This window comes from Ceratotherium simum, chromosome 20 (assembly GCF_057802395.1).
Source record: "Ceratotherium simum simum isolate JZ-2026a chromosome 20, ASM5780239v1, whole genome shotgun sequence".
NCBI classification, from domain to species: domain Eukaryota; kingdom Metazoa; phylum Chordata; class Mammalia; order Perissodactyla; family Rhinocerotidae; genus Ceratotherium; species Ceratotherium simum.
In genome coordinates this window covers 18,358,832-18,430,920 of record NC_141919.1, presented here as the reverse complement: position 1 = coordinate 18,430,920, position 72,089 = coordinate 18,358,832, and the positions used below count along the sequence as shown (strand labels likewise).

General features: G+C 39.7%; 1 protein-coding gene across 1 annotated transcript; it reads right to left on the bottom strand.

Moving 5' to 3' along the window:
* Positions 1–43,550: 43,550 nt before the first annotated feature.
* Positions 43,551–54,887, bottom strand: ZFAND5 (zinc finger AN1-type containing 5). Its single transcript, XM_014794692.2, has 6 exons — positions 54,342–54,887; positions 49,920–50,079; positions 49,377–49,488; positions 48,633–48,736; positions 45,926–46,051; positions 43,551–45,204 (listed from the first exon to the last, which is right to left on the bottom strand). Exons 2-6 carry the CDS (start codon positions 50,068–50,070, stop codon positions 45,056–45,058), a joined length of 642 nt encoding a protein of 213 aa, XP_014650178.1. The 5' UTR covers positions 50,071–50,079; positions 54,342–54,887; the 3' UTR covers positions 43,551–45,055.
* Positions 54,888–72,089: the final 17,202 nt, after the last annotated feature.

The following is a 72,089-nucleotide window of genomic DNA, read 5'->3' as shown; positions in this document are numbered from 1 at the left end:
GGCTGCAGTCAGATGATGAAGCAGCTGTTTTCATGAGGGCCACTGAGACACAGAGGTATAAGCAGCGTGGCTGGAGGCCCAGTGACAGGCTGTGACACAGAGAGAGGTGACTGGTGTTCCCTCCACTGCACAGGCCTGGCTGTGCGGCAGTGCAGGCTGGAAAGGGGGCGGTGTGCCTGGGCATCCTCAGCACTAAGCAGGGCATGCTGGGCACAGACATTTGTGTCCTCACTGAGGGCTCAGGCAGGAGTGTGGTGGAGAGGGACTCTAGTAGAAGAACTTGAAAGCATGAGCACCTGTAAGACACATTCTGGCATTCATATTGAGCTGCAGTCCTGCATTATGCAAATAAATGCAAGACAGTGAAAGCCGGGTTACTCTCTCTTACGGTATCCCTTCAAATTCATTATTGTGTCCCTTCAAATTCATATGTTGAAGTCCAACTCCCAATACCCCAGAATTTGGAGACAAGGCCTTTAAAGAGGTGATTAAGTTAAAATGAGGCTATTAGGGTGGATCCTAATTCAATATGACTGGTAGCCTTACAAGAAAAAGAAGAGACCCCAGAGGTGCACATGCCCAGAGGGACAGCCATGTGAAGAGACAAGAGGACTGACATCTGCAAGCCAAGGAGAGAGGCCTCGAGGAAACCAACACTGTTGGCACCTTGGTCTTGGACTTCCAGCCCCCAGAAGGGTGAGAAAATAAATTTCTATTGTCTAAACCAACCACCTGTAGTATTTTGTTATGGCAGCCCTAGCAAACTAATATGCTATCCCTAAGAAGATCCATTTCATGCCTCCAGACTGGTGAGGCCTGGGGCAACCAGGGTTAGACCCACGTTTAACTCTCACCATGTGTGTTGGAGGCAGGTAGTATCACTCATTTTACAGAGTAGGAAACCAAGGTTCAGAGAAGGTAAATAGCCTGCCCCAGGTCATACAGCTCCTAAGTGGTGGAGCCTGGATTCAAATCCAAGTCTTTGTGACTCCCCAGTTGGAACTTTATGTGGTACTGCCTATTTCCTCCCACACTATCAACTGTGATGTATTTTACCCACACACTAATCACTAAGGGATTAACAGGACTGACACATCTCATATTGCCCTGATAAGACAAAGAAAACTGGTTCTTAATTTATGAATTCACTACAATTGACTGTGTAGTAACATAAAATCTGGAAAGATGTACTAGCAAAGGAATATTTGATTTCTCAGAAACATTTAAATAATATTCCTAAACAATTGCTGCTTAAGGCCATAAAATGATCTTATTATAATGATGCAGAGTGGGGCCTGAGGAAGTAAACAGATATATAGGCCTATTCCTGAGTATGTGTGTACTGGACACGCAGGACAAATAAAAGAAATGGGATGGGGATGTCACCAACTGGGTGCCCTGAGAAACTCAAGGATGGGTTTGGAAGCATTTAACTGTTTTTCCAAGTTTTTTTTTTCCTTTATGTTATGTTAAGAAGATGCAACCACCAACCACCCTAAAACTGACCAAGTCTCACTGCAAGAGCTACGCCCATGACCTTTGCCTTATTTTTAATGCTAAGATCTCTCCAGGAGGAGCTTAGGCCTCATTACCGTAACCTGCAGTGTATGTGGAAGCATGTTTTCCAATTGAGCCTGTGCAAGCGAATACCCACCTCTCCCTTTTGAATATTCGTTCCCCATCTGAAATAAAGGTCCCTGCTTCCCTTTGTTAGAGGATGCCATGACTTTAGAAATGATTCCTCATGGTCTCCTATTTGCTGCAAATACATCTTGCTTTGTCAGACAACTTCCACTGGTGTAGAGTCTTATTTAACTCACCAGGAGGCAAACCCCCTTGGTTCGGTAACAGGGAGGAGAGGATACAGGGATCTCTATGCTTCTCAGACTCAAAGACCATGTCCTCATCATTGTTACTTCCCCCAGGGGCTTACAGGGCTTGGAATACACGGGCTTTCAAAGTATACTCGTTGATTGACCAACTGAACACATGAACAAAGGAGTGAATTTAATCCCCTATTGAGAAGAAAAAAATCCTTTGGCCCTTTCAATGACCTATATTTGTCAAAGCATTATGGACTTTTCCTAATTTACTTTCTGTTTCATTTAATCAAGTGAGATGTGACTTAAGAGGAAGTAAAAATTGGACTGAAGACTTAAGCCATACACTGAAGCAGGGCAAAAAAGGGGGTTTTCCCTGCCTATTTGAATAGTATTAATGAAAATGCGTCTCCTTGTCACCCTTTACAGCCATCACGGAAATCAGCTTTACCCCACCGCCTCCGGTGAGCTTGGAATGTGTTCGTTTCAGGCAATGTTCTTGTTCTGTACATGGCAAACTACAATCAGAGATACAGATCGATCAGAAGACAGAATACAACAGCGGTAAATATAGGCAGAAGTCATCCAAATCTTATGAGCTAGATAGAATTTTTTCAGGCTGATGATTTTTAAGAGCTGCGTTCGGAGCTTGTCTGTCATTTTAATTATCTGAAAATAATTATCTAATAGGCAGGGCACAGAGGATGCTTAGGACAGTGAAATTATTCTGTATGATACTATAATGGTGGATACATGTCATTATACATTTGTCCAAACCCGTAGAATGTACAACACCAACAGTGAACCCTAACATAAACTATGAACTTTAGGTGATAATGATATGTCAATGTAAGTTCATCAATTGTTACAAATGTACCACTCTGGTGGGGGATGTTGATAATGGGGGAGGCTATTACATGTGTGGGGCCAGAGGGTAGATGGGAAATCTTTGTACCGTCCTCTTAATTTTGCTATGAACCTAAAACTTCTTTAAAAAAATAAAATCTGTTAAAAAATTATCTGCTAAAAAAAATAAATAATGCAAAAGATTCCCCCTCTCCCCACTCCCATGAAAAAAAGTGGCTAACAAGGTTATAAACAGGGCAAAACAAAACGAGACGTCCTTAAAGTTTTCAGGAACTATTCTAAAACCAACACTTTACTTTAGTACCCTTTACTGTAATAAAATGCACAAATTCCTGAGCACTCTAATAGATTTTGATAAAGTATTGTAGGAAAAAGGGAGTGTTTTTTAACTCTACCTTGGCATATTACAATTATTAGTGTGGTAACTATCATATCTTGTTTTTTCTTAGATGTGATTTATCTAACAGTATGAAGAATACAATAAATTGGGGTGAGCTACTTTCTGTTGATATCCCCCTCAGTGTTCCTTGAGGATGGAGATGGTTCTAGTAACTGAATAACTTTAACCAATATTTTTCCTTTTTCAGTAAACTCATCAAGTTATTATTAATTTCTAACTCCATCTGGGAAAATTTTAACGGTCTTTCAATTGCAATGTTTCTATGTAACTTGCAAATGGAAGATACCTCCATCCTACTATCTGCTGTTATTATAAACACAGCTTTGAGTCTGAACAATTCAATGCTGATTAGAGGTTTTCAGCATTAAGCATTGGTCTAGTTCCTAAAGTTTAACAAATAACACAACACATAATTCTCTGGCTCGTCCAGTCCTTTTATGTCATGCAGTTGAAGCTCCTTCTGCCCATGTGACAAGCGAACAGAATGCAAACTATAATCAACTGAACAGCCTATGATTAACTTTGCACAGAGCTGTCCCTAAAATCACTAGAAACTCTGTAGTGGTTCTTAGATAAAAATATGGCAAGGCATATTTCTCCAGCAAAGAAAAGATCTCCAATGAAGAACGTCTGATGTTTCTTATTTTTTAGGTAATTATGAATCGAATTAGCACAGGGCCTAGCCACAACTGCCTCTCCTGTGTTATTTTCACTTGCTTCTGCTACACAAAGCCAATCATTTGTGAGGTGCTGACATTTGTACTGTGGTCGGGACCACTATGTTAATTAATTAATTGAGCAGTAATGCAGCGAGCCCATTCTCATTATCTTGAAGTGGGGCACATTCCAGTCACGTCTGTGACATCAAGAGATGCAGTTATTTCCATGTTCCTTGAGTGTCTGCAGCTAGTTAACCGAACATTAATAATGCACTTGAAAATATGTTGTGAAGTTGCAGCTGGTAGCTAACAGCTCTGAACTTAGGGCATGTCCACAAGCTTGGCTACTTGCTCTCTTCATTGACAGCAGATGTTTAAGTTGCAAATGGTAGGAATTAAGCAGCATCTCAGCTGCCTTCCCATGAAAGATATTATCAACCATTTGGTGACCTTCATACACCCAAAGGTCTAAGTGAGTTAAGAATATGCAAAGCACTCGGACCACTCCAGTGAAAGGACTAGCATTCTATCTGACTCCAGAACCAACTCCGAATCACTTTGCTCTAATATCAGTAATGTCTTTATTATCCCAAGCAAGGTGATGGTGGTTATCTTCTGGCTAACATGTTCCCCCATCTGGGAAAACTTTCTTATCAGATGGGTTAATAAGGTGGCTAACTATGGAGAGGATTCCTGCTCAAGGAGAATCTGTCCAGGAAAGTCACTCTGACCCCCCCAAAAGACCTGAGGGGTTAATATACCTAGAGCATGCCTAGATTAATTGGATTCCAAAATCTTCAATAATCTCTGGTGGTGTGGATGCTGTGTGCCATGTCATAGATCCACCTTTCAGGACTGACAGCTTTATTCCTCCAGCTGTTTCTGGGAAGGATGCCAGCTGACAGTCCTCAGAGCTGTTCTACCTAATGTCACATCTCTTCTTGGGGCAGCCAGCGTAGCAGTGATTGGTCCATGGTCCCTCCTCCCAACTCAGAACAACTTTGAATGTCGATTCAGAGTTGAACCCAACCTGCAATATCTGGCTTCCCCTTGTCCTTACCTTAATCATACTATTGCTTTCTTGCAGTTGGAATTAGCCAGTGGAGAATGTATTGATCATATATATGTTTGTTTTCCACATGGAATTTCTGAGGGTGTAGATCCTACCTACTTTATAGTTTATACCCACTGAACATCTAGCACAGTTAAAATTTAATAAATGTTAATCGAATGGAAGAAGCTCCAAGGTGGGGTGGGGTAGTGAGTGTTATTACTCACAATAAGTGGTAAATATCTTATTTTGGGCTCACTAGTAACTTCAGAGGCCTGCAAGTGAGTTAAGTTCATTTGGGCCTGGCACCAAGCACAGGCAGCTACAGTAAACACTGGAAAGGGCATACATTTTGTTTTGTACATTTAGGGGTGGGGAAACTGACTTCTTGAAAAGAAGTAAAGTGGAATAGTTTGTTGGTTTTCAAGTTAATTATTTCAAAAGATTTTTGGAAGACGTCTTTCCCTTATCTGTTTTTTACTTGGCATGTAGATTTTTATTTATTGGCCTTTTTGGTTCCTGTTTAATGGATCCCAAGTTAGAATTGGTTGAGAAAACTTTTACTAGCAAGTAATGCTATTGTCCAACAAATAGACTTAGGAATAACATGAGCCATAGTTAGTTGGGGTCACCATGCCCCTTAAGATCTAGAGAGATAGGCTGAATCCTCTGTCCCATGACTCGTGGAAAGTCCAAGGCGTTCCTCAACAATTCTATGAATTTCCAGAGGGCTTGTATTCTCATGGTCAGCTCTGACTCCAAGCTCCTATTCTGCTGAATTTGTTGAGTTTAGGGATGGTCTTTGACCCCTTGTTTTCCTTATTCTGTACCACGTCAATACAATGTAGAACCCAGTCTTCCTTCCTTCCTTTCTCTCTCTCTCTCTCTCTCTCTCTCAATCTCTCTACCACACACACACACACACACACACACACACACATCATTCATACAAGGCAGTCTTACATGTATCCAACTTTACTAGAGTTTTGGGAAGGTGAAAGTTATGTTACATAGAATGCAAAAACATGAATACAATATTTGTTCTCCTCCTTCTTAAAAAACAAGTCTTTCATCCTTTTCTGCAACAATTCAGATTCCAGCCTTCCTCTCTTCATTTCCCCTCCCACGCGCACCCACTATCTTTTACGAGAAGAAAAAATTCCCCTCATTCTCTTACAGAGAATAATTTAGCCCTATCAGACGCTTATTATGTCATTTTGACTGCAAATAACAGAAAACCCAATTCAAACTGGTTTACACAAGAGACTCTATTGAGCCTCATGACAAAAGCCGACAGCTAGATCTTATTTGGGGCTTCAGTGGATATGGGGGCTCTGCCATGTCAGCAGATCAGCTTTCCTTCTTCAGTCTGTTGGCTCCAATCTCCCTGACACTGGCTCCCTTTCGGATGCCTTTTGCTCATCCTTGCAAGATTAATGCACTAACTCTTCATATCCTCCAGCATTCAACACCAACAGAAAGAATAGGTCTACCTCAGTCCCAGAAGTCTCAGCAGTCTCATTGCATTGCATTGGCTGTGAGTGAGTCACATGCCTATCCCTCAGCCTATCATTGTGGGCAGAGGAATGCAGTGTGTTCATTGGCTTAGGCCTAGTTCCCATCATCCAACCCTGGAGCTCCAGGGGTGGGATTAGTCTGATTCAAACCACGTAGAAGGACTGAGTGGCTCCTCAGAGGGCTGAAATATCACGGAGCAACATACCCAAACAATAATATTCAGTAGATGCCTGACCTACCCCCATACTCAGTTTAGAACTTCCCTTTGAATATCTAAGGACTCCCTGAAATTTTAAAATGATTGCTTGTACATGCCTGCCCAATTAAGTCTGTAGACAATGGCCATCTACCTACCCACTGACAGTTTAGAGTAGAAAAATTAGTTTTTACAGATACTCTAAAATGGCCTGCAGGTGCCAGAAATGTTCCATATCTTGATGATAGTGGTTACTTGGGTGTGTATATATGCAAAAATTCATCAAGCTGTACACTTAAAGTTTGTGTCTTTTACCATATAAACGTTATTATACTTCAGCTAATTTTATTTTTTAAATTCCCGCAAGATGACCAACAAATGTCCGGTGTGAATTTGAGTGCAATAATCAAGCCTATTACCTTTGGTCTGCCTTTATACTAAGCCTTATTCACCCAGAGTTGAAGACATAGCCTAGCTAAGGTCACCAGGGTAGGAAACCCAATATGGGTGTGGGCTCAAGTCTTAGTTGGTATTAATACAGATGTATTTGCCTGAGGTCTCTTCTGGGGTATATATATCCCCAGAAACTTAGTATATTGACATAAGAAACATTTAGAGACTGAGGATAACCTGAAAGACAGTGTCTATAATTAAGGCTTCTAAACATTTCCTTAAATTATTCAAGTGAACATATTCAAGGCAGAAAGGTAGTTTGCCTTCCATCATAAATAGAGCTAATCAAAGTCATTAGTCCTCGGTGAGACAACCACATCTAATGTTCCTTCAGAGCAGTTTATAATCAACTTAGAATGGGAAGATCCATGTTCAAGTCTTGGCCTCATGCTTTACTAGCTGTGTGACTTTGGGCAAGGACCTTAGCTGTGCCTGAGCTTCAGTTCCACATCTATACAGTAATGATAATAGGTGCAAGTCCCCTCTTTTAGGGCTGCTCTGAGAAACAGAAATGACATGCACAAGAGGGCTCTGTGAAATGATAAAATCTTGTTATTATTCTGGTCCCTCCTGCCCATTATCTTTGATAGGGTTAATCACATTTTTTTTCAGTGCGTCTCTTCAACTTATCTTCTTAGGCACACTCCTGGATGGATTTTTCTCTTAATAATTACCTCTAAGGTTAAGTGATTCCCAGGAGTTGGTCCAGCAGTCTCTTCCATTTTGCCAATACCTCGGAACACCTTGCCCAAATTTCGTCTTGCATTCTTCAGATGCTGTATCCATATAGCTTCTTGTCTTTCTGGATCTTTTGCAGTTCAATCTCCTAACTCATTCTGCTTACAATGTCATTCCTCTTTGCAATCTCATTATCAACTGTGGCCAGCTTGAGCAGGGACAGAGTTTCTTGATTTCTCTTCATCTGTTTCAATTATTGTATACTTCTTTGGCTGTACAATAAGATGAATAAGGAATAATTGTTGATGGTACAGAGAAAGTGGCAACTTTCTTTTAGAAAGGTGAAATTATTCTTACATAAGGAAAAGCTTACTGTTTTTCATAAGCTACTGGAGAGAATACTGAAAGAGAAGATTTAATGAGAGTTATAAGAATATTTGAGAGATTAGTATCTACCAGGTAGAAGGCATTATTTTAGGTACTTTACTTATATTTCGTATCTAATTTTAATCCCCATCACCATTCTACAAATTAGCTATTGTTTTCTCCCTTTTACGCGTGTTGAAACTGAGGTTGGCTTGTCCAAGGTCACATGGTAGGTTACAAGGAAGAAACATATTTGGACAGAGATGTATCTAAGTCCAATCCTGTGCTTTTTCTGAAAGATATTCTTCAGTGACCCTCATCTGATGGAGTTTGGTGGATCTCCTTTACCAGGTAAAGGTAAGAGATAAGCTTTGGTAATAGAATACTAACTTGCCAGCTACAGGGCTTATGTCCAGGATTCATATATTTCCTTTTAACTGGAGTGTAAATCAGGAAGGAAGGAACAAAGGAGGGAAATTGGTCACTCTTCTCTGCTTCCACTGAGGACTGTTCAAGAATAACAATAACTTTTAAAATACCAGTCTTACATTGCTTCAATAGGAAGTTCTATTACTTTTAAAGAAGATATTCCAGAAAATGGGTTATTCAGTGTAGGGATGGACCACCAAGCAATTAATAGAATTAACCTTAATGAAAATTATGTTGTCTAAGGTCTAAGACCAATAATTGCCATCTTCTAGGACAATAGGGATCTGGACTCAAAAGCCTTTTGGGAAACTATAATTTTATAATGTAATTACTTCTTTTAATATTAATTTAAATGTAGTCAAATTGAAAACTTTGAGAAGACCATTTAAGTATGTCCTCATGGGAGCACATCTGTGTTATAAATTTGCACACCCAAATGGCTAGAATGACACAGTTATCAATATTTAAACATGTTAACATGAACATGACTAGTATTATTGATACGTTGAGATATACACAGATACCTATTTATTAAATTAACATATTTATAGGAAAAATGTATAATTAAAGGGAGATAAGAGGGGCTTCCATCTCTCTTCATTCTTTTGGAAAAGCAGACATTGTTACTTATTACAAAGTCAAAAATGATCCTTTTCCTAGACCCAGAGGCCCCAGTAGAGTATTACTAGGTCAGCGAGTGACTCAGATTTACAGTCCAAACAAGTTCCTATTCTGAGTGGCTGGTGCATCAGCTTTCACATCCCTGCTGTGAAAGCTGGGATCACAGCAGACACCACTACATTTCTGGGACCCTTTTTTTATCCCCTCTCACCTGTGGCTCCCCAGATCCATCGCTCAAGATTAGCAAAATATAATACACAAAGATCAAAGATCAGCTTTGAAATATAAAAGCATTATGTCCAAATGTTAAAAACAAGGTCAGCAATAAATCATGTTGGGAAGAAGCAGAATGTCATAAACACAAGACGAGATTATAAGTCATAATTCACAGCATGGAGCTCCATCACCCTAAGAGAATCAACTAAAAAGCAACAATGACAATGAAGGAGATGATAATAAAGAAGATAGGTCAGGGATCTGACGTTTAGCAGAAAAAGGCCAGAATGTTCAGAGGGTTCAGAGAAAAAGGCAAAGGGCAAAGGTCACAAGCCTAGACAGACTAACTAGGTATCATAGTAATGTTTGTTTGCTTGTTTATTGTTTTTCATCTTGGGAAATGCTACATTTATAATTACTAGACTTTTTGTTTGATTAGTTCGTTTCAGAAGGTCACTCTATGAAGTGTGGTATCAGTTTATACAGAGGATTCAAAGAATAAAATGTCATCTGTTCAGTTAAAGATGCTCCTAATATCTTAGAGACAAAACACTGAAAATCTTAAAGTAGGCAAGGATAAACTACATCGTGTTCTTCTGGAATCACTTGGCAATGCTAAAATAGCATCCAGACTTCTTTCGATATATGATAGCAAATAATTGACACAAAAATAAGAATGATTTACTATAAATTAGAGATAAGTCACAACCACAAATCTAAATGCCAGCTTTCTTGGTCAACTACAAAGCTAGTAATGGTTTAAAACTGCTATTGACTGTATATTCCCCTGTACATCATATTTTTCTTGTGATGAAACATAATTACAATATGTTAATATTTATAAATCACATTGAGGTTCTCAGATGAAGTGAAGTCATAAGCAAGTAAATAAATATTACATAAATAAGTAATTACCCAAGCAATTAATGCCTCTCAAATTGTGGATTGTAAATTTGAACACACTAATTGCTTTACAGGACCTATGCCTACATGGGAAGACAACAGGGAAGTGATGCTGCTTAGAATGAAATCAACTCCACTCAGATCTGACTTTGAGACAAAGTGAAACAGAAAGAAGGAAATAAAGTTCCAATCTACTTAATTTTTTTACATACCACTGGAGACATTCTGTACACACAGTTCAATACAGTTGATTTAATGACACGGACAAGTAAATGCTATGATCTTTTTCTATTACGTGTTCATGTGCAGTCAGTGCATGAAAGTGATTTCTAAATAGATTTAAAATATTTGATGGCCAGTACAGCAAGAAAGACATATATATGGGGTAACCCATTCTTTGAGTAATAGTCAGATGAGATGTAAATATTAAGTACTGCTAATATTCAAATGTGATTATGGAAAACTTGATTTTTGTAATGTTGTTTTTTTTAGGTGTAATATTTTAATCTTTTATAAATAGGAAGGAAAAATAGGAGACATGGGGAGCAGGAAATCACATTTCCAATTAAGTCTTTTTAACCCACTTGGGAAACTCCAGATTCCAGATCATTTGGGAAGTTTAAAGATGGCAAGAATCCAGTTTGCCATACAATACAAAGCATTTGGGATGTCAAGAGCTTACTTTTCCCCTATTCAACAATTCTCTAGTGACTCTTCCGTAACAATTAAGAGAGGGGAAAGTTTTCTTTTTTTTCACTTGGCTGCTTTAAAATGACTTATGGTAAAATACCTTAAAATTGCCCTAAAATCAAAGAGCTTTTCTTTTTAGTTCTTTATAAAAATAACTGCACAGGTATTATTCAAACCCAAAAGAACTTTGAATGTGGGCCCAGATCACACACTAAGAAATCTGGCCTTATAATTTATTGGCTTCTTTATTCTCGTCTGTATTTTCTGAGTTTCCTACAATGGATATATGTCACTTTTATAATCAGAAAAAAAAAATCACATGAAGAACTTTAGTTCAGATCCAAAAGTTGCTCGGGGCCCATAGAAATGAGAGGATAAGCTAGAGATCATGGCATGATTTCTACAAGCACCACCTCGTGAGTCTGTGTGTGGCTTTCACAACTATTTCTTACATTTCATAGCAAACATTCTGGAGGATGTAAATGGACACTATTACCTTTTCTTCTCTTACTGATAAACGCTGAAGCATGTGTGCGCTAACATAATTTTCTTCTGCATGGAGGTTAAAAAATAAATTATTCAGTAGCTTTACAAACAATGTGAAGACTACTTTCAATAAATCTGAAGCTGAGTTTGTTCTGGACAGTGTTAAGCCATCCAGGATTTTTCCTAGCGGGAGACTGTCGGGCCTAGTAAAGTGAGCGAGGATAAACTTTTCAACTGAAAATGATTATTTTTGGGAGTGAAAGGAGAGGTAACATGGTCTCATAAAAATTTGGAGATGTCAAAGCAGCATAATACCGGAGGCTCGAAATTTACCACCAGCTCTGACACTTATAAGCTCTGTGACCCTGGGCCATTTACTTAACTTCTCTGAGCCTCTGTTTCCGTTTATAAAATGGCAATGATAATAACAGTACCTATTCAGAGGGTCATTGAAAGGACCAAACTAGGTAAATTGCTTAGGACATCTACTAGCACATGGCATGTGCTTAAATAAATGTTAACTCTTAAAGAAACCTGTTGGGTCTTCTCCACTTATATGACACTTATATGGTGTAAAAATGAAAAGCAGAGTCTGAACATTTCTCTATATATTTATTACACAGTAGACTAGGTTGGGCACACCAAGTTCCCTTACCTTTATGTTAAGAGTATTATTTAGGATTAGAACTTTTAACCGGGCCCTAAATGATGCCACCTAAGTAGTTGCTCATCCTGGAGGTGGCAAGTGGAACTTTCTTTTACAAAATTAGAGAGAGCCTATGTTGGTGTTTAAGGTGCTAGAAGGTGTTTCTAGAGACAAAACCATGTTCTACTGGGGGATAAGAATCTGCTTATAATATTAATTGTAAACTGTTCCCAAATGTTCGCATGGAGCGAGAGAGTTGCTAACAACTTGCCCCACATCGATTTCTCGCGACAGCCATATGCAGCAGCTACTGTTTTAATCACTGGAGAAAACTGCGGCTCAGAGAGGCTAGGTAACTTTAGCTCAACTGTCACACAGTGGGTAAAAGGTAGACTGGGTACTCTAGGGTCTAACCATAAATGGGAACATCTATTTATTTGAAAAAAAGTTAGCCTCATCCTTTTAAAAAAAATGGTAGTGATGGTAGGCGGGAACCACACTGAAGGAGAAAAGAACAAGGAGTAAAAATTCAGCAAGCAGTTTCTTTTTTTGGAGGGCAGAGCCAACCATAATTGCCCCAGAAGCAAAGCCAGAGCTAGTGGATACTGAAGTGAAAAGACAATCTTCCAGGGAACCCGAGGAGAAGCTGTACTTTGGGAAGGTGTTTGCCGTGGTCTTCCCCTCCTCCTCCTCCTCTCATCTGAAATGGTTTTGGTTCCCAAGCTGTCGCCAGGGAGTGGAGCAAGACTTTGTGTAATAAAAGAGCAAATGCCAGAGCCCCCAGCTGCCTCTCCAGGGTCACGCTGCCAAGGAAACCTGGCGCTGTGACAGCAAGGTCCATTCAGCACAGCCCGTGGTCACGCAGGACACTGCTGGGGTGGACAGCAGATGGGGCACCCCCAGCCTCTCCTCGGAGAAGAGCGCAGTCTCCCACTAGCGAGTTGTGTAGGCTCTTAAGATTCCTCTAGCCGGGGTGTTTCAGGAACCCCTGAAAGTAAATAAACTTCTGTGTGGGTGTGAGCACATGCACATGTACGTACCTGCACACAGTTTTCTAGAGAAAAAGTCTAGAGCTTTCAGCAAATTTTCAAAAGTCCGTGAGAAACCACATTCAGGGGAAACACACACTCTGATGTTCCAGAAAAGAACACCAGGCTCACCATATTTATTTCTGGAGCAACTGAGCCCAGGCTGTCAGCCCACTTTTCTCTACAAAACCCTGAGGCACTTAAGAGAGACCGCAGGGGGAAAAAAATAACTCAACCCCTTTTCTAATCTAAACCTAATCCTCCTTAAACCTTGCCTGACCCGAGCTGCCAGGAATCCTGCCAGTGCCAAATGATATGATGTTTATTCAGCTCAGGTCTCAGCCCGCTGCGCCTGAGCCGCAAAATCAAAGGGGAACGTTTCAGCCGCCACCTGATGATGAATGAGTAAACAGGGTCTGGCACGGAAGAGGAGGACCAGTGTCTGAGGACAATGCCTTTGTGTAGTTCCGGCTCAAACAAGGGCACAGCTCCTAAGGAACAGGCTTGAAACATGCACAGATGCTGTGCCAAGTAGTTCAAGAGCCTGAGACCAGCTGTCCTTAATGCACCCTTTGCCCCCTGAAACCACAAAAGGGTGCCAGTGACACCGTGGTCTCTCCCCGAAGAAGCTGGCAAAGTCACAATTTGTTAGGTTTGTGTTGAAAGAGTGTTTTCCAGATTATTCTCTGAGAAGCCTCAGCTCTGTCAGGGTGACTTGGAGCTCAGAACACATGGCCTGACCCTCATTTTACCAGAACAGCTGTTTTGATCTGTTTTATATCCCGGGGATCTACAGGAGATTTTCGGGGGGCGGGGAAAATTCTGTTACTAAAAACAGAATGTTTGAAAAACACTCTGGTAATATCAGATTTGACACATCCTTACCTGAGAAGGGCTTAAATAAAATGGGTCTTATAGATCCTGAGATCCAGCAAGTTGGTTTTATTCTCTATTTCTCTGCTTCCCTTCTCTGAACAAATGCCTCCTTATAACTCTATATGTGTGTTTGAATCCGCATCATCCTCTCAGTAATAATAACCATGAGATGAATAGTTAACGTTTATTCAGGGCCTATTGTGTGTCACGTGATGTGCTGGGCATTTACATGTATTATCTTACTGGACCCACTGCAGCCCCTTTTGGTGGACGATCTGGTGAGGACAGTGAAGCATAAGCCCAACAACTACAACAATAACAACAACATCCACAACATCAGCTTGCCTCAGTGCACCCAACGCTCGTCAATGATGGACCGCAACTGTAACCCAGGTGGTACCTCAGAGCCTGAGTTCTGACTCTGCATAATGTCGCCTCTAATGTTTACTGAGCAAGAAGTGAGTGCGAGTGTGTGTGTGTGTAAATCACATGTAAATTATTTTTACATCTTAAAAATAAATATGCTCGATAGAGAAAGTCTGAAAGTAAAAATAGAAAGGAAAAAAACCACCCATCATTCCACCATTCGAAGACCACCAACTGTTAATGTTTGGGCATATTTCCTCCCAGTCTATCTTTATGCGTAATAGTTTGTTCCGCACATTTAAGACAGCTGTGATTGTCTCTGCAAATTTTGTTTTGCTTTTGTCACTTAATTTGACAACATAATATGATGATGTTTTTCATAACATTTCAAATTCTCTATCATTTTTACTGGCTAAATAATAGTTTCTTAGGTGGAGCAATTCAGTTTAACAAATATGTATTGACATAAATGTCCCAGACCCTACGATAGACCCTAGGAACACTGTTCTTTTCTTCAAGGAACTAGCAGTCTAGTGTAGGGCAAATAAGTTACATAGATAACCATATAGTTATGATACTAGCTAACACCGCTGAGCATATACTGTGTTACAGTCACCATTCACATGAATGAGCTCACTGAATTCTCATAGCAACCTTGTGAATAGGGACGATCTCTCTACTACTTGAATAGATGTCAAGATTGAGGCACATCTTGCTAACAAGGTGGTGTTTCCAGCAAAGGTAGGTAGAATAATAGTTCCTTGAAGATGTCCATCTCCTAATCCCCACAACCTATAAATATTACTCTACGTGGAAATTACCTGTAAGGTAAAATGGTAAAATGGAATGTTACCTTCTGTGGAAAAGGGACTTTGCAGATGTGATTAAGTTAAGGATCTTGATTAGGGAAGATTATCCTGGATTATCTAGGTGGGCCCAATGTTATTACAAAGGTCCTTATAAGAGGGAGACAGCAACATCAGAGTTAGAGGAGATGAGACAGTGAAGTCACAGGTGTGAGTATGTGTGTGTGTGTGTGAGAGAGAGAGAGAGAGAGAGAGAGACTTGAAGATGCTACGCTGCTGGCCTTGAAGATTGAGAAAGGGGCCACAAACCAAAGGATGCAGGAGGCTTCTAGAAGCTGGAAAAGGCAAGGAAACATTCTCCCCTGGAACCTCCAGAGGGAATGCAGCTCTGCTGACACCTTGATTTTAGGACTTTTGACCTCTAGAGCTGTATGATAATAAATCTGTATTGTTTTAAGCCACTATGTTTGTGATAATTTGTTATAGAAACCATAGGAAACTAACATTCCAGGTTTCAAACCGAGGCAGTTTGACTCTAGAGCCATCATTCTTGACTATGGTCATGTATGTTGGGCAAGGTAATTAACTATGCCCAGGCTGCTATGAGAGCCTAGAGAAAGGATATTTAGCAGAGCAGTAGGGAAGGAGACGTAGTTTCAGGAAGATGACAACCTATCTCTTTAAAGCTGGGCAGGAGTTATGGAGGCAGTGACGGAAGGAAGGGTGAGGAATTAAATTAACATAGGAAGATATCCATGGTACTATAAGTGAAAAAATTCTGATATGATGTCTAATAGTTTTCCCATATCAGTTTAAAAAATATATATGATTATATTGATATTTACAATCACATATGCAGATCATACACTCCCATAGTTATCTCCAGGAGCACATTTGTGGGTAAATGTAAGTGGAGATTTTCACTTTTTACTTATAAATTTCGAAATTTCACCAGACATGTATTTTGGGTTAAATTTTTTTTTGTAAAATACATAAAGTATATATAATATATCATTTTTTAATGGAAAAATAATATGCATCACTGGGATGGAAATCTTTTGCATAAAGCTTTGTGTTTCTGTAGGATGATTTCCTTAGTATAGAAAATCCCTGGAGATAGAATTGCTGAACCAATGGATAGAAATATTTGGAAAACACATATGTCAAAAAAATAACAGAGATGGTACCCAGTCAGTAAGCCAAAATGAAGTGTGTGAGGGGAGACGGGATGTTTAACCCGGTGAACAGAAGACATGATGGTTATATACTCATCTGTGAAGGCTGATACACGGTATATTAGTTTGCTCTGGCTGCTATAGCAAAGTACCACAGACTGTGGCTTAAGCAACAGAAATTGATTTTCTCACAATTCTAGAGGCTAGAAGTCCAAGGTCAAGGTTTCAGCAGGGTTGGTTTCTTCTGAGGCCTCTCTCCTTGGCTCATAGATGGCCGTCTCCTCTCTGTGCCTTCACATGGTCTTTCTTCTGTGTACCTCTGTGTCCTAATCTCTTCTTATAAGGACACCGGTCAGATTGGATTGGGGTCTACTCTAATGACCTCATTTTAATTTAATTACCTCTTTAAAGACCCTATCTCCAAATACAGTCACATTCTGGGGTATTAGAGATTAGGACTTCAACACATGAATTTTGATGGGGGACACAATTCAGCCCATAACACATGGAAAAGAAAGCTCTAGAGGAATGAATCAATACCAATAAAAGAGAATTTCTGTTCACCGTAAGAACTTTGTAATATTTTATTATTTCCCATAATGGAACAGAGCTAGCACATGAATGTGATGGTTGTGCTAGTTATAGGCTCACTCTGTATTCCCAGCTATGCCCCAATGCCTGTCCCGGTCAGCCGGGCTGGGCCACGTGCAAACTGCATAGACCCTGCTCTAACTTTTCTCTTTGAAACTTAACCTAAATCTGCTTTGAACAACTGCATGACTCCTTGCAAGTTCCCATCCTGGTCCCACTTTGTTTCTGCAATCTATCTCCAACGACAGGATGAACAGGGAGAGAATAAATCGTGAATGGGAAAAGAGTTTGGCTCCCTTCCCCCTCCCAACAAACTCTCCACTGTAATCTCTGTGTGCCCTTCGTCTGTCCTTGGTTCAGGTCACAATCCTCTCCTCCCCGAGTGGGAAAAGAGGGTGAGAGTGGGATCTTGAGCTTTTTCTTAAGGTTGGAGGTCATCACCAGTAAAGAGGTTTGTAGAGTCTAAATCAGGAGTCAGTAAACATTTCTGTAAAAATCCAGTTAGTAAACACTTTAGGCACTGTACGCCACAGGAAAACTGTGTGACTACTCATCTCTGCCACTGTAGCACCAAAGCCGCTATAGACAAAACATAAAAAAAGGAGCATTGTTGTGTTCCAACAAAACTTTATTTATGAAAACAAGCAGCGGGCCAGTTTCAGTCTATGGGCTGTAGTTTGCCGACCCCTGACCTAAAGCCATAATTCAAGAAAATTGAAAATATTTACTAGGTTGAACAAAAGTATATAGTGAGCCCAGACTGATCAACTATGAATTGAATTAATTTCTTTGTTGATTTATTTACTAAATTATGTATTTCTGAGTGTAAATGGTAGTTTTGTTCCTTCTCAACGCTCTGTCCATTTTTTATCACGGTTGAGCTCTGAAAATAAGTTTAATAATTACATATTTCTGAACCTAAACTTCACCTTTTTAAAAAGTTTTAAAATGCTTAGGTCAAATCTGCCACAGAAATGACAGGATCACATGCTATAATTATAAAATTAGCCACAGAGATAAAGGTCAGGATAAGTCCCAAAGAGTTGGTCTTTCATTCTGTCATTCATTCAACCAATATTTGCGTGTGTACTGTGTGCAAGGCAGCGCTGTGGAGAATTCCAGGATGAAACAGCCGTCAACACTATCTTCAAAGTCTCCAGTGTTTCTTTCCACATAGAGTGAGACTAGAAGCCCCCTGGCCATGGTGATTAGCTTTGGGGAGAGCATGTGACCAAGTTAGAACAAGCAGACTCTTCCCATGGAATTTGAATCTAAAGTAGAATACCGCGGCTGTAAGAGCACGGAACTATTTCACCAAGGAAATAGTTCATCAGTTCCTGCCGCTGAGCCACACAGAGTTGCCCTTTTTCCAAGATTGTTTGGTATGTAAAGGGGACTAATAAGAAATAATATTGGGGGCTGGCCCTGTGGCTTAGCCGCTATGTGCGCACGCTCGGCTGCTGGCGGCCCAGGTTCAGATCCCTGGCGCGCACCAACGCACCGCTTCTCCAGCCATGCTGAGGCCGCGTCCCACATACAGCAACTAGAGGGATGTGCAACTATGACATACAACTATCTCCTGGGGCTTTGGGGAGAAAAAGGGGGAAAAAAAAGAAGGAGGATTGGCAATAGATGTTAGCTCAGGGCCGGTCTTCCTCAGCAAAAAGAGAAGCATTGGCATGGATGTTAGCTCAGGGCTGATCTTCCTCACCAAAAACAAGCAAACAAACAAAAAAGAAATATATTAAAAAGCGGGTTGAGGTCAGCGGTGATGAGCCTTCAAAACCAGAGGGAGGAGCCTGAATTATACTCTACAGATAAAACATGTCCTGTGATGCCAGAATTGGTTTGAGTGGGTTATCAATAAATCAGGCAAACACAACTTCCACATCCATGAGATGCCAAAGATCAGCCTGGGTTATACTAGACAGAAGGAAAATTAGAGACCGAAAGCCTTCGACATTCCATGCAGATTTGCCATGCCCACTGCTCTAGAGCAGGTTTCTCCACCTTGGCACTAGCGACATTTGGGCTGGATAGTTCTTTGTTGTGGGGGCTATCCTGTGCATTTTAGGATGTTTATAAGCATCCTTGGCCTCAACCCACTAGATACGACCCATTCAAGTTATGACAGATCAAAATGTCTCCAGACTTTGCCATACGACCCCTGGGGAACTGTATTAGTTTCCTATTGCTGCTGTAACAAATTACAACAAAATTAGGGGCTTAAAACAATCCAAATTTATTATCTTACAGTTTTGGTGGTTAGAACTTTGAAATCAGTCTTATGGAGCAAAAATCAAGGCATTGGTTGACAGGGCTGGTTCCTTCTGGGGGGTCTGAGGGGAGAATCTGTTTCTTTGTGTTTTTTTGGCTTCTAGTGGCCACCTGTATTCCTTGGCTACTGGCCCCTTCCTCCAACTTCAAAGGCATCACTGCAATCTCTGCTTCTGTCATCACATCTCCTTCTCCTCCACTCTGATTCTCCTGCCTCCTTCTTAGAAGGACCCTTGTGATTACATCGAGCAACCTGGATAATCCAGGTTAATCTCTCCATCTCAAGATCCTTAACTTAATCTCATCGCCAAAGTCTCTTTTGCCATAAAAGGTAATGGTCACAGGTTCTAGGGCTTAGGACATGGACATATTATTCAGCTTACCACAGGGGCAAAATCACCCCAGGTTAAGAACTACTGTGCTAGAAGAATGGGGTCAGATGATCTAGATTTGAGTCCCAGGTCCAGCCTACCTGCCAGCTGTGTGGCATCAGTTTCCTTGTCTGTAAAATGGGACCAGTAATAGTACTTACTCCATGGGATTGTTATGAGAAATAAAAGAGCTAAAACACTTAAAGCCGTTATCAAAATTCTTGGCATATGGTGCTCAATACATGTTAGTTCTTAAAAACAAAAGTAAGGTTAAATCTGGGGTTAATAAATACGAGGATCATTTTCACGGACAAATGTAGAACCCGAGAACAAGTTGTTCTAAGGAACAAGTCCCTGGCTAACTTGGAGTGGGAGTGTAATCATAACTCATTTAAATATAAATATTTCCTAATTCTCAGGTCACTCTTATGAGGTATGTGAGGTCACAGAATTTCTCCAGTAAGTGCTCATATTTATTGAAATGTGCTATGGGCCAGTCTCTACGCTTTTTACATACAGTAGCTTATTTAATGCTCAGAAGTACTCTAAGATATAGGTAATATTGTTATTCCCATTTTACAGATGAAGAAACTAGCATATGGAGAGATTCAGGATCTCATCCAAGCTCACAGCATCACTGACAGAGGTGAGATTTGAATCAAGCATCACCCTCCAGAGTTCCCTTCTTAACCTCTGTCTATACTGTCTTCATTTTTTTTAAAATTGTGGTAAAAAAAGGAACAACAATAGACATAACACGAGATCTACCCTCTTAACAAATTTTTACGTGGTCAGTACGTTATTGTTAACTATAAGCTTATTGTTGTACAGCAGATCTCTAGAACTTTTTCATCTTGCATAACTGAAACTTGACACACTGAGCAGCAACTCCCCTCCTCCCTCTCCCCTCAGCCCCTGGCAACCACCATTCCACTTTCTGCTGCTGTGAGTTTGACTACTTTACATTCCTTATATAAGTGGAATCGTGTGGAATTTGTCCTTAGCATAAAGTTCTCAAGGATCATCCCGGCTGTCACATATGGCATGATTGCCTTCTTTTTTAAGGCTGAATAATATTCCATTGCATGTATATATTGCCTTCAAAGACCCAGCCCCTCTCTCAAATCAAGTTATTTCTTACTTAGACTGGGGACTGATTCGTATTTACTCCCTGGGAATAAAGTCAATTAAACAGAATGAGAGAATAGGGAAAAATGTCAAAATGATGCCCATGCCTACTTATACTGATTGTTTGTAACTATAACAACTTAGAAATTCTTGGACCAAGTAAAGAACAAAATAGAAAGACTCCTTTGTGGGATGTGGTTTGGATCCTTCATTTTTTCCCCTCTTTAACTGTTTACTGCAGAGTCCCGAGTTCCACCGAAGATTCTCTGGGAGAGAGACCAGAGAATCTCATCTGAAGCATGCAGTTCTTTCTTATGCTAAAGTTTGAGAACACTGCTTCCAGTGTTTCTCATCTAAGCTCCAACTCGTCAGGGAGCTGTTTTCTCCTTCACGGAAAAATCTCCATCTTAATGGTCGCTACTGGAGGCTGCCTTAGTTACCAAAGAGGGCACAGAGACTCAACTCTCAGTGGTTGGCAATTATTGCAAGGTAATTCCTGCCATTTTTCCCTCCCCTAAGGGGCAATTTCGCAGCAAATGACTCATTATTAACTTAACCAATTGAAAAGAAAATAACAAAACTAACAACGAACTAAATTTGGTTTTGGTTGGTAGAAGAAGGGGCTGCTTATATGGTGCATCATGAAGGTTGAAGAAAGGTCATCCCTGCAAATACCTCTGTCCCCCCAGTCTGCCAGCGGAGCCATTCTGTGGTTTGGGTTCTTCTAAATTCTAAATATGTTACCTAGAAAGAGGAATAAGTTATACATTAACTGTTATGATTCAACCACTGCTCAAAGAGGATTGCAAAATTAGCTATCAGGCAATTTAGGAAAAAAACAAAAACAAATAAGGCCTCGAGAGAGTGTGATTTAGAACAGGTAAATTTAGATGGGTAGGAAAAGACTAGGCAGAGTCAAGGACATAGGCTATTCCAAAGGGCTGAGTGGCTGTACCGAACATCTCCTTCCACTATTTGCCTTTGTGCTCCTCACCCTTCTTCTAAAGCAGGAGTCAGCATGCTTTTTCTGTAAAGGGTCAGAGAGTAAATATTTTAGGCTCTTCAGCCAAAGGGTCTCTGTCTCACCGCCATTGTAGCACAAAAGCAGCCGTAGACAGTGTGTAAATGAGTGACTGTAGCTGTGTTTCAATAAAACTTTAATTATGGACCCCAAAATTGAATTTTATAGAATTTTTACGTGTCACATATTCTTCTTCATCCTTTAGGTTTTTTTCTCCAGCCATTTAAAAATATACAAACCATTCTTAATTTGGGGGCCATGCAAAAACAGACGGGAGATGGATGGGTCATAATTTGCAGACCCTTGTTCTAAAGCAAAAACCATTCACTATTTTAAATACATATCCCACTTCTCTACACTTGGTCCTGCTATTTCTTCTACTTGGAATGTTATTTTCCCATCCCCATGCTTCCATACTGTACCCATCACCTGGTTCAATTACTACCTCCCTTCCTAAGTAAACGCTTATCCTCTAAGTGCCTTCATCTGGACCTCTCTAATGGCCTTGATCATTTGTGATTTGCCTTACTTTGTGGTCCAAGGTGTTTTATTTTTATACCCTCCATGGCTCTGAGCCTCCATGGCGCTCATAAATGTTTCTTGAATCAAGGCAGGACTATTGGCATTTAGGAAACAGTATAAGAATGCAGGGTACCCAGCCAACAGTGGAGTAAAAATAAAGTTAAAAGAGAAGTGAAAGGCCATGCTTAACACCTGTAGTGGGTTGGATGGTAGCCCTTAAAAAGATATGTCTGCCTTCTAAGACCTGGACCCTGTGAATGTGACTTTATTTGGAAATAGGATCTTTGTAGATATAATTAAGTTATGGATCTTGAGATGAGATCATCCTGGATTGCCCAAATGGGCCTTAAATTCAATGACAAGTGTCCTTGTAAGAGACAGAGAGAAGACATGCAGAGGAGAGGGCCATTGAGGACGCAGCAGAGATTGGAGGGATGCGGCCACAAGGATTGCCCACAGCCACCAGAAGTTGGAAGAGGCAAGGAAGGATTCTCCCTTAGAGCCTCCTGCCGACATCTCAATTTTGGACCTCTGGGCTCCAGAACTGTCAGAGAACATATTTCTGTTGTTTTAAGCCCCTTAGTTTGTGCTTTTACCACAAACCCGGGAAGTTAACACAACACCCCCCGCAAGTTAAGTATTAATACAGTAATAGCTAATATTTATTAGCATTTATTATGTGCAGCTTTACGTCAGTTTTTTTTTTTTTTAATTTTTATTTTTATTTTATTTTATTTTTTTGTGAGGAAGGTCAGCCCTGAGCTAACATCCATGCGAATCCTCCTCTTTTTGCTGAGGAAGACCTGTTCTGAGCTAACATCCATTGCCAATCCTCCTCCTTTTTTTCCCCAAAGCCCCAGTAGATAGTTGTATGTCATAGTTGCACATCCTTCTAGTTGCTGTACGTGGGACGCAGCCTCAGCATGGCCGGAGAAGCAGTGCGTCGCTGCGTGCCCAGATCTGAACCTGGGCCGCCAGTTTTGGAGCGTGCACTTAACCTCTAAGCCACGGGGCCGGCCCTACATCAATTATTAAATCAAACTTTCACTATGAATTTGGCACTATTCCCATCCTTTGTACAGATGAGGAAACTAACATTCAGAGAGGCTGAGTAATCAGCACAAAGATCCACTTAGCCAACAAGTGATGGAACCAGACTTGAACCCAGACAATCTGACTTCAGAGTCCCCTTCTCTTTAACCACTGTTGTCTGTTAGAACCTTTTTAATTCTTCCCACATTTCATGTGCCCTAAAAGAGGAGAAATGTTGGTTAATGACTTCCTTCTTTGGGGGATGAAATTCCCCAACCTGGATTTGTACTATTCCAGCAGCCCATTCTTGATAAGCAAGGATAGGATAGTCTGCTGCTCAAGTCAGGACAATAGAACTTCTCTCTCTCCCTCTCTCTCCTTCAATCTCTGATATTTAGGAAAAAAACAAAACACAGGTTTCTGATCACTTTTTAAGGCATATGGCCTTCACAAGTCTGCTTCTCTGAGCAGCCCTATTTGAATGCATCTAACAACCTTAGCTTCTTGTTTCCATTAAGGAAAATAAACGAGAGGAAACACCATTCTAGGCAGCACTGGAAAGATGCCAGCGATGGCAACATCAGCCTATTGTGGATGAGTCATGGAGAGCGAAGTGCCCACTGCCATTGAGGCCCTTCCGTAGGAAAAGGCTCTGTGGACCAACGCTGGTGATACAAAGTGACCCACATTTGGGGTCCACTAGGGAAGCAGAGAGCACAGTGTTTAAGAACAAGAGTACACGTGGGTCTGGGTTTGAATATGCTGGTATTGCTCCTTACTAACTGTGTGACCTCGGCAAATCAACCTCCTTGAGTCATAGTTTTCTCATCTGCAAAGTGGGGATGAGAATAGCAGCTACTTCATAGCTAATATTCACCTAAAACACTGGCACGTGTAAGCACTCAGCATTATCAAAGTGTTAGCTATGAAATTGTTTCCTTAAAATCTCGGAAGGAGTGAAGGCTATCAACTCATTGCCTTTCCTTGCACACCCTCCACCACTTGTTCTCTCTCAACAAAAAATTTCTTGTACTACGCATAACTTTGTTACTTCACTAACATTTGAATCACTATCTGAGGGACAAAAAATAAGTTGGAAAGAGTAAAAATAGGAATTCCCCAAATTCACACAAACTCTCCTTTAAAAAATAATTACAAAAGAAAAGATGCTTTCAGAGAAGAGAGATTTGACCAAAATTAAGATCTTTACCCTGTATTCTAACCCAACTAATTCAGATTATTTTATAATTCCATTGCAGGAAAATTTAGTTACAGCCTTTTTCATGACTTAATTCCTCTCATCCCCCACTCCTGGGGCCTCCTAGAAGCATTCATTATCTCAAGATAATGTCACTGATTATTGAGGCATTATTATTCTGCTGCTTCTACTGTGACCTCTTCATTCCTGAAATCACTGCTTTGCTTCAAAGATGACACACTGGTAAGAATACTAATTTTTCCCTATGTCTGTATTAACCAGGTCCCTTAGCCCCAACATTTGAAATTTGAAAAGCCAGAATGTATAATATCAATTAGTAGAGAGTAGCACATAGTAGCAGTCATTGCAACACTTATTTTGCTAATAACACTCAGCATTTCCTCACCATTGTCTAATATTACTCTTACTTCCAAAGCATTTTTCTATCTATTTGATATAGATTATATATGTATGAATTACTATACACATATATTTCTTATGGTAATGGTTATGGAATATAGTATTATATACCCTTTATATTTGGTATTATTTGTTGATGGATTGAGATCTAGAGAGAGTTCCCTAATCGCCTAGGCTGGCACAGTGAATTTATTGCAGAACCATAAATCCAGAATCTAGATTTTGATTTCTCAGAAGTCCCAAGTTTATACATTCTTGAGGTGATGGTAGACTATATGCCATAGCCCTTCCAACCAACGTTGAATACCACTGGGTCTCTACATAATTATCATAGTAACTCTGTATCCTAAGTCTGCTTAATTCTGTTCCATCCTAAAGAAGCTCATCTTGATCTGCCCTGTCACGTTCCCCTTCCTGCAAAATTTCCCTTCATGCTTTCATTCTTTCCCTTAGCCCAATGGAATCTGATTCCAATCTCAACCGCCCTACTGACTATTGTTATCTTCAAGATCACCGAGGAACTCCTCTTGTCAAATCTAGAGGCCCCTTCTCAGTCCTCATCTTAATTGATTTTAAATTATCTGAGATGACTGAGCACAACCACCTCCTCAAAATTCTTTTCTCCCCATACGTATTTGGCCATCCTTGACTCTCCTGACGCTCTCTGGGACTGCTCTTCCCAAGTAGCACTCCTTTTTGTTAGTGAAGACTGATTGAGCACTTACTATGGGACAGACGTCACGCTAAACACTTTACATGTGTAACTCAAGGGTCAGCCTTTCTATCTTTCAAGAATCATCTTTCTCTGATTTATTTTTGGGGAAATGGGTATGTGTCATGTTCTGCTCCTGAGTTAGTCTGCACTGCTGACCCCTTCATCTTTGTCACCAGCACCTAAATGTTGTTATTTCTGAGTACAGGTAGTTCCCATTTGGGTGGATTCCAAAATTTGTAAATCAGTTATCTGTAGATTTTTTTTTTTTTTACTTTGAGGGAGAAAATGGGAATGGTAGTCAGGTCCTTTTGATAACACACAGAAGATAATTTCACCCATAACAGAATTGATCCATGATATTATAGATCCCAACCACCATTTATAACAGTTTCTCTGTGAAAACTCATTTACAAAGATTTGAGGGATGTATCCTTTCTTAATGGGGAACAGTGTAATGAAAACTTCAGTGGGAGATTTGAGTGTCCCCAGTCTTGGGTCACTACCCAGAAAAAGAGAGCATGCAAGTAAGCCTTCAGGGATGTGGCGCTCAGTGTGTTGGAGAAAATCCCAGGCTGTAGGTTTCAGAGCCCCTCTCCTCCCCGCTAATCCTTTCTTGATATTTTTTGCTATCTCGATTGCCTGTCCTCTTGAAGGATGGTTCCAATAATCCCCAGGCCCGGGATAGGTGTCTGTTCCTTTCTAGCAGAAGAAGCAATTACTCCGCCATAGAAATGGCGTGTGATGTGAGAGCATCAGGTTTCGACATTGATCTCGTTCTCTCCTTCCAGCTTCTCCATCCCTCATTCCTTACAAAGGGATTATTGTCACCTCTCGATGTCTCTGGAATTCAGTGTAGGAGAACAGTTTGAGAGAGATTAACATGCATAGAAATGGCTTGCCCCTGTTCAGGATTCTGATGAAATCCAGATTTCCCTACATTGCTATACATATATGTTCTCCATCCTTACCATTACTATAACTATTACATCATTATTATTCAAAGCCACGTAAAGACCCTTTCTCCCTTATGTGGTCTTGTGCCCTTTTGCAACTTTTCCGCCAAACCCAAATGTGAGCGTTTTTACCTTATTGTGTTATGACTTAGTCCAGACATCAGCCCAAGTTAAATTTTTTCTTCCTTCAAAATTCCCTTCACTCTAAATTAACCATCTGCCTCCTTTCATATTTGAAACTATCTTAACGCTCATTTTTCTTAAATGATCATAAAACACTCAGGGTTTTGCCCTATTGATAATTTGTCTTTTGGCTTCTTTGTCATCTATTGATTAAGGTTGGAAGCTATTGTTCTCAGTGATATCTTCTCTGCTCTTGCTCTACTCCTCATATAAGGACGCTTCTCTCATTAGATCATAATCCTCTCTAGCTGAGCTTGTTCAAAGAATAAAACAAACGCTTCATCTGGATATAAACCTGTGATTTCTTAGTCAGTGTAAGATTTAGAAGATTTGTTTTTTTAGTCACATGAATAGTTCCTATTTATCAAGCTTAAAAAATTAATTTCAGTATTGTATTTCACTTAGTCTTCTGTCCTATGTAAAAATATCAACAAATAACACTGGAAGACCGATTTTCTTGGTTTTTTTTTTATTGGCTTATCTTTAATAGCCCCGTTTTCTTATTTATTGCTAGGGCTCAGACACAGTCAAATCATCATTAATTAAAGTGCTCAAGGCACTGACAGAAGCATAAATAGAACAGAGTGGAGCGGGCAGCCTCATCTTAGTATTTGCAAGGTGGGTTAGCTTAAAAGGAAAAGCATGTTTCCTATTTTTAAAATCAGAAAAGAGAAGCTTTTTCTATTTCTAGGAAATATGAAGCCACCGACTTTCCAAGAGAAAGGTTTGTTTCAAGCCCCTCTGAGGGTTAACTTAATGACAAAATGAAAGATTATCCTCTGCCATCTGTCACTGAAACCCAGTCTCCATTCTATATCTAAGCCTCAGAGCAGAGAGAAAGCAAAAGAAATTAAGAGACCTAAATGTACCAGGAGCTGTTTCACAACAAGTTTATTTCTCATTTGTCTTCATCAGAAGGATTTCAAGATTGGAACATTTAATAGACCTCTCACTGACAGCTGATGGAAAGATTAGTGATGAACCGTTGGAGATATTTGGAAAGTAATGTGTCCTGCTATGGCAATTGATGGGAAAATGAGGAGGAGACAGAACTCTAGGTCCTGAAATGGAGACTGATTAAGCTAAAAGCCCAAGAAGCCACTGTTGGAAGGAGAACAATAGATCCTGCCTCCTTGTGGAGGCAGCATCCTGCGTCCACCTAGGGAAATGCAGGCGGCCCTCTTCGGAGAAATGTGTAGTAGCCAAGTGGTGTTCTTGAGAAAGCCAATTGCGAGAGGCTTCTCACATTTTAGGAGCTTGGCTCTGTCTGAGGAGAGAGAAAATGTGTCAGTGAAACAAACTGTGTGAGGAAGTCGCGGCCTTTATGAAGAAACAGGGTATTTAAAACACTCCTCTGGTTCTGTCATAATAGTTTACCAGAAGTTCATTTCATGGGTCTGTTTTTCTGGCCTCAATGAATCCAGGCCTTCCCACAGAATTGCAGTCGAGAAATGGGGGCTGTGGAGATGCTTGTTTTCTCAACTCGTCGACCACTTATGAAGTCAATGAAGCTATTGATTCCACTCACAAGCATTTACCACGCCCTCCCCTTCGCCTCTTCCTCCCTCTAAGTTTACTGATTCATTCAGAAACAAAGGTGTAGACATTGTCAGATCATATACTTGAATTGGAACTGACCCACAGCGAAGCTTGAAGCAAAATGAAAGACTCCTCTTGGTGGATAGTGCAGGCGAGTCTAAACAGAGATGTCCTTGGCCAGGAAGAATGCCTCGTGGTGACACTTCAGAAGACCTGCGAATGCCCAGACAAAATGAGGAGAGCGTCACTGAAAAGAGGTAGGGGCTGAGCCTCTAAGTTCCTCCGAGTTCTAACTCCATCCCCGTATTTAAGTGGAAATGAGGCTCTGAATAAGAGTCCTTCCCCGCTCTGGAATCCCCTAACATTAAAACTGGAAGGAACCTGAATACCATCTAAAGCAGACCTTTCATTTTACCAGTGAGGGAAACTGAGGATGCCAGAGGTAAGGTGGCTTGTCTGTGGTCACAGAGCTGCTTCACGACAGACCCAGAAGCTGTCTGCGATTTTTCTCAGGCCCAAATCACTTCTGTCTGGTGACAAATGTTCTCTCCTTCACCAAACTCTACTCAGGCTCCTCTGAACTCTCTCCTCAAATAGACTGTGTTCGTCTCCTCATTGTTCAATTTTAGCAAGAAATTCTAAGTCAGTTTAGCCAGAATCCCCCATTCTCAAAATCTGATCATCCTCAGTATCTGATCAGTTCCTCCTCCCCCACCATCCCCAAGATGATGTCTGATCACCTGGCCTGCCTTCAGCAAGAATCCTGTTAGGTCAGCTTAGCCAGAATCCTCCCTTACCCTTATGTTTCCTCTTAGTGATTTTCTATCAACTGACCCGCACCCTGCAGCTATAAATTCCCACTTTTCCTTGTATTTTGAATTGAACCCATTGTAGCGGTCCCTACACTTACCATGATGGTTCTGAATAAAGTCTGTCTTACTATTCTTTAACAACTGTCATGAATAATTTTTTCTTTAACACTGGTCTGAGGAGCCATTTATTTTCTAATCATCATTAAGGGGAGCAAATAAGGATTCTTCACTCTCTGTTTATACAATTACAAGGGGTGGGGAAAGAGGACTAAAATCCTTAACTGAAAAAAAATAAGAATGGTAGATTTCTAACAAAAATATTTCTTGATTGTTGACTGAAAGTTTTCTTTCTTGTTAATAAAATCCTCTCTTAGTTCTAGAGGATGGCCAGACATAGACCTTCAGAGTGTCCACCCCACCCCCACTCCAATAATCCACATTATTCTCAACCCCACCCCCCGTTACTCTCTGAAATTTCCCAATCCTGGTAATACTATTTTGGAATGCTAGGGACATGCAAGTTAATTTTTTAAAACTCTTGTACACATTTAGCAAAATATTATTAAAATCTAAATTATTAGAACCTCATCAATTTTTTTTAAATAGAAAAAAGACGAGACTGAATTATAGAATATTTTGAAAGAAATTAAGTTGACTTAGTAACAAATGTGTTTAGTAGATTAAAAAAAATACGATGTTGGGGGGGGCTGGATAAGAATGAGCTAGGATAATCAGTATAGGAGTTATTTTGTACTTTTCCAAAGGAATTTGCAAAGTTTGCAGATGGAGCACAGTCTTTGAAATCTTTGTCACACTGTCGTCATACTTAGCAAACACAAACCGTACTGATTCCGGACTTACACACTTAGGGTGACTGACCGAGCTCTAAAGAAGTGTCTTCGTTTCGAGAATATGAAAATGAGGTTTTATTTTTATTGGCAATTTATTGAAGCATTTGAAAGTTAAAATATACATAAAACAATCATTTGCTAAATGCATCAGCTCCTTGGGGGCTGTAATTAACAGTCGTGTTGATCTAGATGCATAAAGCTTTCCGTTTTCTGTCACTTCCAAAAATTCTTGTCAAAGTTGTCATCAAACTGAAGGTCTGACTAATGTTTGGCTTGTCTGAGCAGGCTGTTCAGATCTGTCAGTTGTAATTGTTCTTACTTCTCTAGTCATTAAGATTCTCTGTCTGCACAGCCCACCAAACCTCCTCCCCCAGTTGTCCCAACTCTTGCAGCTGGATTTGGTATTTGCTATGACATCCAGTTGTAAACTCTCCTAATTCATTTTGGGTCTGGCTAGTCATAAAACGGGGGCTGCTCTGGATCAGAGTATAGTTGGGACGACTGAAGACTTTCTCTCCTTTTAGGAATATTTTATGAATTGATGAGTTTTCTTCTAGATAACTTTTTTCCTATGTACTGAAAACCTTTTCATGAATAAAGTAATTAATAACTCACTGGTAGATATGGCAGGATGTTTTGCTAACTTGATTAGCTAGTTTCCCAAACCTGAAGTGCATTTTCACTATCTTTTCCTCTAGAAGAAATATGTTCTACCTATTTAACAACAGAAAGCGTGACACATGGGAGGCACTCACTGTTTTTGCTTTTGTTGTTGTTGCCGATTTTTCTCTTTCTTTTACATAGTTAAGAAATATAAGATGTCAAATGAGTTTTCATTACAAGTAGTATAAAGCTGAAAAAAATACATATACTGATTTTTGAAGGAGATCGATTCCTGATGTAAAGAAAAGCAGACATTATGATGAACCAGGCCCTGTGAAAAATACTAGAAATACAAAGGTGAATATGTCACAGTTTTGTATTCCAGGGGCTTTAAATGCACATAATTCTGTTTTTTTACCGTCAGATGATGTTATAAACTTGCACGATCCATAGCTTGCATCAGCGAGGTGGGGCATGAGGCCCACAGCACAGTACAACTTCATTACTCTCGTCACACTGTGGTGTGGCCGGGCAGCCCTCCTCCATCTGATAACTGTGCCACTAGAAATTGTGGCCCCAAAGTCACCCTAGCAGGGAAAGAGGAGGAAGGAAGCTCCAACAGAATGTTTTTAAGGCCAAACTTAGAAGTGGCTTACATTGTTGCCACCCACAGTTTGCTGGTCAGACTTTAATACATGGTTAACTGCAATTTTAGGAATCATTGTCTTCTTGTGTGCTGGAGAAGAGGAACTAGGGGTAAGCGCTTAGCGTTGTTTCTGCCACGTAGCCAGAGCTCATTTTCCTCTGAATCTTTCAAAATACGTATCAACATTGAAAATAAATACCAATATTTCTCACAACCATAAGTAAATAAATACTTTTATAATTATCATGGTACTTCTCAAAGAGAGCTATTGGTTTCTTTATTGATTCTGTCATGTCAAGGAAATGGTACACATTGATATAATTTTTATCTGTGGCAAGACTGCTAATAAAGTGTTGGTAAGTAATAGTCATGTAAAAACATACCTGGATCATAGTCAACATAATTGTTCTTTCTGCAGCGTATTATAATAGTTAAAGCAAGACTCCTTGGGCACATATTCTTATGTCTTTTATTCATTATATCTTTTATGTAGAGGGTTGAATTGTGTCTCCCAAGAAGATAGATTTAAGTTTTAATCCCTGGCACCTGTGAATATGATCTTATTCTGAAATAGGGTCTTTGCAGATAGAATCAAGTTAAGATGAGGTCATATCAGATTAGGATGGACTCTAAATCCAATGACTATTGTCTTTATAAGACAAAGGATAGGGAAATTTGGATATAGAGACACAAAGACACAAGAAGAAGGCCATGTGAAGTCAGAGGCAGAGATTGGAGTGATACAGCTATAAGCCAAGGAATGTCAAGGATTACTGGCAACTACAGGAATCTAGAAGAGAGGCATAAATTGGATTTTCCCTCAGAGTGTCCAGAAGGAACCAATCCTGCTGACACCTTGATTTCAGATTTCTAGACTCAAGGACTGTGAGAGAATAAATTTCTATTGTTTTAAGCTGCCAAGTTTGTGGTAATTTGTTATGGTAACCCCAGGAAACTTGTGCACTTGATTTACAAAGAATCTGGTCATTAGAAGAGGGGTACCATTTTTTGGCTCCTACTGTGTGCAAGGAACTGTTAGACATTGGTGATACAAAGATGGGTACCAGAAGCTTGCAAATTAGTGGAGGTGAAAGACATACATAGATATATTTGAATTCAACTGTGGGAAAACTTTCTTGTCCTTTAAAATCTCCAACTCAAAAAGAGAACAAACATAATGTCAAAAATTATGTTTTACCTTGTCACTTCTTATTCTTCCTTCAATAGTCAAAATATCCAGTTTATTTCAACAAATACCTAGTGATCTTTCAAGACCTTAAGTATAATTACTGATACTATACAATGCTATGACACAGGAAACATCCCATTTATCCTGCGGTCTTTAGGAAAAGATCATTGATGTTTTAGTGTTAAGACCATATATTTTAGAATGCTGCTACAAGCTAAAAAGTACACAACAGCCCGTAATTCTTGGAAATCATTTCATATCAGGAAAACAAGGGCAGGTAAAACCAGTTCTTCATGATGCAGGTTGGTTTTTGATACCAAACAAAACAGCTGTTTTATGTTTGACCTGGGATGCCCAACTTGGAATACCACCAACTAGAAACCATTTCATGAGGAACAGCAAGTGTTAGCAAACCCCTGCGTATGTGCTGAGAAATAAAGTCTTATAAATAATAGTACTGATAATCATCTGACTACTTTTGAAATTATCCTTCTTGTTACATCTACTAAATGTGAGACCAGATCATTGTCAGCTCATTACAGAAGAACCACTATGATATTATAATGGGGTCCCGACTCCATGACTGCGTGACTCATGGCTTTTTAAGGTTTCATTATCGACCTTACTTTGCTTAGGAGATGATTAAGTGCTGGTTTCAAATCCTAGGACTCTCATAATGGACTAAATAAAATGAACTCACTGAATTTCGTTGGCTCAATTTTGGTAGCACAGGTAGAAAATGCCACATTAAATTTGTCACGTTCAAATATTTATGCATTGGGCCAGCCCCGTGGCTTAGCGGTTGTGTGCGCGCTGCGCTACTGGCGGCCCGGGTTCGGATCCCGGGCGCGCACCGACGCACCGCTTCTCCGGCCATGCTGAAGCCGTGTCCCACATACAGCAACTAGAAGATGTGAAACTATGACATACAACTATCTACTGGGGCTTTGGGGAGGAAAAAAAAAAGGAGGAGGGCAATAGATGTTAGCTCAGAGCCGGTCTTCCTCAGCAAAAAGAGGAGGATTAGCATGGATGTTAGCTCAGGGCTGATCTTCCTCACAAAAAAAAAAAGTATTTATGCATTTCCCTAAGAGAGAAAAGATAAAGAGGAATTTTTTAACAAGTTGGCCCTGGTTTGGCACATAAAGTCAAATCTAATTCAACTCCATTCACGGCAGTGAAAGGAGTCAGCTACAGATAATTTACAACAACAGGTTACACTGAAGTTCATTTGTAGCCTATGTGACACAGGTCACCATAGAGGTGCTATACATCCAAATTATAAGATGGCCCAGCACATAGCAGATACTCAGGCCAAAAGGTACGGAGAAGAGAAAACTGCATTACGCCAATAGGCTACTATCTACTGGCAGCCATGTCAGCTGCCCAATAGCTCATCCTCACCTCCCCTCAGACGGTCCCCAAAGTCATTACATTTCTCATCTCAGAGAGAACTCTGTTGCCTCCTATATGGTCATTCAGCCTACTCTGTCTGCACTTGCCACTATGTGAACCATTTCCCAAAGTCTGCTGCTCTTTGCAGGAGGTGCCTCACAGATCCTTCTAAACACCTTGCAGAGGTCCCCTAGACCTGCATCCCCCCTAGACCCCCTAACTCCACCCATCTTGGGTTATAGCTGATGACCTGTTCTTGCAACACAGGTAATCTGGCTTAGATAAACATTAATCTGAGGGGTTTCCCTACCAGAGTTTATCTCAATGGTTATAGCTCTTTGCCTTCCACAGCAGGGAGATGAACCATCCTGTTTATGCCATAATCAGTGACAGCTTGGCATTGATGTCTCCTCCACTCCTTTCCAGCTAAGGTCTTTCTTAAGTTGGCTGAGATATCTTGGGTCAATGGTTGGGGGCAGAGTGGAGATAAGATGGCAAAGAAAGTGTGCAAATATTTTTAAGCATCAGCATCAACTCTGTGCTAAATAGTGTGCTCATCTCTTTGGATGTTGTTCATTTAATTGGGACAAGAATCCTGTAGTTATCTTGTTAGGCCCACTTTCCCACTGAGGAAACAGAGGGGTTAAATAACTTGCCCCAAACCACATCGCTGTTAAGAACTGAAGCAAAGACTTGAGCCCAGGTCTATCCAGTTTCAAGGTCTTTGATTTTTTTCTTATACATTCCTCTTTGAGACAGTTACTCAAGGATGCCCAGCCTCTTCGGTTAAGGTCACCTCTGCCTCACTTGGCCCTGGTGCCCTTCCTTTGTTCCTGGGAAGCTCTTTGCCTTCCACAGCAGGAAGACTTCTCTGAATGACTCATGAGGCACACTTCTCTGAGTGACTCTGTGCCATCTCTCTTGGGACCAAAAATCCATTCCAATAATTCTTCTGTATTCCCTAGCATATGCTCATGTGGCTCTGGATTGCATTTAGAGAGATGAAGCCAAGACTTTGATGATAAATACTTATTCATATCTACCTTTTGATTATGTACTTACATTTAAATAAATGGGTGCCCACTGTTCTTAAAAAGCTTTTGCACAAGATTCTGAAGTTGTGCCAGGGAGCCCTGACAGTGGGTATGCTGGGAGCTGTCTGATTTCGTCGTTGTGGTTTCTTGCTCATCTTTTCTAGACAACACACAATGCAGAGGAAAAATGATCCTTTATTCGCACTGCCTTTCCTTAACCCTTCTCCAGAGCTGGGAAGTGTGCCTACAGCTTTCAATAGCTTTCCTTCCAGGCTGGTAAATAAAAGGGTATCAATGCACAAGTAGGTAAAATGGTGGAGTAGCCAGGCAGAGAAGTTGTAGAAATGTGAGCAAGTGCCACCAATGAATTTGAAAGCGCGATTGGTAGATAGGCTCCAAAGCTTAAAGCAACAGTATTTATTGTTTGAGGTTTATTGTTGAGTTTCACTGAACTCCAAAGGACAATATGATTAAGTGGTTACTTTTTGGAAGGATTTGCAAAGTGAAATGTCTGAGCTGTATACTGAGGAACCATTGTATTAAAATTAAAATGGATTTGCTCCTATGTCAGCATTTTGCAAAATACTCTAATGTGGTATTAGAAATCATGGATAGAAAACAATAGTGGAGGAAGAGGGGCACGGATGTTAGCTCAGGGCCAGTCTTCCTCAGCAGAAAGAGGAGGACTGGCATGGATGTTAGCTCAGGGCTGATCTTCCTCGCCAAAAAAATAAATAAATAAATACACGAGTTCTAACAAGAAACCACATATACCAGTGCTTTGAAATGCGGGTAATACATAGACAGAGAAAACTGCATTTATCACAATTCCAGTAAGTGAGGCACTGGACCATCCAAGCTTACCTCTCTTTGTGCTGTATGGACCTAGTTTGTGGGAGAGGAGACATATATTCTAAACAGTGTTTTCCAAATCTGGTTAACAGAATCACTTAAGGGAGAGCTGTCAAAAATACAGATTCTCTGGCTGTAATTAACAAGACAAGAAATAACAAATGTTGGAGAGGACGTGGAGAAAAGGGAACCCTCATACACAGCTGGTGGGAATGCAAGCTAGTGCAGCCACTATGGAAAACAGTATGGAGATTTCTCAAAAAATTAAAAACAGAAATACCATATGACCCAGCTATCCCACTACTGGGTATCTATCCAAAGAACATGAAATCAACAATTCAAAGAGATTTATGCACCCCTGTGTTCATCGCAGCATTACTCACAATAGCCAAGACGTGGAAGCAACCCAAGTGCCCATCAATGGATGAATGGATAAAGAAGATGTGGTATACATATACAATGGAATACTGCTCAGCCATGAAAAATTTTGCCATTTGTGACCACATGGATGGACCTTGAGGGTATTATGCTAAGCGAAATAAGTCAGACAAAGAAAGACAAATACTAAATGATTTCACTCATATGTGGAAGATAAACAAACACATAAGGAGAACAGATTAGTGGCTACCAGAGGTGGAGGGGTGGGGGAAGGGAGAAAAGGATAAAGGGGCACATATGTATGGTGATGGATAAAAACTAGACTATTGGTGGTGAACACAATGCAGTCTATATGGTAACTGAAATATAATAATGTACACTTGAAATTTACATACTGTTCTAAGCCAATATGACCTCAATAAAAAAAAAGATACAAATTGTCCCAGATGTTCTGATTTAGTGGAAATGAATTGAGACCCAAGTATGTGTGTGTATTTTTTTTAACTCTCCAGTTGATATTGATGATCCAGATTTGGGAATGCCTCTGCTAAAAGATTTAGGCTACCTTGCCACTTAGGCACCACGTAGGCAATTCTCATCCAGTTTCAGTGTCTGGATCAGCGGAATGGGAAAGATCATAAGCATTGGAAGAGTTCCAAAGATTGATTCTAAGACACTCGTCCAGTAATAGCAGGCTGGGTTATAGGTTCAGGGAGAAAGTGTGCACCAGAAGAGAGGTCACCAGTAATAAAGTGCTGTTGTCCTGAACTGACTCAGAGTAAATTTCAACTTCTCTACTCTGGAAAGAGCAGTATAGAGATGATTTAGTTTCCCTCACACAAAACAGTACTCTGACAATTCAGCCACGGCTAGGAGAGGCCATTTGGACTCATAAGGTTGAAACAATCACTATGTAAGATAACACGCTTGAAAGTCACATTTCTTGGCTTGCAAGTCTGTGCATCATGCAAAGCACGCTGTCTTGAGACTCTGGTCTGCGTTTGAGAGGAGTAGGAGAGGGTATCGAAGAAAAGGAAACTAAAATGGCAAGGCAAAATTGTTTTTAAAAGGACTGGAGGACTATGTTTGTGACCCACCAATTTATTTCCTCTTTCAGTCATAAGAGCCATTGTTGCTGCCTCTAATAAGAGGAGTAAAGGTACTCCTTTTCTTCTAATATTGTCTCAGAGAGGCCGCAGCTGAACATGGCAGATTTGGTATTCCTAGCTTGTATAACACCTAGCTCCCTCTTAAAATATTCAAGTACCTTCCCAGGAAGGCCATTTAGATCCTGAGTCTTCTTTGAGTCCGGGCTCTCTTTGAAATCTCTACCAAGAAACACAGACACCAAATTTTGCATGCAATTTTAGGGACTCATGGACCTCAACTTAAGAATTGTCAGCCTTGCAGAGAGAAACTAGTGGTGGGATTTCGTTTCCATTCCACCAAATGAATTTTAGTTGATTGCAAAATGACTGTTAGACTACACAGATCAGAAACTGGCCTCTTAAACGTCGGTGAATATAGCCCTTTGCAGGGGTTACTAGCTGTGTTAGTAATGTTAAAATACCTAACTGTATCAAGCACTCAAAATGTGATTGACACTACTAAACGTGTTACATGCATCATCATTTTAATCCTTAAAGTCTGCATAGGTGAAGGCACTCAAGATGAAGTAACTTTTCTAGAGTCACACAGCTTTTCAGTCACAAACCCGAAGTGACTTTAAAGCTAGTATCTAACCACCGTCTACTCCACTGCTTCTGCCCCCTGGAATGAAAACTTTACTCTCCACCTATAATAGTGACAAACTTTGTAAGGTGTTATTGCTCCTGGGAGAAGAGGCTTCGAGTAATGATCTACACTTAATAATATCCAAAATTAATTCTGATCATCAATTTACTTTCTCAGTTCTAGAATCAACGTGGCCAATTTAGTAATTCAGATCATTCTTATCCATTGTACTAGTTCACGATCTCCTTGAAAACCAAAACCATGTATGCCTCTCTTATCCTGCTCACACACACCCTGCCTAGCCCATATGGGGAAGCGCAGCGTCAAATGCAAGACTCTGTCTGTTCCTTAGTGCTCAGAGGATGACATAGCCTCCCAGATGCAAATCACGAGAACGCTCTTGTAACAACTTTAATAGGTCTGTTTCATTTGGTTCCTACCACACCTCATACATCTAGCTCATCTTAAAAAGCAGCCATTGACCCTTAACCTTACTAATGCATGTCACTGAACAGCTAACTTTGCTGTGAAGTTTGAAATGCTATATAATTCAGTTCTAAGTATTATGTTCAATCCAATCTGGGGCCTTCTGTAGAAGGGCTGTTCATCACTGGGCAGATTTGGTCACTGGTTAGCTGTGACAATTGTCTAAGGTCCTTAAGATGCCTTTCTAAGAATTTAGAAAATTCTTGGTTCCAATTTACCAAGTAAAATCTGCTATCCTTAATTGACTTTTAAAGCCTCTTTCTCTTAATCAAAGACCCAGATAAACATACCTATCACTTGAATGCTAAAGGGCTGTGCCTGAGTATGAATGCACGATATTTTGATGCCTGCAGATTGCAATTTTTTCTAACAGGTATCATTATTTATTAAATTTCTGAAGTCTCGTGTTATATTATTTTTGTCACCTGCCAATCTATAGAGCTACTGAAAAAACCAGTTATGCTGTCCCAGATATGCAAAACAATCTAATTTTCATGTCAATCAAATAAATAAGCCACAGAACAGTTAAAAATGAAACTTGTTTAAACATAGGTAATTTTAGCAAGCATTTAAACATAACACAGATGTTAAAGGCTAATGGGTGGGATGGCAGATTGACCATATTTAAGTTTTATAATTTATACAGTAGAATTACTTTTACAATAGCGATTATTAGTGCAAGACAACACTAAAAGCCAAATATTTTTAGTATGTGGGTGCTATTTCTAAGCACATGCGGTACATCAGGGGAGGGGTATGTCAAGAAACATCACCCTTAGTAAGGAAGTACTTTTCTCATAGGGGTACACATGGAACCATAACAAGAATTCTCTTTAAAGAAATGCTTTAAAAAAAACGTACTCTCAATTCTTGAAGTTCTGTGAAAGAGCAGATGTAGTGTTACACAATAGAAGATCTAGATCATATTTGTTTGCATGGTACTCTAATTTGCACGTTTGAACACATTTTTAGTAATGCGGAAGGATGCGAGGGCAGAAGCATATACGATCAGATAACATTTTTTACTTTGCCATGGATGACACACACAGGATCAATCTGAGAAATTCACTCATACGTTAGTGTTTAAGTTGAGCTCATCTAGGCTAGTTTGTTTATATTTTTTTCTGGCTGATTCCTAAACTCTAAAGGGTGAGTGCTTAAGTAAATGCTATTTTGAGAACAGTTCCTGCACTCAACTAAAATTTAAGAATGTGTTAGAAAGATTTCCTAGTAACTTCTGAGTAGACCTACAGATTACCCTGATTCCTGAACAGTCTTGGTTACATTGTCAATCATTTCAGACGTACACAATCTGAGGTTCTGTGGTGATAGTTTCAATCGAAATCATCAGGAAAAAATATATTCAAAACAGATTATTAACCAACTAGAAAATAACCTGTAACTTCTGTTATCTTGCTGTTGACTTAAGTTTCTCGTGTGAAGTATGACTTAGCCACATCAGTACCTATACTAAAAAGGAAAGTAGACTTTAGTTGCAGACAAAATAAACTTTTAGGTCTAGAACAGAAATGCGCTCTGAGGGAAAATACAGAAACAGTGCTCTTTGTCTTTATGTGAATTCAAAACCAGCGTTTGTGTGTGGAAATAGCTGTATTAAAGGGCACTTCTGTACTCTGTTGTACATGTCCGTTCCTTTTTATTTTTATTTTAGCACATATCAGCCCTGGGCTAACATCTGCCAATCTTCCTTTTTCTTTTTTTTTTTTTGCTGAGGAAGACTGGCCCTGGGCTAACATCCATGCCCATCTTCCTCCACTTTATATGGGACTCCGCCACAGCATGGCTTGCCAAGTGGTGCGTCGGTGCGCACCTGGGATCCAAACCAGCGAACCCCGGGCCGCGGCAACGGAGTTCGCATACTTAACGGATTGTGTCACCGGGCCTGCCCCATGTCCATTTGTTTTTAAAGCAGATTGTACAAACACAAGAAACTGCTTCATCAAATTTAAAGCTGCTTTTCATTAACCACCTACTGCTTCACCCATGGAAACCCTTCCACGTAGTTTAAGGCTACCTAATCTTATTGCGAATCAATCAGCAACCACAGCCATCATTCTCTCCAAAATTAAAAGCTAATATTTATGGACAAAAATCACTATAAGAACTTTGCAGTCAATTAATTAAGCAAACAAGACTCAAATTAAGTCTCTGTACACAGTCAAACGTTTACATGACATGGAAGAGATAAGCTTTCAAGTTATGACAGTTACCTAACATGTGTGTCTTTCGAGTTGAGGATGGAGGGTATGGGACAGGATGAGAGGCTTTGCTTCTCAATGTCTATGGACAAATTCGTTTTTGAATCCTGTCAATGTATTACCAATTCAAGAAATATAATTTTTTTTAATTTTATTTTCCCCCAAAGCCCCAGTAGATAGTTATATGTCATAGCTGCACATCCTTCTAGTTGCTGTATGTGGGACGCGGCCTCAGCATGGCCAGAAGCGGTGCGTCGGTGCGCGCCCGGGATCCAAACCCGGGCCGCCAGCAGCGGAGCGCACCCACTTAACCGCTAAGCCATGGGGCCAGCCAAGAAATATAATTCTAACAGTAGTATGATTAACATGTTGCTATTACATTACTTGGTAGACATCTGCCCATTTTTAGTTACTTGCTAAAAACTTCATTTAATGCAGACACATGCAAAAAAAGCCTTCACTGAAAAGAATGATTAAGGTGATTTAATCACTTTAAACTGAAAATTTTTAAAAGTTACAGAACTTTACATTTTTACTATACAACTTAATGTAACCAATTTTGTTAATTCTCAAATAATTCTCTTTCCAAGTTCTAGAAATTATTTTAGGACATTAAAATTAATAATAGCTCAAAAGAATGAGAAGTCACAGACTGAGAGAAAATATTTGCAAAAGACACATCTTATCAAGGACTGTTATCCAAAATATAGAAAGAACTCTTAAAACTCAACAGTAAGTAAACAAACCCAATTAGAAAATGCAAAGACCTTACCAGACACCTCACCAAAGATATACAGATGGCAAATGAGAATACGACAAGACGCTCCACATCACGTCATCAGGGAAATACCAATTAAAACGACACCACTGCACACCTGTTAGAATGACCAAAATCCAGAACACTGATACCACCAAATGCTGGCTAGGGTGTGGAGCAACAGCAACGCTTCTACATTTCTGGTAGCAATGCAAAATGGTACAGCCACTTTGGAACATAGTTTGGCGGTTTCTCATACAACATATTCTTACCATATCATCCAGCACTTGCACTTGGTAGTTACCCAAAGGAGTTGAAACTTATGTCCACACAAAACCTGCACACCAATGTTTACAGCAGCTTTATTTGTAATTGCCAAAACTCGGAAGCAGTTCTTTCAGTAGGTGAATGGATTGAAAAAGAAAAAAAAAAAAAAAAAGACAAGACAATGGAATACTATTCAGTCCCAAAAACAAATCATCTAGCAAGCCATGAAAAGACATGGAGGAAAACTTAAGCACATATTACTATGCGAAAGTCAATCTGAAAAGGTTACATACTGTATGATTCCAACTACGACATTTTGGAAAAGGTAAAATAATGGAGACAGTAGACAGATCAGTAGTTGCCAGGGACTGGGGCCGGGAGGGGGTTGGAACACGAACAGATTTTTAGGGCACTGAAAATACTCTGTATGATACTATAATGATGGATACATGTCATTATACATTTGTCCAAATCCACAGAAAATACCAACGGTGAACTGTAAACTATGCACTTTGGGTGATAATGTGTCAGCATAGGTTCATCAATTTCAACAAATGTTACCACTCTTGTGGGAGATGCTAATAAAGGAGGCTATGCATGTATTGGGGGAGAGGGTATACGGGAAATCTCTTTTTCTCAATTTTGCCATAAACTAAAACTGCTTTAAAAAAATAAAGTCTTTAAAATTTTAATAAATACTGTGTGCCAGGCACTGTCACTAGCCTCATTTACAGATGAAGCAGCCTGGTTCCAGGGTTCATTATCTTCTTAACCACTTTGCCATACCATTCAAAAAAGTTCTTTCCTTGCAAATTAACTCACCCTGTAGGAAGACCACCTCATCAAATCTGAGGTTCTAGTTCTATAAAGCCCACAAAGAACAGATTTAATAACAGGACTAGCCCAAGGTCACACAGCTAATTCATGTCATCATGGTGTGTCCTAGCAAAACATTTCTGGAGTGGGGTTATGCAAAGAGGTGAGTCTATTTACATAACAAACACAGTATACTCTTAAAATGCTTGATAGCTCAGTGTATATTCCCAAGTTAAAGCCTGGTTACGGTCTTGCCTGAAAAACATTCAGGCTTGAATGCAAATCTACGTAGAATTCAATCTTCCTAGCTGCCTTACTTTCATTCCTTTGTCCCCAACCGATGCTCCTAACAAATTAAATCCTTAGTCTAAATCTGTACTAAATGTTTCTGATAAAAAATTATGGAAACATTACCACAATCTCGTGCCTATTCAAAGACCATTATAGACCAGTGAAGCCCAAGGGTCCATCATCTTCCCAAGTCTTCTTTATCCCCCACATACCATTCTTTGATTTCAAAATTTATCAAGCCAATGTTTGATAGAGGTAGCACTAAAGAAGGGAAGTCTTAAACTTTGAATAAAAATTAATTTGCCTTATAAATGCCATAATTTTCAAATCAATTGTCATTCTTCAATATCCTTCATATTTGACGAGAGATTATCCTTATCTCATCACATGGACTTCTACACATATATACTCTCCCCACATGAAGCAAAAGTTAGCAGCACCCAAAGAACTGTGCCAATGAACCCGTGTCAGTATTTCCATTTCGGATTCCATCAGAGAAGCCATGGTTCTGCTTTGGCTTCAGCTACCCCACGGGCAAAGCTGGCATATCACTGTTACTCCTTGTTCTGTATTACCTCATCTAACACTTGCGAAGACCAAGCCCATGGGTCCGTCTCTATGTTAGAGTCAAACTCAAAACAGAAATAAAACTATGCCTGTTTTTGTACAAATTGTGATGCCTAAAGTGTCACCTATAAAGCAAAAAAAATGGAAGAGAGACATATAAGCCATTATTGTTCAAATTTCATTCCTTTCTCAAGTTCTAAGGTTATTTTGTGCCTATTCATTTCTTCAAAAATATATTGCCTATTATGTACCATACTTGAAGATGTTTCACAAAGTTCATCTCACGGTTCTCACTTGAACACATCATGTTCAGGGATAGCAATAGAAAAAAAATTACAATATAGCCATGCAATGTCTACATATGCAACCACAAAGTTGAATATGAAACATTTTCTAATCATCCCCCTTTAGGATTTCTAACTATGGCTTAAAAACCCAATGAACAAGTAGAAGTTTCCCTCTGTACATGGCTTTTATTATTTACATAATACAATATAGCATCAATGCTGAAGAGCATGATTATGTGCAATACATAAATATGAACTATCTGTACACATCTGCAGATCTAACTCAGAACTAAGGTACATAAAATTGAAAGCAAAACTGGATGCTTTAATAAAGTAAATACTAGGACTGAACACTGCAATAAATCAGAAGTAGTGCCTCGTGTACATACTTAACTATTTACAGATGAAAACAGGCATTACCACAACACTAATCTAACTATACTCATTTATATATAAAAAACACAAGTTTCATACATCACAAAAAACCTTCCATTATAACACAGAAGTGATATTACCAGACAAGCATCAGTGAAGTATACTGCCTCTTCTAGTTGTTATTGTACAATGCTGTAGATAATGCAGCCCATGCAATACACCCAAGAACACTAGAGTCCTACACCCAAGTACAATTAATATGATAAAGCAGCCCTCTGCAAGTGGTGCTGGATACCACTAAGAAGTCTACTGCAGCCATGTTGATTATGATTTTCCATGCAGAAGGGTACAGTTACATTAAGAACTGAAGTCTTTAAAAAAAGCTTTAAACATTCTTTCTTGAACCAAAACATTCAACAAAAGATGCACATGAAAAATTAACTGTTCAGATACCTTCGCAACTTAAAATTCAGATGCATGTTATTCAATAGAGCCGCTGTATGTGAAAACCGAACGTCGAGTTTTAATTTCTTCTTGTAAACAAATTAATCCTAGTGCAGTTCTGTGCTACACAACATTTTTAGCAATGAGAGTAATGCAGACATCTTCTGGTGCAGGCCAGCACAATAAGCTTCAAAGATAGCTCAAGACCCTGTTTGCTTGATGGTTTTACTCTTATGACAACCAGCTGTGATGTTTACCTTTCACAGGATGTCTTATTTGACAGCTTTTAAAAGACCAATTAACCAGGCTTACAAATGGCACCAAATACTGGTTCACGGAAAGGTCTGATCCTCCTTATATAAAGCTTTCTTCCTGCTTCCAAAGAACATGTTGTGGAAATTAACAGGGTGAAGTTTAACTATGGTAGAAGTAGACTGCCAGTCCTTTTCTGGTGTACCATTTTTTTAAAAAATACAGGCACATAACACTAGCCAAAGATTATACCTTGATTACATTCCCAAAAGGCAGATATGCTGCAAACATGCAGAGATTTCATGTATTTTGGCACGTGGAAACTAAATTTTGTCCCTATTATCTGTGTATTTCAATTTGCTGTGCAGATATTCATCCAATTTATTCAGGGGAGGGCATATACATTTTGTAGGGCTGTATCTATCCAATTCTGCCTGTAACAAACACCCAAACATCCTAAAATATCAATTATAAGACAGACAACTGTAAAGTAAAACTCTGGAGAACATCAAAGGAAAATGGCCATGCATCTGCTCTTTAATGTTTTCCTACCATATATTAAAATAAAAACAAAGTTTCAGTCTCTTCACAAGTACTAATTTATATTCTCTGGATTTTTTCAGCCACAACAACTGGATTCTCTTTTCTGATTTTCGCTGCAGCTTCTGCTTTGTAATCATATGGACAGTTGTGCTTGTCAGAGTAACGGTGAAGTCCACAAAACAAATTTCCACATCGGCAGTCAAACCCTGTACACACAAGAGGAAGTAGAGTCACTTGGGAACTTGCAGCAATTAAAAGAAAAAAAAAAAGCCTTAGTCACTAGAGGAAAGGAACCAGATTTTCATGGCTCTTTGCAACATGAAAGACAGACAAAAGTCTGTCACTTCAAATTGTGAAAAAGCTTTTAACCTCCTTTGATACGGTGAGAAATTCAAATAACTTCTTCCATGAATTCCCAGAGATATCACCCAGGATAAAAATTACATAGGCTTTGGAGTCAGGCTGACCTGGATTCAAATCCTAGTCCTACCACGTTAACTGGATAATGTTTCCTCAAGTGAAAGCTAGGGAAAGTCAACCATAAAGTTGAGATTTAAAAGAAACAATTAAAAAGTATCCAGAACATTTTGTGCCTGACTCAAAGTAGGTGCTTACTGTTTAGTTCAGCTACCTTTTGCCCAGGAGAACAAAGGAAAGAATCAAAAGGGATAAATTTGTATTAATCCAATAAAAAAGTAATTCAGAAGGCCTGAAGTTAATCAAGGGTTTCATATGATTAGAGAGACAAATGTAAATCAAATCCAACTTCTCCCCACTATCCCCCTTTCTAGTCCACTCTGGAAACTTGATATTCCTGAAAGCTGGGCTTTTTGTTTTGTGTTAAGACCAACCAGTCCCTTAGGGACCAGAAGCTCCTTGTTAAATCCTAGCAGTAAAATATACACTGTCTTTCGTGTTCTCTAATACCTGTAAGGCCAACTTTCTTTCTGCACATGAAACATCTGTTTTTCTTTGGTTTGGGCAACTCAGGAGCTTTTTCTTCACTTTGAGAAGTACTGGGCTGAGAAACTGATGGACTGGGCTGAGTGACAACTGAAAAACAAGGGTAAAAATTAGAATTTCGTCAGGAGTTCACTGGCTGACAATCATCTAAATCAAAAAAATAAAACAATTAAGAAAGACAGTAGATTCTTAGTGAAAATATTTAAGACGACTTTCTTTTTTAAAAACGTACTTTCTATTTAAACAGAATCTTCTACTTTAATATCAGAATTTATTTCAAATCTGAGAATTTCTTGTCAAGCAACATACCAATATTTGCTCCTCTCAACTTTGTAAAATGATCACTCAAATTCCTTTAAACTCACTCTTAACAGCCACTACTAGAAAACAAAATCCTAATTCTAAATTTTAAAGACCTGGGAGATGTTGGTCATATGCTCGGTTTTTCCATATGGCAATTGCCTAAATGCAAACTCCATAATTAGGGCAGTTTAAATTCACTACTACTCAGTAAATAAAGTTGCCAACTTCTGAGGTACTTGGCTATGAAAAAGTCCTTTTGGTTTTATACTGATAGAAAAGATTGTGTAGATAAAACCAGCAAACTCTGAGAAGTTAAGACCTAAACCATTAATCCCTAATTGACTTCAGATCCCAAAATTTCACAATAATCATATCTGCCATTTTAACAAGTGTTTTATATTGTCATAAATAGAAAATCTGGAAAATTTTAAAAAATTTTTCTTTTCAAAGATTAGCAAACATTGTCTTTAGGACAATTTAAGTACTTGTGAAGTTTTGATTTTAGACTATTAAGAATTCCATAGGCAAAACAAGATTTTTTAAAGCACAGCTTTTACTTACTTTGTAATACTTATGTAAAATGGGTCCAAAATTTAGAGAATGAGAAATATGATCTACTTTAAAAAGCCCTGTTTTTCTACCTAAAAGGGCTTTAAGTTTTAGTTCAGAGGCTTTGGAATCAATCACAGTCATGTCAACAGAATTTGTCAACACGATAAAATTGCAGATTACTGTATTAAAGCCCACATTACTAAGTTCTTTAAAACAAAATACCAAATATAGTTCTACTTTTATAAAATTCAACCATACCAGAACCACTGCAAAATCTTGAGTTTTAATATTAATCCAAACCCCAACAGCAAATTAATGTAGGCAATGCTAAAATTACTGCCTAAACAATATGCCAGTACCAATGCTATTAGCATAAATTCAAACTCTAGAGCAAGCTGATTGGTTTGATGACAACTTACTCTAAAATTCTCCCCAAATTTATAATTCACTTGCATCAGTAAGATATCCAGTGAGATTAATAGCCTAATATTAGACTAACAGAATAATAACCCACCTACTATTTATTCCTAACAATCTGCTATGACTACCCTAATATAATTTTTCCTGATGAGATATGAGTAAATAATAATCATCGATGGGAACAGTTTGGCAGGGGAGGTGGCGTGACAGCCATTTCCTTGACCATATCTGCAAACTGAACAGCGGTTGCTAAGACACATAAGGAAGAAGGAGGGGTAAGAAGAGAAAAATGATACAAAAAAGGCAAAGTGCAGCAAACTACAGAATGCCTAAGAAATAAATAATGCAGAGACTAGCTACAGATCTCACCCAAGAGTATTGTTCCAAGGTCAGAGTAATTTTGTGTAAAGAAACTCCTCACAAACACACTAATTTGGTCAGCTTTTCCAGAAAGATAAAATTCATTTCAAAATACCAAACATGGATTCACCTGCCCAACTTAAGAATTTTCACTTTAACTTGTTTTCACTTTAACTTGATAAATTAAGATTGATACAGTTCACATAAGCTTGGCTATGCGATGTTTGCAAAAGCAAGCCTCCAGAGCAGACTGCATATCCACTGACACTATTTCCTCACGATCAAGTTTCATATTGTGTTCAGTCAACACTGTACCAGGAAATGAACTGATCAAATGAACTATGTGCACTCTAGACTAGGCAGATCCTTGTTCTAGAGCCTAGCACAGGTAATTCAAACAAGTCAACCTTCTGGCAACATCAGAGCACTTCTGGTTGTGCTATGTAAGTTAAGCACAGACTCAAAGTCACTATCTAATGAAAACCAAAATGCCTTTCCATACTGAGTTTTAAACTCCCACAAGATATGATCGCAAGGGATCCTATACTTCTTCAACTTGAAAGTTTCTTTTAATGTTCAGTATGTTCTTTTGAGTCTTTTCCACAATATTGACAACATCAAGACTGAATAATTATTGCTTTTGACTATAAAATTTTTCTTCATGGCTTTGAAATTTAACATATATAATTTCTTTTGTGTTTATGAATAATACCTTTTCTAATGATATAGATATCTTTAAAACAGAATGGTAAACTACCTTCTAAGTTTATTAAATTCTTAAGACTTCCAGTCTTCAGATTATAAACTTTGCTGATTTCTGGGTGTGGGGGCCAGGGGGGACAGGAGGAGAACAAAGAAGAGAGTAAAGAGTGAGTCTTGTACACTTCAAGGTACTTGAAAGATAGTGGTTCTTGCTTGGCCTCTATTTTATAACTCTCTCCTCATTGGTCCTTCAATGGGAAGAAAAGAATCCACCCACCAACCTTCCTTGTACTAACAAACCCAGAACTCAACTAGTATTAAACAAAAAGCATACCTGGCTCTGACACCTCTGTTTTCGGGGTAGTTATTTTGTCCTCTCTTGAAATGCTCATTTCTGTCATTTGCTGAGTTACAGGCAAGGCAGCCACAGGCACATTTCTATTTGAGTTCAAGCAAACATTTTTAAAAATGTTAAGAGTACTTCTTTGTGAGATAATAAGTTGTCAGTTCAACTTTAAATTATATATTATTTCCAACATGATCAAACGGAGCTAAATAATCTAAATTTTTAAAAGGATATTGGATACCCAGCACAAATGGTTGAGTAAAGAAAGCAACTTGATAAATGGCTCATCAATTCAAGGCTGCATATTTGTATAGGTTATGATGTTCTATTTCAGCCAACTAGCAATTTTTAGCTGTGCCTGTAATTTGTTTAAGGGCAAAAGGGGCAGCTTTGCCAAAATGCCTTGTGTGGCATTGCAATAGTCTGCAGAGCCTCAATTTTTACAATCCCTAAATCTCAATTACAGGGAAACAAAAGCACAGCTTTCTCAACACAGCATCCTTGAGGGTGTTATGAAGTGCATTATAATCTACATCTTTACTCAATGACCTACATCATCACATATTACAGGACACTGGAATCCCTCACTATGCAACACATGCAAAGCCAAGGGCATCTGACATATTAACATCCTTATTACATACTAACATTTGTAATTATAATGGTATGGATAGCACAGATATCTTTATTTCCTCCTCATATTATCATAAAAACTCAAATGCTCAATCTTACCTTGATTTTTCAGATGTGCTGCCAGCAGCACCTTCACAGTTGTTTAAACTAGCGTCTGCTCTTTGTACAGATGCAGAATCTGAGGTAGGACTGTTGGAACCACTAGCTGTCCCTATTTAAAAAAAGTATTTGTAAGCAACAAAGCAACACTACAAACACTGGGTATCGTGACTATTAATAATAAGTAACAAATACTTGCATTTAATTAGGTTAGTGATTTAAGCACTTTCACTGTGCTGCAGAATCCTATACTTGTGAGTATCCAAACAAAAATATATATAAAAGAGTCATATCCATTGAACACAAGTATGAAACAAAACCTCAAAAAGGAAATTGAAAAAGCTAGTAGATGCTTGTGGACAGTCATTCATTCCTGATGGAGTCAATGCCAAGTACTTGGGCTCTGGCTTTAACTTCAAGCTTTTCTCAGGTCTTCTCTCCTTAGGCTTTCATCACTGATTCTCAGCCTTAGGCCCCAATTCTTGGTTCTATGTTTTCTATCCATCAGCTCTTCAAATGGGTTTTTCCTTGGAAACAACTTACCCATTGGGCTCATTCTGCCACTATTCTGCTGCCTCTGAAGATGTTCTTTGTAGCAAACAGAACACATTCCATTCGTCCTAGGATTCCCATAAAAGCCACATCCTGTACTGCAGAGCATGGGCCCTGGGGTCTGGTTAGTTTCCTGAGCCATAGTTCTCTGCTATAAACAAAATGAAAACGAAATTTTAGAAACTAGCATGTAACCAAAATCAAATCACTAAATTAATATGAAAAGCACCAGTGTACCTTTGTTATTTCTAAGCACCAAGTCTGTTTCTAACAAAGGCCCAAATTGTGTTAATCATTAAAAAGGGTAGGCAATGAAAATTATGAATTATGTAGTTGCCTTTATAAAACAAAGGGCATGAAAGGAACTGTGTTTTAGCTTGGTAAATAATGAACTATAATGACTTCACATTCTATTTAGGACAAAAACAAATTCTATCATTAAACATTATTTCACCTGACACTATTGTTCTTTGTTTCAATTTCTGAAAAGGTCACTCTGCCAGATATCAGAATTATGTTTTAATCAATTTGGGCATCTGGTATCTTTAAATCACTTTCTGCTCTCCTGCACTATAGGCAGACCAAATCTGCTGTTTTTACTTCATTGGTTAAAATATATTAAAGGGAACCTACAACTGGAAAAAAAAAAAAGTCTACGATAATCAGAATTTATTACTGACTCTTGATATCTATTAATGGTTCTTTAAACTATCTGTGTATTGGATGTAGCTCTAAAGCTTTCTCATAGCTAACATCTGAACACATTTGGGCCCCACTAGTAATTCAACAATTCTGCCATGGGGCAGACAATCTGTACTTTTAAAATGTTGCAACACCTTTAGAGAAGACTGAAAAGAGCTGGTAGATCATCTAGCCCTACTTGTTACCTTGGCACCAACAAGTGAAGCTCTTTAAGAATTTAGGAATCAGCTGGTTACGAAATCCCTTTTATGTTCTACATTTGAGGTGTGAATTTTGGGTCTGAGTACTTTCAAGTCAGTGCCTAGAATGTACTAATTATCAGCCACAGATTTCTCAGCCAAAGGCTCGAGCTACTAAAACGTTTAACAAGTGCTTGTGTTCCTCATACCAGAAAATAATGAAACCTTTCCAAGCTTAATTTCAATATAGCAAAGTAAAGCAATATAAATATATAACTTTTAGTAACGGCAATATTTAATGCTAGATTACCAGAAAGAACTTTATACAGCAAGCATATCTTTGGCTTTTCCAGAAGCCTTGTAAAAATTAGCACAAATATAGTAATGTTTTGCTCAATTTAGTAAATTTTAAGAGAAAATACACATTATTCAAGAAAAATTAAAAAAAATTGTGGAGGGTTTCTATGTCATCTTCAAGTATGGAGGAATGTACAAAAAAGCACATATTTGAGAGCATTTAATCAAAGGGAGATGATGTGCTATAACTTGTGGTCACTGTCATTTAAACTTATCTTAATGTCGATAATTGAGGTTACTTATGATTAAGTAATGAACATTTCAAATAAGCGCAAGAAAGTACTTCAAGCTAGAGCTTGTCATCTCCTAGAATTTCAAATGGCCTTTTCAGACTATCACATACTAGAACACACCTGTTAGTGAGTTATTAAACACAATGTTTTAACAAGTACTAACACTTTTTACCAAAATTCTAAAAGGGGGGGAAGAGAACTAATAACTTTTGACCAGGCCAGAATCCTGACAATTATTCCCCCAAACATTTAAATGACAGTAATCTTTCCTTTTGTTAGCAAAAAGACACCATATATCAAGCTTGAATATATTTCAACTGACCAAGCATGTATGGAGAGTGACCAATATCCACAACTTACTTCAAACAATGGTACTAATTTAGTTGTCACTGTCTCTTTAAATAGTAGGTGGAATTTAGCTGACTCATTTTGGAGCAGGGTAGTGTAAACACTTCAACATCACTTATGAAGTTTATTAATAAACGTTTTCAGCTGGGTTTCTAAACCTTTGACTATAATATATGCAAAAAATGCTTCCAATAATAAATTATGTATGCATTTGCATGCCCACCATGCAAAGCGTGTGACTCTTTGCCCTATGCAAAAAGTTGGGCCATTCCTTGAAGCTAGCTTAAGAATTATGCTAGCTCACACTTTCAATACTAGCTTCCAGTGTCATCTGACAGTGGCTTTAGAATAGGCCTAAGTTTAAGAGTCAATCCACATTAATATTATTTAACCCAATTCTTAAAATCTTTTATTTTATATAAATAAAATGAGGAGGGATCTCAGCCAGTGATTTCATCCACTTAGTCATGCAGAGTATTCCACCTTTCCTTCTTCAGAAAACGTATCTACCTTCAATTCACTATAAATAGACTCCAACTCTGAGACATAAGAAACACCAAGACAGTAGTCTCCTACATGGCTTCCCATCTTGTAGATTCCTTCCCCCCACCCCCAGAAACTCAGCTTTTAAATGCCATCACATGTGCACAGCTTGCCTTAATATTTCTCAGCAGCTTAGATCACATGGGCAGGCGCTTCAGCCTGTCACAAGGCTGCAATGTGACAGGCTGAGCTGGATGCAGGCTCTCACATAAAGCCTAGTCAACAGGGGCCTCTGAAATCAGCTTCTATTTATATCTCAGAGCCTGCCAACTCCTACACAACCCAAGAACTAAGCAAGCAGCGTTCATATATCTGCTACAATAAGAAAACAAAACAAAAAGATGCCATTAAGGCTGCTACAGTTTTTTCTAACGTAGGAAGGGCTAGAGAACAATCTCAAATCCAATCTAGCATCATTAATCCCTCGTGAAGCCAAAATGGTCAGAGTCGCTTATAAAAGCCAAGCACAACAGAGAGAGTATCAAGGCAAAAAGAATTCTCAGGTTTAGTAGCAATTTTTTTTGGAGGGGAGAGAGGGAGTTCACTATTAGATACTGTTTCCCTCCTACTTGGCAAAATTTCAAAAGAATACAATACCATTACTATTTAGTACCTTTCCAATTGCTAGAAACTTGAGCATTCATGTGTCAGCTCTATCACGTATAGCTGAAATGTTTTATAATTCGTAGAGCTGAAAAGTTTATTTTTATAATTTGCGGCTTCCTTAATTTATACTTGAAAAAAAAACTAAAACTTGGGCATGCAACTGAAAAATTCGCCTCAAACATGAATTTAAAAAGGCTTTCATACCCATGGAATTCAGTTCTTTCAGAAGCACATGTTAAAAGATGTTAACAATGCCCACTCACCTGGAGTTGAGACCCGAGTTCTAATCTCTAAACTATCTCTAAACCAGTGACCTTGGGCAAGTCCTGACTCTCCAGATTTCAGTTTCCTCTTTGCCAAATGGAGATTAATGTGATTTTTAAAGGCTCCTTTCCAGGCTTAATCTCGGGCCTTAGAGATAGAAAATCGGGGAGAACAAACTACAACAAATCCTTTAATTGTTTTTGGACATTTTAAGAAAAAACTTGAAAGATAAAATTATCATATTTTCACCAATTCAGTTCTGAAATACTTTTCAAAAATAAGTAAAATGAATTCCATTTAGTTTTTAAGAAAAATTTGTCAATTTCCTGAACGCCAAGTTTAACAAGAGGGGCTCTGTGACCCATATACTACTTTACCCTAATATGTCCTTAGATCAGATTCTCGGGAGGCATTCAATCAATAAACATAACCTGGGCCTTTCCCCCAAAACACAGCTCCACGGAGTGCGTGGAAGGAGAGCAAAGAATTTCACGTTCACCAGCCTAAACGCACGAAACAAAGAAAATACTCCATTTCCCTCATGAAAGGGACCTTGGGCGAGAAATGCAGCGACGCAGGGAAAACTAAAACAGGACGACAGGGAAAGCCCCCTCACCCACGTTCCAGCGGATGAGAACAAGTTCGGGTCCCACTGGTCCCCCATCCCTCTCCGTAAGACCCTCCAAGCAAAGGCCTGGCTCAAGAGAGCCCAGCAGGGCCTTCTCCAAAAATCACTGAGTCATGCGCAGCAGCAGCTCCGCGGGCCGGGCCGACCCCAACGCTGCCGGCCCCCATCGACCCCCGGGCCTGTTCGGCTCCTCCGAAGAGGCGGCGGAGAGCCGGGGGTGCGGCGAGCAGAGGCCGGGGGCGCGGCCGCCGCCACCGCCTCTTTGTCTCTCCCGGTCGGGCTGCCCGCGCCCGGGTAGGCCCGGAGCCCGAACTCCCGGAGGCCGCACGCCGGGCATTGTTCCCCCGCCCGCGCGTGTGCGAGGAGCCGGGCCTCGGGCCACGACGACAGGATGACGCCTCCGTCTTTGTGCTTCCTGAGCGGGCCGGCTCCCCTCCCCCGGACGCCGCCATCCGCGGCCCGCTCGGGCTTCGCTCGGGTTCTGGTCCCCCGGCTCCCACCCCCGGCCCAGCCCGAGCAGCCGGGCGCCCTCCCCCAACCCCGCACCACTCACCCAGCGCGGGCAGGAGCGCAGGAGCCGGGCTCGCGCGGACGCCGGCGCGGTGGGGCCGGGCCGAGGCCTCCGGGAGGAGCGAGCCGGGCGCCCTGGAGCAGCCGCCGCGGGCCGGGAGCGGGTCGGAGCCGCAGGCGGAGGTGGCGCCGCCGCCGCCGCCGCCGCCGCGGGGTCCTCCTTTGTTCCTGGCAGCACCGAGCGTGGCCGGGACACGCCGGAGCTCGGGAAGTGGGAGGAGGGAAGCGGGGGGGTGGGCAGAGGAGGAGGCGGAGGGAGGACCGCAGGCCGCGGCGGCTAACGCTGCTCGCGGCGCTCGCCCGTCGTCGCCTCACGCCTCCACCGGCGGCGGGCAGGGCCGACTCCGAGGGCGAGCGGGGCGTGCGCTGCGAGGCCTGGGCGCCGCGAGGGCCCGCTAATGGCGTTCTCCGTCGCTTCTGCTACGGCCGGGGCAGCTGCGCGGCTCCAGAGAGCGAGCTAGCCCCAAGTCGAGACGCACACAGGTCCACGCTCCGGCCGACTGACGCGCTCCCTCCGCCCGGCGCTCGGGCAGTGAGGGAAAGAGGGCGGCCGGGGGCGGAGTTTGTGCGTCAGCGAAAACCCCGTCGGCGGCGGCGGGGAGCGCGATGACGTCACGTGCTCGACGCCCCGCCCCGGCACCAGTCACCGGCTCCAGGAGGCGGGGCGGAGCCTGACCGCGCTGATGTCGCGCGGAGCCAAGTCACTGGCCTGGTCACCGGCCCCAGGGTGGAGCTGGAAAGAGCGAGTCCTGTGGAGGATGCGTTTCTATTTTTAACCCGATTGTCCGCCCTCAGTCTCCCTCCTTCCGATTTTCTCTCTCAAGCCCGCTTTTAGCTCTCCGAGTTCTCACGCTTTGTCTCGAGCCCTTGGTAGACATTTCCCTTTCCTCCTTATTACCCCCAGCCCCACCCCCACCCCTCCGGAATGAGAAGGATTCGCATCGAGAAGACAAAAAGAACTGCTGTATGGCTTCTGGGTCTTCTCGCCTCCTGATGAAGCCTCCCCCCGCCCCGTCCCCTGCCACCCCCTCTCGGTTCTCAAGTCCAGCCTGAGCCTTGCGCTGACGCCGGCGCCGCCGGGAAGGAGCGGGGCGGACGTGGCTCGCCCGCTCGCTCGCCAAGGTCATGGGTGGTTGTGCAGAGTCAGGAAACGCTCTGCCGACTGGCTGCCAGTCCTTGGCCCCGGCGTCGCTGTTCTGAACAAACTGTTTTGGCCAGCCTGTAAAATCCCTGGAAATTGACTATTCCAGCAAAGCGTCGTTCACTGGGAAAGCACCAAATGTTCTGCTCAAGAAATGGAGTTAAGGGACAAACAAGCTAGACCTGAGGCAGAGATCAGAAAGGAGGAGACGCAAGAGGAAGTGCAAGAGGGGGTGAGATATTAGGCAGGCAATTCAGAAAGGAGGCACAGGGCCTGAGCAGTTTGAAAGGGTGAGTTAACTCAAAACACAGAGCCTTTTCAAAGCACCGACAAAACCCCCTTACAGCTGACCTCTCCAAGTGACTTTAGTTCAACTTCAAAGAATAAAATTACTGAGACAGAAGGGACTTCTGAAGTAAATAATGGCCTAATGAATACAGAGAAATGACGTGCAGGGCTTATATTAGCCACCATTAGAAGGGAGTGAGAGGTCCCTTCAGTGTTTCCCAAACTTGATGATCAGAAAAATCACCTGGGGTGATCATTTAAAAGATTACCAGGCCTCTCACCTGAAGATGGTTTTGGTTGGTTTGGGGTGGAGTTCAGGAATCTGTATTTTTAAGTAGTGCTCCAGGTGATTCTTCTTTATAATTTTATATATTTGGGAGAACGCTGTCTTGGTGCCCCGTGCCAAAATTTCCAAATCAAGCAGTTCTCTGCCGCCGTAAGCAGAATACCTAGAACATAGCTGAACGTTTTCTTTACAATTTAGGGTTATGCTGAGGTCAATTAATGTGTTAGAGATTTAAGTAGTTTCAGTCACTGGTCCCAGGACCATTGGAATTTATTTCCTTGAATGAGTAGATAAATAAGTAAAAACATAGCAGCTACCATTTACAGACTATTTTCGGTGCTAAGTGTTTTCCATTTAGGGTCTCCTTTAATCCTCATGGCAATTCACTGAGATAGGTACTGTTATATCCGTTTTTACAGAGAGGGAATAATGACTAAAGAGCATAAGTGATGGGCTTCAGGCCCTGAAGGACAGGGAAGCAATGGAAGTGATTCTTAGGACAAAAATAACTTAAGAGTTGTTCCCCCCAGAATTTTAGTTATTAAAAAGTCAAGATAATTCCTGAAGAAACACAATTGAAAAAACAAAAAAAACTAAGAGTAATAAGGCAAGCTGGCTATTTAATAATATATTGCATAATATATGTTATGTAGCACCTTCTGATAATTCATCTTCTCTACCAACCATTTATAATTTTCTCTATGAGACTATTTCAGCCAAGAATGTGGCTAGTATTAAACCTAGTTTCAGCAAGATTCCTTTCCAGCAGCCCCCCTAGTTGTTCCCAAAGTGTGGTCCCCAGACCAGTGGCATCAGCATCTCCTGGTGCTTGTTAGAAATACAAATTCTCAGGCTCCACCCCAGACCTATGGAATCACAGACTCTGGGAGTTGGTCCAGTGATCTGTTTTAACAAGTCCTCCGTTTGATTCTGATGCACGCTCAAGTTTGAGAACCATTGACTTACCCCTACCATGCCATCAGGTGACCTCTGTTTCAGATGCTCACACTGTGTGAAGAGAAAAGGTTAAAAAAAAAAAAAAAAAAAGATGAGCTGAGCCGGTGGCGCTAGCGGTTAGGTCCTCGTGCTCTGCTTGCACCAACATGCTGCTTGGCAAGCCATGCTGTGGCGGCGTCCCATATAAAGTAGAGGAAAATGGGCACGGATGTTAGCCCAGGGCCAATCTTCATCAGCAAAAAGAGGAGGACTGGCAACGGATGTTAGCTCAGGGTTGATCTCTCTCACAAATAAAAAAGGAGATTTTCGTATTTTACTGATGTAACAGATTAGTAGATATGTTTCTAAGGAGGTTTTTTTGTGTTTTTTTGTTTTTTGGGGGGTGGGGGTATTCTAAATTTTCAGTTGGACTCTAAAGATAAACTCTAAAACACAAACTATATACTAGAATGCTCTTAATATAGTATGCAAAAGGGCTGTCACTCTATGGTCATCAGAGAAGGTTGAAACCAGCCTCTGCAAAAAAAGTTAACAGGGAAGGTGGGCGTGCTCGAAATGTAGTGTTATCAATTAATTGTTCAGAAATACCTTTTGTAGAATTTCATTACATGGGACATACCAAGTGATTGGTACTGATCCATTCCTGAGTACTCCTTGAAAATAATGCCAACCCAATTATTTTTTATTCATTTTTTTCCATAAAAATGTTTTGCACACTTACTACATTCTAAGTACCCACTGAACTGGGTGCTGGAATATACATTAGTGGGAAAAATTGATCTTACCCTTGTTCTCATGGCTCTTACTGTCATGTTGGGGAGATGTTAATGTTATCATATAAATATATAATTATGAACTGGTAAATATTTTGAAAGGAAGGTACAGAATGCTATGGGAACATATAACCAATGACAGTGGATACTGAAATCTCATCCAGGTCTGAACTCCATCGCCAATCATCCCCACTGCTGGTGGAGCCAGGCTTGTTTCCTTAAAGTAATTAAATATAGTAAACTGGCATGTCAAATGAGAAAGTTGGAACAGTATGTATTCTGCTTAATAGTTCAGATAAAGTCATTGCAGGTTCACTTACATTTTTTTTTGTAATCTAGGGATGGGCCAAAAAGGGGATTGATGATTGCAGAAGAGCAAATGTAATTAAATTTCTTAGAAAGTAGAAACTGACATCCCTTAAAAATAGCAATACAAATTATTAATCCACTGTAAAATATAAAACACCTGGAGTTATTTTAGCTTGGCATGTAACTTTCCATTATGGAGATAAGAATTGTTTCTATTGCAGTTGTAATTGCTTCTATTATAATACCCTGTCCTGGGTAACTTCATTTTCTCTCTGCACTTGAGTAGAGCTTGGTGAAGCACAAAGTCTTTGCTGGGGTTTTAAAAACTGTTGGGTATCATTTGATAGTCACATAGTGCCCTTCTTCCCTTTCCTTCTTCAGCCTCTTCCCAAATTTCAAAGATCAAGGAAAAGAGATTCAATTATATTTTTGTTATTTTCAAAATTATTGGCTGAAAGGATTACAATATTGTATTTAGAGCAAATCAATGAATTAAAAAGTTGAGTATAACATACCATTATTTAATTAAAATTTTTCCTCTTTAATAATTAATAATTTAATAATAATTCAAATATCAGTGGATTTGATAATGGGTTGGTTTTAGAGCCAGCTCAACAAGTGGTTGGCTAAATTTTTTTTCCCCAAGGAATTGATAAAGCAAGTAGCAATTTAATTATGGTGTAGACCTTTTGGTAATTTTAAACCTACTTATTTTCAATGAAAACAACTTGATCAAAAAATCTTCAAATAAATGGGATGGATATCTTACGTGATTAGAGAAGACTTTCAGACGCAATCCAGATACTGTCGACATAGCCGTAAACAATTTTTAAGACTATTTAAATGAACAAAAGCCTTTATTATTTATGTAAATCAAGATCTTACGGTGAAAGAAATTGATGAGTTAATATATATATATATATATATATTTTGCTGTGGGTATCACCTTTTAAGACACAAGGTACTGTAGTCTCAAGAACTTTAAGAAATCTTTGTGACTGAACAAACTAGGTATGGATATTAAGTATGTATTCTGAATCTCAGTAGTTAGTTCTGGGAATGGCTCTGAAACAACACTTTGGAGCCTATCATAACTTGGGTTCATGGGTGGTAAGAGGGCCAGAAAGATGGTCAGGAAGGGGTCGGTGATTTGGCAAGGGTCCAGCAACTGGGATGGTATAAAGCTCTGGCAGTAGGCAATGGGCACTAAGGCCTGAGCTAACAGGCAATAGAAAAAGATCACAGAAAGCAGGTTGATACCATCAGGGAGTTGAGGATTCAGGCAGCAGACTGGCAAGAGAGAAGTGGGTAGGGTGAACTCTTCTCCTGGAGGAGTGCAAGTTCTAGGGAGAGAGCCAAGGCAAGTGCCTTATGTTTGTGTAATGTTTTTCCATTTACAATGTCTATTTAAATGTATTCATTTGATAAATTCTCACAAAAGCCCACTGAGATAGGTATTATCATCCCTCCTTTTGCAGAAGAGTTGACTGAAGCTTAGGGCAAAGTCATGTGTTCTGTCCGATGTCTTATATCTAGTAAGAGTCAGAGCTGGGAATTTAACTCTAGCCTTTTGTCCCTTGGTTCAGTGTTCTGCCCTCCAGGATCATTTTCTCTTTTAATTTATGTCATGTTTATATTTCCCATTATAATGTGAACCGCCCTTGTATACCTTGTATATCACTCATTTCACCTGGAACTGTGACGTTACTAGTAACTCTGATTAGATAGTTTCTTCCTACCTAACAGGCAACTCCTTCTAAGTACCTTTTGCTGGTTCCAACTTCTCTATCCAACTTCTAAATGTGGCATTCCTTAAGTCTAGGTCCAAAACATTCTTTGTGTCTCTACTGCACATACACTCAGAGTGATTTCACCCACTTCTATAGATTTAAATGCTATCTGTACTCATTCCTTGGCTTACAAATGCTTGACGTATGAATTTTTTATTTACAAAGATATTTATATATATTTTAAAATTTTATATATAAATATTTTTCAATTTAACCCAGCAAACTTTTTTTTTTCAAACTAAAGGTATGCTGTGTCATCAGAAGAGAAATTCATAGCTAGCCACTACTATTCTGAGATGTGAATAAATGGGAGGACCCAGAAAAAGAGATAGGTTTATATTTATTCCTTGTGGATCTTGGGTCTAGAGTGGCCAAGATAAAGTTAGAATCTTGGAATCCCAGAGCAGGTACTTTAGTTATTGTTATGTCTAATCTAATTTCTTTCTCAACTGTAATTTACAACATAATGACCAGCTCTAAATGTGAAAATATATAAATTTTTTTTTGTAAATATATAATTTTTTTTACTGTAAAATTAAAAATGATAAAATAAATTGAAGCAGAGCAAAGAAATAAAAACATTAGGTTTGTCCATTAACTGATTGGATAATATAAAATTGGAAAAGAATCAGAGATTGGTAGATCTTAATAATACCATCACTGAAATGTGTCTAAAGCTGGGCCTAAATTGAGGATTTCCTGAAGCTTTGATGCTAGATAGAATGCTGCTTTGAACTTCTTAATTATATAGCAGAAGGTGATGTCTTTGAAGACCTCAAGAAGGCAATTGAAGAGGGAGCCCAGGGGACAAAAAGAGTAGAGTTCAATGTATATCACAGAAGGTGTCAGAGATTTGAGAAGAATATAGTCTTAGAGTAAGGGCAAGACTGCAGCTATAGACTATGAGTTGCTTAGCAATGGCACAGAGGAACTTGGGAAGAAACTCCGCATCCATCATAATCATTGTCCTTGAAGGAGGTTGATCTCCTGGGGGAACAACTTCCCTGAAATCTAAAGCTTTCTTGTACATTTCATCGGCTGTAGAAGGCTGGGCCCAATCACTCTCCCCCAGCTTTCCAAAGAACTGAGAAGAGAAGATTGCTTTTTTAGCTGCTGCCTGTGGCGGCCTGAAGATCACCTGGTGCAGCGGTTCTGATAGAAAGACACTGATATCCCAGGTGCACTTGTGGCTTCTCTTCTAGTCTGGTTCCTTCCTTTCAAAAAGACTTCTCCTACCCTTTTCTGGCTAAGAGGTTAAGAAGCATGCTCCTTTTTGAGCTGCCTTCAGAAGGAGAGGATAAAATAAAAGATTCCTGCAATAGAAGTTAGATTCAACCAGATGACTTCTTTAGCCCTGGCAATTATATGACCCCATGATTTCTTTGAGTGCTTATTCAAATGAGTAAATTTCTGTTCATTTAATGTTTTAAAAAGTTTGTCATCACTTCATCTTATAGGTCGAATTTTTAAGGAAGGTAAAAAGCTAGCAATTCATAATAAATTGATTTTAAAAGTGAAAACCAATACAACAATGCAACTGCATAAGGATTAAAGGAACTATGTAGGTTTCATGCAAATAATATTTAGTATTTATTTTGTACTTACTTTGTGCTTTTATATACCTTATTTCCAATCTTTATAATAATCCTTTGAAGTAGTAATGATTATGCTCTTTGACAGGTAGAGCTGAGGCACAAGGAGGTAAATAATATATCTAAAATCATATAGTTAATATCGAAGAGTGAAGTCAAATCCAGGTCAGTCTGACTCCAAAACTCAAGTTCTTTCCAATGCAGCAAGTACCTTTCCTAAACTAGTCCTGGTTATAAAATTTTACACTTAGAATGAAATGTAGAGGGTCCACTTCTGCTTTCCACCCAGCATAGAAGTCCTCTAGATAGCATCTTCACCATTCAAGTTCTCTGTGCTAACACTGCAAAAGGATGAACTCACAAGGTAACCCATTCCAACCTCCCTAAAATCCTGATACAAGAATTAATCCAGATTACTACCATTATCTAGTTTGCAGTGACCTCAGAAAAATGTAACTTTACTGTTCCATTTAAATGTATTCCATGACTGTTAAGATGCTATTGGTTAAAAACAGCTAACAAATTTTATTTTTTAAGGACTTATTGCTAAATCGTGTTCAACAGGGTGGCTATTTCTTTCGATTTGTACTTGGGTGCAATTTTCTGGACTCTTTACTATGGTCAACTCTCATTATCACTTAGGGAATTATATGTTGTACACCTCATATACAGTAACCTGGATACTTGGCCACTTACAGCAAATTTGTTTTCATAGTTTGGAGGGATGTTGGGGATAGAGAAGGAGGAACAAAACAATAACAAAAGAATTTTGGGGTGGAATTCTTTCCTACAGCTGTTTTATTATGCTATTTTTAAAAATTACAAAGTATTAATAATATATGAATATATTCTCTTTGTATAAATTTCAAATAACACTTGATTTTAACATGAAAGGGAGTCTCCTGTTCAAGCCACCCCCAACCCATTCTCCTCTTCCCAAAGATAATCCTTAGATACCTATGTGTCTACCCTTTCAAACCTTGTTTTATGCATTCATGTACTTAGAGAGAGAGACATGTCTTTGTGATTTGTTTGTTTACATACATGGAATTATGCTGTATATATTGTTCTATGACAGTATGCCTTGGGAAACTTTCCATGTCAGTGCATAAAAATCTACCTTTATTCATTTTTTTAAAAAATATTTGTTTGTGTGATTTTTGTGTGTGTGTGTGTGAGGAAGACGAGCCCTGAGCTAACATCCAATGCTGATCCTCCTTTTTTTGCTGAGGAAGATTGGCCCTGGCTAACATCCATGCCCACCTTCCTCTACTTTATATGGGACACCGCCACAGCATGGCTTGACAAGTGGTGGGTGTGTCAGTGCTCACCCCCAGGATCCAAAGCTGCGAACCCTGGGCCGGGCCGCTGATGCGGAGCATGTGCACTTAACCACTGGGCTACCGGGCGGCCCCTACCTTTATTCATTTTAACAAATTGCAGAGTATACGTGTAACATAATTATGTTAATCACTATCTTACTAGTGGATATTCAGGTTATTTGCATTTCTTAATTATGATAAGCAATGTTGATAAGAGCAGTAACTTGTTCTGAAAATGCAGTGTATTAATACCAATTATTTGCATTTTAAAAACATTTTTCATATGGGCTTTGAACATGATCAAATGTCAGTCCTTGTGGGTAGAATTAATTTTTAAGAAAGTAGATAAATCTTACTTAACGGACCATCATCTCTCCTTTCTTTCTCTCTTTTTCCTTTTTTTTTTCTATCTTGCTTTCCTTCCCTCCTCCCTTTCTTTCTTCCTTCCTTCTTCTCTTTTTAACTTTTGAAAAGATAATATGTGCCAGATGTTTAAGATTCACTAGGAGAGAATCAACTACAGTGTGAAGTCCTGCGTCATTTCTCCCATCCATAAGCTAACCATCATAATGACAATAGGTAACATTTATTAGGCACTCATTAAGTGCCAGGCTTTGTTGTAAGCACTTTTCACATATTGATATTAACTTAATTAATTCTCATAGAAGAATTAGGTAGTAGGCACAATTATTATCTCCATTTTGCTAATGTAGAAATTGTCAGAGGTTACCCTGATACTGGACAAATGAGAGGATGTCACATGGTGTACTTCAAAGGCCTGGACAGTGAGGCCTTGCCCCTTGTGTGGTAAAAGGCAGCAGGCCCGGTGTCCACAGCTCCCAATCAAGAGCTGCTCCATACTTCGTGGGGGTTCAGGTTACGGTAATCAACTCCTCTGCTTTGTCTGGGACTTTCCTGGTTAGCACTGAACATCCCATGCTAGTCGACCCCTCAGTCCTGGGCAAACCTAGGTGCTTGGTCACCCTAGTCCAGTTAGTGTTTGTTTTGAGGAAAGGTGGGGGAGAACATACCTAGAGCAGGTGGTTGGTAGCCCTGTCTCAATGTCATCAAGGAGTTTGGCAGGACCTTCATTGTGAACTACTGGCAGTGAATATCTTTTCATAAACCCTGTTGTATAAATGGCAAGGTGAAGGTTGCTGAATTCCCGTCTCCACAGGGTCACTAGGATAACCTTTGTGAGACAGGAAAAGATGAAGAGAAGACGCCTACCACTTGGGTTGCATTCTAAAATATCAGAGCACGAAGAATGCTGTAGGGGGACCAAACCACACAAACTCCCTTACAGCAAAAGTTTCTATCCTTTGTGAATTTTAATGTCAGGCAGTTTAAATGCAATGTCCTGCCTCTAACCATAATAGGCCTACAAAATATTCTATTCTTCCTTGTTTCAACTGCAATCAACAGACCAAGCTACTGCATTATCTATGCTGCACAGATTTAGAGCTTTTTTTTTGTAATCTGGAATTAACCTCATTACACCAAAGATGAAATGTTCCTTTAAGAAAAAATTTAAAAAGCAAAGACTGCATTTTTTTCTTGAACAGTCTGACAATCTTGATATATTTAGAGTTGCAAATAAAACGACTTTTTTTGTTGTTAACTCAGGCACAAATTGCCTGAAAGGGGATCAGAAGACCAAGAATCAGTCATATTTCTTGGCAGATGGTGGGTGCCAAGAGAAGGAATGATGGGACCTTGGCTTTCCTTACAAAAAGAAACACAAGAGATAGGCCTATTTGGTAAGATTTTATAAAGCCTGCCCTAAGAACTACCTCATTTGAAAATTGTTCCACCTAAGAAATTATGCTAAAAATGGCCTGCTCCCTGAAATACAAATAAAAGAATCAACCAATTTTCATCTCATAATACCAGTTTAGCTCTGGAATTATGCTAAACGCAGCACTAAGTGGCTCATGAAGTGACATGGTTGACCAAAACTACACTTGACAGAAGTGCTGTGAAGCTCAGCACTATAGTATGAGGCCATTGATTTTGCAACAATTTGTTTCTTTTATGATTTAGAACAAAAAAGTGATGTTTATGTGCCAGGGGATCTAATCTAATGATGGCATTCATCCTTCACCAGTCATCATTTTCCTTGGAACATGTTATACTGTGTAATCTGAGCAATGAGAATATCAGAAACTGACTGGGGACATGGCAGGAGATGTGGCCTTGAAAACACCGGGAGAACTTTGTCCCCAAGAGAGAGGTCACTAAGGAGGGAGATGGAATGTTCCCAACACTAATCAGACAAATATATTACAAAATTTGCCACCTAAGACTTTCTGATGGAGAGCTAAGAAATTAGACATACTCTTTAATGCCTTCTTTTTACTAAGACAATGGGCTTTCTGATTCTAACACATATTTATTGAACATCTACTCCATAACTTGCAACTGGCTCCCACAGAGCAACTTTGAGGGTGACCTGGCCTCTCCCCCAGAGGAGCTGATTTCTTCCTGACCTCATCTTCTACTGCTCTCTCTTGCTCTTCATCACTTTCTTCCTGCCGCTCTGGCTTACTCGCTCTTCCTCAAACACGGCGAGCACTCACCTGCTTCAGTGCCTTTCCACTTACTCTTTCTTCCACCTGAACAGCTCTTGTCCCAGATGTCTCACTCTATTGACTCCCTGATTAAAGGTCACCCTCACAAGGGAGGCTCCCCTGACCCACCATGTAAAAGAGCATACACACACACACACACACACACACACTCACACAGACTCACACGTGGATACCCTTTCACTGTTCTCTCATCCTATTTTACTTTTCTTCATATCCATTTTCTTATCACATCAAACATATATATTTTGTTTATGTCTTTATTAAGTGCTTACCCCACTATTATGTAAGTTCTAGGAAAGCAGAAAATTAGTCTCTTTTCTTTACTACTGTATCCCTGGTGCCTAGAACAGTACCTGGCACCTTATAAATATTCAGTGAATGACTATGGGAAGAATGAATGAGTGAAGTTGTCAAATAGATTGCTCTATCATTTACACCCAGGAGATTGGTCTGACTCAGTGTTTTTATGCTCCTATATCCTGAAGATCATGAATCAAATTCTAAGTTATCTCAGAAAACTTCAAGGTCAATAGTTTTAGTCTGTGTCCAGCAAAAGACTTAGGGCAGGAGGGAGGGCAAACGATCAGCTGATTCTCCTCCGTCTCTTTTCCTGTCTCCTTCAGTTACAACAAATCTGCTTTTAGCAGTTTTATATATTGGGCTTCCACAAAAGATTTCTTGTAAAGATAGAATTTCTTAAGTTAAAATACAAAAAACAAAAACCAGAAAACAGAAAAAAGAAAACCACTATTTGAGGGCATTAGGGAAGGGATGTTAGTTCTTTGCTTTATCACTTCCATCAGCGTTTCTCAGGAACCCAGAAGAAGGATCTAAAAGTAGGTGAATGAGTCAGCCCTGGAGTCGTGTGAAGGCTCCGCTGACCCCAAGACAGACATGGAGGGGCCCGTGAAAGAAAGGTGTTTAATGTTTTGACTATTTTAGAAAATAACCTTTAAAGGTAATATGATGTTAGGAAATTTCCATCTTAGTCATTTTATATTTCAATGTTAGAGAAGTTGAATCAAATGCAACTCTTTGTTAACGTATGCAAGATCTTTTCTGAAAAAGCCTTATTTTCAGAGATTGAATTTGCATCATTAGCAGGGAAGCTATTAAAAAAACAACAGCACCTAAGACTTTAACAATAAAAAATTGTCTGGATTCTTACCAGTTGTCCACTGTTGACTGTTGAGATGAACAGCTGTGAGCTCTGTGCTCAGAGTTTTCACATGGCCTACATGTCCTTGAGGGAATCCTACAGTTGTCATTTAAACAAACATATCTTTGTCATGTTGGGAGAGGCATCTAATTTCATTCTGTTGGAGTGATGTGATCCTGGGTCTGCACTAGGCAACTGGGAGTGGTTAGTACAGTTCAGAACACTGTAGGGACGAAGGTCCTCGCTGTCCTTGGCATGTAGTGTCAGTGCCTGGCTGAGAGGAATGAATGCAGCAGCCACCTATTTGGCAACACTGTGTGCCTAGCATAGTGCTAAGTACCATGGGGGGATTTTTAAAGAAATGTGAGATCATCTCCATAATCCTGTTTCTGCTGCCGTCATGGCAGAGTCAAACTTACTAGGAGAGGAGAAGCCTGCTCATTTGTTTTTGATTGCTCTGCTGAACACTGGCTCCTATGCTCCAACTCTGTCTCAGCAGTTCTTATGTTCCTCAGGAGCTGCCTTACTGCCGTTGGGATCTCCTCACTGGAATGCATTTTGTACACACCTTCGACACATCAATCTTCCTAAAATAGAAGTAGATTTGAAACAGATTGGATTTGGAATCAGAATACCTGGGCCTCTAGGTCTGGTTTAAAGCTTACTCTACTGACAAATAGTAATAACACCTCCACCACAGAATTGTGGTGGGGATCAAATGAGATCATGCATGTAAAAGCAATGTGTAAAGAGTAAAGATCAATAAAATGTAAAATATTATTGTTATGAAGCCCTATTTTATTACTTACCCCCCTCGATAATGAAAACCTTCAAAGGCTATGTATTGCCTGCAGAATAAAGTCCACATGCATTGGCCTGTTATAAGAGGCCCTCTCCATTGTGGCCTATTCTCCATATCCTCTATAGAGAACCCATTATTCAGACAACCCAAGCTTTTCCTGGTTCCCAGAACAAAGCCTTACTTTTCCATATCTGTAACGTTTGTGAACATAGCTACCTTTTCTTGGAATGCCCTTCTGTTTATTTCAGCTAATTGAAAACCTACTCATTTTTTTTTTTTTTTGTCATGAAGCTTTTCTTCTATGTTTTCTGCTAAGAATTTTATAGTTTTAGGTCTCATATATAGGTCCTTGAACCATTTTAATTTTTGTATATGGTGTAAGATAAGAGTCAACTTCATTCTTTTGCATGTAGATATACAGTTCTCCCAGTAGCATCTACTGAAAAGACTATTCTTAATCCTGCCCCATTTTTTAACATAAGCAAACACATATATTTATTTATACATCCCATTTCCTAAACGGTAGCATACCAATGCATATATTCACCTAGCTTTTCTCATTGAACAACATATTCTGGAGATTATGTACTAGAGACATTCCCTTCCTCCTTTTTTTATTGGCTGTGTGTATTCCATTTTGTGGGTGGACCATGTTTTACACAACAAGTTTCCTATTGATGGACATTTGGGTTGTTTCCAGTTTTTGATATTATACATAGGGCTGCAGTGAATAGACTTGTACATATGTCTTTTCATTTTATTGATAGGGTAGGATTGCTGAGTCCAACGATACACGTATATCTAATTTTGTTAGATATTGCCAAGTTCTTTGTCAAAGGGTTTGTAGCATCTCGCATTCTCAACAACGATGTTTGTGAGGGCCTGTTTCTCTACATCATTTCCAGTAGTGTATGTTGTCATGCTTTTGGAATTTTGTGACTCTGATAAGTGAGAAATGAAATATCACTTACTCATTTTTTAAGGCTCAACTCAAGTACCATTTCTCCTTAGTTTGTATCAGGAGGTGTAACTTGTTATACCCAATATTGTGTTATGGATATATGGGTACATGCCTGAACTCCCTTACAAACAGGAAGCTTTCTGAGTGAATGCAAGTACTGGGTCTAATAGATGTTTTTAAAATTCTTTCAAGTGTTCTGAATATCATTGGCTTTCAGTGTATGTTTGCTAAAGGAGAGGATAAATGAACAAACTCAGAATTAGAAACTTGATTTATATACCTTTTTAAAATTCTATGATTGTGTTTATGGTCATCTTCAATGGTTGTGTTTATCTATTTGGTGAAAGCTACTGGAAATTCAGGTGATTTTTGTATGATGTTTTTTTCTTGGTTGGGGAAAGACGATCATAGAGATGTAAACCTTTTTTTTTTTTTTTCTCTGAAGGATTCTGTTGAGTTCCAAACAAAATCTCCCCTGGAGAATTTAGTCATTTGGAGAAAGTATTTTATTTTCTATTTACTTTGCAATCTATACAGTGCTTTCATGTCTGTTATTTGTTTTCAGCCTCACAACAGTGGTGAGACACATGCGTTATCATTCTGCTTATAGATGAGAAACTTGTGATTCAGAAAAGTTTAGTAACTCAATGAAAGTTACAGAGACAACAAAAGCAGCGCCACGCCTCAAACCCAGGTCTTCTGATGCCAAAGCCAGTGTTCTTTCTTTTATACCACAACTGCCATCTGGAACCTGGCAAGAGTTTGTATTTTATTTCTGTTGTTTCTCTTTAGATAGGAACAGCTTTGAAAATATATTTTAAAAATAAAGTCACTTAGGTCATTTTTTTCTTTTCAATATGTCATAACTTGATACCTTGGATATGCAACATAATAAAGGATGAGTGTCAGACAAGGCTCTGTGTATACTTCCCCTAAGATGCTCTTATCCTGAATTGTGTAATTGAGGCTCAGGGAGTGCATTCATTGCTGGGTCTCATGCCATTGATGTAGTCATAAGAAACATACTGTGACAATAAAAGCCACCTGCCTTTAAAATACCTTTTAAATTCATAAGTGTAGCTTCTAGTTCAAGATGTCAAGGTGAGCATGCTCATTTATTCCTCTTTCACAGGACTAATTTAAAATAATATTAGAAGAATAATGTATATATATATATCCCACAAAAATGGAGAGAATTGTAGGTGGTCATGAGTCGATGAGAAGAGGGAAAATATACGCTTTAAGAGGTTTATAAGTGGAACAGGGAGGAGGAAGAGGAGGAAACAGCACTCCAGAATATGAGTGAAGGGAAATGCAAGGAGAGAAGTCAGCAAGTTGCCCTGAAGGACCCTGAAGAAGCTTTGGCCTTAGAACTGGAGCATCACTCCAAGATGTCCAATAGCCAACTAGCAGGTGTTCTAGAAAGACAAAGCACTCATGATAGAGGGAAGGAAATTGTTAAAGAAATAACATTTCCAGAGCTAAAGAGAGATCATCAAATCCAAAGAGTCCATAAGAGCCAAGTTGGATAAATGAAAAAAGGCCCATATTTCAAGGTATCATTGTGAAATCGCAGAACACTAAAGATTTAAAGTGAGAATTTACATCCATGCACCTTTACCTGAGGATGTACTCCAGTAAAGAGGGTGAAAACCAAGAAAGAGGAAGATGTAGGATTGTGTAGTAAAGAATTTAACCTTGTCCCATAAGAGGTCTGACCTTTGCCATCAGCCTCTGGGAGGTAATTTCTAAGCTCCTGGAGTGTCATGCGTGATAGGAGTATCTGTCTGCCCGGGGGCTTTGGGCCAGCCAAATAGTGACAATGTGGTTCAGGGTGGGGGCTTTGGGTCACATCCAGAGGGGCTGGAGACCAGAAACCAACAATTAGCCATGGAGGGGATCAATCACACCTGTTAATAGATCCTCAATAAAAACTCTGAGTACCGAGGCTCGGATGAACTCCCTGGTTGGCAAAAGTCGGTGCTTATTGTCAAAAATCAGTGCTGGAAAAGTAATGTGTCCTGACTCTATGGGGAGAGGACAATGGAAGCTCTGCATTAGGTACATCTCCAGACTTTACTCTATGTACTTCTTCCCTTGGCTGACTTTAATCTGTATTCTTTCTCTGCAATAACTCTTAAACATGAGTATAACAGCTTTCAGAAAGTTCTATGAGTCCTTCTAGTGAATTATCAAGCCTGAGCGTGGTTTGGAGAATCCCTCAAACTTGCAATTGATGTCACAAGTGAGGGTGGTCTTTTGTGGGCTGTGTTGCCTCTAACCTTGTGGTTGGTCTACTCCTTCTCAGGGATATACAAACAGAACTCATTTAGGGGAATAATGAAACAGCTCCCAGGATGACAGTTATGTCACAGGCCAAGGAAGGAAATTGGTCTAATTTAGAACAGAGATCGGCAGGCCTACAGAAAAACATTTTCAAAGAATGGAATCTATCTCAGATAACAGGTGCTGTCAATGAGAATTTGCAAGGTATTAGGGTGTTGTGGAAAAAGCCTATAAATCTTAACAAGGTAAAAAAAAGAATAACCAGAAACTCTAGGTAGATCAAAACACTTCACCAGAATGTCAGGTTCCAGATATGAAACAGCTGAACACATGATTATTTTTTAGCAACTGTAAGAGAGGAGACTCCATTTACCCTGGTACTAGTGTATTTCCTTTGTGACATAAGAAACGCAGGCATGAGAGTGGGATTATTAGCAGTTTTTGGCTCTGTGATGAATAATGTGATGAATAGCCATAATAATGTCAGATTTGTTTATTGGTTATCAGCTTTCAAAATAAACACATGCACAAAGCATGGAGCAGTTAATCATGATTAAGAAGACAATGTAAACACCCTGGGCTTTGACGATGTTAAAGTAAAACTTTAGCTGACAGATATTGGGATATGAAAGGTAGGCAGGGGAGGGGGAAGCAATGGTAGGGTACAAACACCCTCACTTTACAAAGTGAGGAGTCAAGAGACTTTGTTGAAAATTGATGAAAAAATTAAATAGTGATGATAAAAGTGACATTGAGAGCATTGTAAAAGAGAATGCTCTCTCCAGAAAAAACAAACAAACAAACTTACCCACTCACACTGTAAGCAAACATATCAATTCTAGGGAAATTATAGCCCCTTTTACTATGAAAGGCAAAACAATAAGGCTTTAGAAGATAATATAGGAGAATAGATTCACGATCTCAACATGAAGCAATGATTTTTAAACATATTGAACATTAAGAAGTACTAACCTTAAAGGTAAAGTTTAATAAATTGATTACAGTAAAATTAAGAATATTAAAAATAATTCAAATAGTAAAAAGACAAACTGCAGATTTGGAGATGTTTGGAACACATATAATCAACAAAGTGTCTATATCCAGAATATATAAAGAACTCATACAACTCAATAAGAAAATACAGTTCAATAGAAAAATGGGTAAATAGACTCAACAGCTGCTTCAAAACAGGATGTATCTAACTGGTCAATAAACTCATGATAAGGTGCTCAATCTCATTAGTCATCACAGAAATGAAAATTAAAATAGCAAAGAGCAGCTGCTACACATCCAACAGAATGGCTGAAATTAGAAAGACAAAGCAGCAAAGATTGCTAAGGATGTGGAGCACCTGGAACTCTCACACAGCTACTGGTGGGAATGGAAACTAGTTTAACTAATTTGGAAAGCAGTTTGACTTTATTTACTAAAATTAAAGATACTGTACCTTGTGACCTCAGCAGTTCATCTCTTA

Coding starts and splice junctions, on each gene's coding strand:
- ZFAND5 (XM_014794692.2), bottom strand. CDS start 50,070: ATGGCTCAGGAAACTAACCAGACCCCAGGGCCCATGCTCTGCAGTACA. Junction 49,489..49,919: donor TGGCAGAATGAGCCCAATGG/GTAAGTTGTTTC, acceptor TTTTTTAAATAG/GGACAGCTAGTGGTTCCAAC. Junction 46,052..48,632: donor AACAGAGGTGTCAGAGCCAG/GTATGCTTTTTG, acceptor CTTGTTTTTCAG/TTGTCACTCAGCCCAGTCCA.